Genomic DNA, 62,493 nt, shown 5'->3' on the forward strand with positions numbered 1-62,493 from the left:
GAAAACAGAACCATGACAGGGCCAGAAACAGAACCATGACAGGGCTGGAGAGCAGGGCCAGAAACAGAACCATGACAGGGCCAGTAACAGAACCATGACAGGGCCAGAGAGCAGGGCCAGAAACAGAACCATGACAGGGCCAGAGAGCAGGGCCAGAAACAGAACCATGACAGGGCCAGACACAGAACCATGACAGGGCCAGAAACAGAACCATAACAGGGCCAGTAACAGAACCATGACAGGGCCAGAGACAGAACTGTGACAGGGCCAGAAACAGAACCATGACAGGGCCAGGAACAGAACCATGACAGGGCCAGGAACAGAACCATGACAGGGCCAGAGACAGAACCGTGACAGGGCCAGAGAGCAGGGCCAGAAACAGAACCATGACAGGGCCAGAGAGCAGGGCCAGAAACAGAACCATGACAGGGCAAGACACAGAACCATGACAGGGCCAGAAACAGAACCATAACAGGGCCAGTAACAGAACCATGACAGGGCCAGAGACAGAACCATGACAGGGCCAGAGATAGAACCGTGACAGGGCCAGAGAGCAGGGACAGAAGCAGAACCATGACAGGGCCAGAAACAGAACCATGACAGGGCCAGAAACAGAACCATAACAGGGCCAGAGACAGAACCGTGACAGGGCCAGAGAGCAGGGCCAGAAACAGAACCATGACAGGGCCAGAAATAGAACCATGACAGGGCCAGAGAGCAGGGCCAGAAACAGAACCATGACAGGGCCAGAAACAGAACCATGACAGGGCCAGAAACAGAACCATGACAGGGCCAGGGAGCAGGGCCAGAAACAGAACCATGACAGGGCCAGAGAGCAGGGCCAGAAACAGAACCATGACAGGGCCGGAGAGCAGGGCCAGAAACAGAACCATGACAGGGCCGGAGAGCAGGGCCAGAAACAGAACCATGACAGGGCCAGTAACAGAACCATGACAGGGCCGGAGAGCAGGGCCAAAGAGCTAGGCATGGTAGTCTTGTGTGGTATAGGTCAGAAATGGCTAGCTGCCTGCTGGTGCTTTACTGCGTTACCAGCTATTGTGATGCTCCTTCTTGGTAGGCTTTATTCAGCAGATTTGAATGTGCCAAGACATCAAGCCTCTATCCAGGCCCCTTGCTGTTCTGTGTCCCCAGCCCCCACACAACCTCTTATAAAGCCGGGCAAGAGTGCAATCCAGAATGTAGCCCAGGTTTCTGGCTAGAGTACAAGAGAGAGGGAGAAAGAGAGAGGCAGGGAGAGAGAGGCAGGGAGAGAGAGAGAGAGAGAGAGAGAGAGAGAGAGAGAGAGAGAGAGAGAGAGAGAGAGAGAGAGAGAGACCGAGAGAGAGACCGAGAGAGAGAGAGAGAGAGAGAGAGAGACCGAGAGACCAAGAGAGAGTGAGAGAGAGAGACCGAGAGACCAAGAGAGAGGGAGAGAGAGAGGCAGGGAGAGAGACCGATCTCAGTAAGACCAAAATAATGGTGTTCCAAAAAAGGTCCAGTCGCCAGGACCACAAATTCCATCTAGACACCGTTGCCCTAGAGCACACAAAAAACTATACATACCTCGGCCTAAACATCAGCACCACAGGTAACTTCCACAAAGCTGTGAACGATCTGAGAGACAAAGCAAGAAGGGCATTCTATGCCATCAAAAGGAACATAAATTTTAACATACCAATTAGGATCTGGCTAAAAATACTTGAATCAGTCATAGAGCCCATTGCCCTTTATGGTTGTGAGGTCTGGGGTCCGCTCACCAACCAAGATTTCACAAAATGGGGCAAACACCAAATTGAGACTCTGCATGCAGAATTCTGCAAAAATATCCTCCGTGTACAACGTAGAACACCAAATAATGCATGCAGAGCAGAATTAGGCCGATACCCACTAATTATCAAAATCCAGAAAAGAGCCGTTAAATTCTACAACCACCTAAAAGGAAGCGATTCCCAAACCTTCCATAACAAAGCCATCACCTACAGAGAGATGAACCTGGAGAAGAGTCCCCTAAGCAAGCTGGTCCTAGGGCTCTGTTCACAAACACAAACACACCCCACAGAGCCCCAGGACAACAGCACAATTAGACCCAACCAAATCATGAGAAAACAAAAAGATAATTACTTGACACATTGGAAAGAATTAACAAAAAAAACAGAGCAAACTAGAATGCTATTTGGCCCTAAACAGAGAGTACACAGTGGCAGAATACCTGACCACTGTGACTGACCCAAACTTAAGGAAAGCTTTGACTATGTACAGACTCAGTGAGCATAGCCTTGCTATTGAGAAAGGCCGCCGTAGGCAGACATGGCTCTCAAGAGAAGACAGGCTATGTGCACACTGCCCACAAAATGAGGTGGAAACTGAGCTGCACTTCCTAACCTCCTGCCCAATGTATGACCATATTAGAGACACATATTTCCCTCAGATTACACAGATCCACAAAGAATTCGAAAACAAATCCAATTTTGATAAACTCCCATATCTACTGGGTGAAATTCCACAGTGTGCCATCACAGCAGCAAGATTTGTGACCTGTTGCCACAAGAAAAGGTCAACCAGTGAAGAACAAACACCATTGTAAATACAACCCATATTTATGCTTATTTATTTTAACTTGTGTGCTTTAACCATTTGTACATTGTTACAACACTGTATATATATAATATGACATTTGTAATGTCTTTATTGTTTTGAAACTTCTGTATGTGTAATGTTTACTGTTAATTTGTATTGTTTGTTTCACTTTTGTGTATTGTCTACCTCACTTGCTTTGGCAATGTTAACACATGTTTCCCATGCCAATAAAGCCCCTTGAATTGAATTGAATTGAATTGAGAGAGGCAGGGAGAGAAGAGAGAGAGACCGAGAGAGAGGCAGGGAGAGAAGAGAGAGAGACCGAGAGAGAGGCAGGGAGAGAAGAGAGACAGACCGGGAGAGAGGCAGGGAGAGAAGAGAGAGAGAGAGAGAGAGGCAGGGAGAGAAGAGAGAGAGGCAGGGAGAGAAGAGAGAGAGGCAGGGAGAGAAGAGAGAGAGAGAGAGAGAGGCAGGGAGAGAAGAGAGAGAGAGAGAGGCAGGGAGAGAAGAGAGAGAGAGAGAGAGAGAGAGGCAGGGAGAGAGAGGGAGAGAGAGAGAGAGGCAGGGAGAGAGAGGGAGAGAAGAGGCAGGGAGAGAAGAGAGAGAGAGAGAGGAATGTCAGCAACAAGAGCTCAGCTCGTCTGAAAAGCAACAAAAGGAGAGAGGGAAGAAAGCGAATAGATACTCAATCCAGATCGAAGGAGAATAGATACCCAATCCAGACTGAAGGAGAATCGATACCCAATCCAGACTGAAGGAGAATAGATACCCAATCCAGACTGAAGGAGAATAGATACCCAATCCAGACTGAAGGAGAATAGATACTCAATCCAGATCGAAGGAGAATAGATACTCAATCCAGATTGAAGGAGAATAGATACTCAATCCAGATCGAAGGAGAATAGATACCCATTCCAGATCGAAGGAGAATAGATACCCATTCTCGATCGAAGGAGAATAGATACCCAATCCAGATCGAAGGAGAATAGATACCCAATCCAGACCGAAGGAGAATAGATACCCAATCCAGACCGAAGGAGAATCGATACCCAATCCAGACCGAAGGAGAATCGATACCCAATCCAGACTGAAGGAGAATCGATACCCAATCCAGACTGAAGGAGAATAGGTACCCAATCCAGACTGAAGGAGAATAGGTACCCAATCCAGACTGAAGGAGAATAGATACCCAATCCAAACTGAAGGAGAATAGATACCCAATCCAGACTGAAGGAGAATAGATACTCAATCCAGATCGAAGGAGAATAGATACCCATTCCAGATCGAAGGAGAATAGATACCCAATCCAGATCGAAGGAGACTAGATACCCATTCCAGATCGAAGGAGAATAGATACCCAATCCAGACTTAAAGACAATAAATACCCATTACAGCATGTTGATTTTTCATCACTTTTTTCGAAGTTGTTATTTTACGTGGTTGTTATTGAAGGCCCATACTGTGGACAGTGTATTGGCACTCAGACATGCTGTCTCGCCTAACCTTGGACTGCTAGAAGAAGAGGGTTAAGGAAAGGTTAAGAGAATTTGTGTTTTTGTTCATGTCCATGGTAACCTCCCAAAGGGCACCCTTTTCGCTATATAGTGCACTACTTTTGACCAAAGCCCTATGGGCCCTGGTCAACATTAGTGCACTAGATATGGAATAGGGTGTCATTTGGGAGGAAGACCATATTGATAGGTTCATTGTCTGAACCTTGGCAGCGTCTGTAGTCTTTTAAGACACTTTTAAGCTAAGCAAATCCCCCCTGGCCTTTTCTCTATTTACCACTAAGGAAGTGTAAAAAGTTGTTCCTAGGCCAACATTAAAAATAAGAATTTGTTCTTAACTGACTTGCCTAGTTAAATAAAAAATACATAAAAATATGCCTGCTTCTCTGATTATTCAAAATATTCCACGTTTTCAATTGCAATATTCTGTCAGAACGCCAATTATATACACTGAAACAAAAATATAAACACAACTTGTAAAGTGTTGGTCCCATGTTTCATGAGCTGAAATAAAAGATCCCAGAAATGTTCCATACGCACAAAAACGTATTTGTCTAAAATGTTGTGCACAAATGTGTTTACATCCCTGTTAGTGAGCATTTATCCTTTGACAAGATAATCCATCCACCTGACAGGTGTAGTATATCAAGTAGCTGATTAAATAGCATGATCATTGCACAGGTGCACCTTGTGCTGGGGACAGTATAAGGCCACTCTAAAATGTGCAGTTTTGTCACACAACACAATGTCACAAGTGTTGAGGGAGCATGCTGACTGCAGGAATGTCCACCAGAGCTGTTGTCAGATAATTAAATGTTAATTTCTCAACCGTAAGCCAACCAAAAATGTCGTTTTAGAGAATTTGGCAGTACGTCCAACCGGCCTCACAACCACAGACCAAGTTTAACCATGCCAGCCCTATATGAAATGACTGGAGCATGTAAACTATCTGAAATGACTGGAGCATGTAAACTATATGAAATGACTGGAGCATGTAAACTATCCTAAATGACTGGAGCATGTAAACTATCTGAAATGACTGGAGCATGTAAATTATCTGAAATGACTGGAGCATGTAAATTATCTGAAATGACTGGAGCATGTAAATTATCTGAAATGACTGGAGCATGTAAATTATCTGAAATGACTGGAGCATGTAAATTATCTGAAATGACTGGAGCATGTAAACTATCTGAAATGACTGGAGAATGTAAACTATCTGAAATGACTGGAGCATGTAAACTATCTGAAATGACTGGAGCATGTAAACTATCTGAAATTACTGGAGAATGTAAACTATCTGAAAGGACTGGAGCATGTAAACTTTCTGAAATGACTGGATTATGTAAACTATCTGAAATGACTGGAGCATGTAAACTATCTGAAATTACTGGAGCATGTAAACTTTCTGAAATTACTGGATTATGTAAACTATCTGAAATGACTGGAGCATGTAAACTTTCTGAAATTACTGGATTATGTAAACTATCTGAAATGACTGGAGCATGTAAGCTATCTGAAATGACTGGAGCATGTAAACTTTCTGAAATTACTGGATTATGTAAACTATCTGAAATGACTGGAGCATGTAAACTATCTGAAATGACTGGAGCATGTAAACTATCTGAAATGACTGGAGCATGTAAACTATATGAAATGACTGGAGCATGTAAACTATCCTAAATGACTGGAGCATGTAAACTATCTGAAATGACTGGAGCATGTAAATTATCTGAAATGACTGGAGCATGTAAATTATCTGAAATGACTGGAGCATGTAAACTATCTGAAATGACTGGAGCATGTAAACTATCTGAAATGACTGGAGCATGTAAGCTATCTGAAATGACTGGAGCATGTAAACTATCTGAAATTACTGGAGAATGTAAACTATCTGAAATTACTGGAGAATGTAAACTATCTGAAAGGACTGGAGCATGTAAACTTTCTGAAATGACTGGATTATGTAAACTTTCTGAAATGACTGGAGCATGTAAGCTATCCGAAATGACTGGATCATGTAAACTTTCTGAAATGACTGGAGCATGTAAACTATCTGAAATGACTGGAGAATGTAAACTATCTGAAATGACTGGAGCATGTAAACTATCTGAAATGACTGGATTATGTAAAGTATCTGAAATGACTGGAGCATGTAAAGTATCTGAAATGACTGGAGCATGTAAACTATCTGAAATGACTGGATTATGTAAACTATCTGAAATGACTGGGTTATGTAAACTATCTGAAATGACTGGAGCATGTAAAGTATCTGAAATGACTGGAGCATGTAAACTATCTGAAATGACTGGAGCATGTAAACTTTCTGAAATTACTGGATTATGTAAACTATCTGAAATGACTGGAGCATGTAAGCTATCTGAAATGACTGGATTATGTAAACTATCTGAAATGACTGGAGAATGAAAACATGTCCCGCTCAATCCCACCCCAAGGAACCTAAAGAACACCAACTGTCTGTTAGTTCAGTTTCACCAAAACCATGTAAATGTCATACTAATAATGGCTGTATGGATGGTGTTATTTCCAGTAATAGTGATGACTAATTTATACAGTGTAAACAGCTTTCTGATGAGTGACAACTGTATGGAGATGACTAGATGTGTAGAGTGAAAATATATTCTTCTTTCTTCTCCAGGTTGAGGGAGGTGGAAAGGCAGACCTGTTGGAACACCCCCTGTTGCCAGGAGACCAGGTGGTTGTCATTAACGACGTGGAACTCAGTGGATTCAGGCAGGAAGCCGTCTCATTGGTCAAAGGATCCTACAAGACTCTCCGACTCACTGTCCGCAGGTAAATAACACAAACCACCATACCCCTGTCATGCCGGGGCCATCTGTCCCTCTCCGTCTGTCCCTCTCCGTCTGTTCCTCTCCTTCTGTCCCTCTCCATCTGTCCCTCTCCGTCTGTCCCTCTCCGTCTGTCCCTCTCCGTCTGTCCCTCTCCGTCTGTCCCTCTCCGTCTGTCCCTCTCCGTCTGTTCCTCTCCTTCTGTCCCTCTCCGTCTGTCCCTCTCCTTCTGTCCCTCTCCGTCTGTACAGTACCATACGACAGTACCATACGACAGTACCATATAACAGTACCATACGACAGTACCATATGACAGTACCATATAACAGTACCATTTGACAGTACCATATGACAGTACCATATGACAGTACATTTACATTTAAGTCATTTAGCAGACGCTCTTATCCAGAGCGACTTACAAATTGGAAAGTTCATACATATTCATCCTGGTCCCCCCGTGGGGAATGAACCCACAACCCTGGCGTTGCAAGCGCCATGCTCTACCAACTGAGCCACACGGGACCACAGTACCATACAACAGTACCATTTGACAGTACTCCTTAATCTCATATTGTCCTGAGTTCTATAATGACCTCACCCCCCTCAGCTCCTTAGTCTCATATTGTCCTGAGTTCTATAATGACCTCACCCCCCTCAGCTCCTTAGTCTCATATTGTCCTGAGTTCTATAATGACCTCACCCCCCTCAGCTCCTTAGTCTCATATTGTCCTGAGTTCTATAATGACCTCACCCCCCTCAGCTCCTTAGTCTCATATCGCCCTGATATCTATAGTGGTCATGCTTCAGCACTAACGATAACAGGCCAGGGGGGTGTTGCTGGGGTCTGGTGTGTGTGTGAGCGTGTGTGCGTGTGTGTGTGCGTGCTCGCTGGATGGAGGGATCATGGCTAAACTCCCCAGGCTCTTCTGTTATCTCCACAACAGCAGCTCTGTGATATGATTGACACCCTGCGGAGGGTAAAAATAGGAGCTCAGGCTGGCTAACCTTCTGGACCCACTAGACTAGATCAGCTGTCTGTTACAGGTAGATCTAACCTTCTGTACCCACTAGACTAGATCAGCTGTCTGTTACAAGTACATCTAACCTTCTGTACCCACTAGACTAGATCAGCTGTCTGTTACAGATACATCTAACCTTCTGGACCCACTAGACTAGATCAGCTGTCTGTTACAGATACATCTAACCTTCTGGACCCACTAGACTAGATCAGCTGCCTGTTACAGGTACATCTAACCTTCTGGACCCACTAGACTAGATCAGCTGTCTGTTACAGGTACATATAACCTTCTGTACCCACTAGACTAGATCAGCTGTCTGTTACAGATACATCTAACCTTCTGTACCCACTAGACTAGATCAGCTGTCTGTTACACAGACATCTAACCTTCTGTACCCACTAGACTAGATCAGCTGTCTGTTACAGGTACATCTAACCTTCTGGACCCGCTAGACTAGATCAGCTGTCTGTTACAGGTACATCTAACCTTCTGTACCCGCTAGACTAGATCAGCTGTCTGTTACAGGTACATCTAACCTTCTGGACCCACTAGACTAGATCAGCTGTCTGTTACAGATACATCTAACCTTCTGGACCCACTAGACTAGATCAGCTGTCTGTTACAGATACATCTAACCTTCTGGACCCACTAGACTAGATCAGCTGTCTGTTACAGGTACATCTAACCTTCTGTACCCGCTAGACTAGATCAGCTGTCTGTTACAGGTACATCTAACCTTCTGGACCCACTAGACTAGATCAGCTGTCTGTTACAGATACATCTAACCTTCTGGACACACTAGACTAGATCAGCTGTCTGTTACAGATACATCTAACCTTCTGGACCCACTAGACTAGATCAGCTGTCTGTTACAGGTACATCTAACCTTCTGTACCCGCTAGACTAGATCAGCTGTCGGTTACAGATACATCTAACCTTCTGGACCCACTAGACTAGATCAGCTGTCTGTTACAGATACATCTAACCTTCTGGACCCACTAGACTAGATCAGCTGTCTGTTACACAGACATCTAACCTTCTGGACCCACTAGACTAGATCAGCTGTCTGTTACAGATACATTTAACCTTCTGTACCCACTAGACTAGATCAGCTGTCTGTTACAGGTACATCTAACCTTCTGGACCCACTAGACTAGATCAGCTGTCTGTTACAGATACATCTAACCTTCTGTACCCACTAGACTAGATCAGCTGTCTGTTACACAGACATCTAACCTTCTGTACCCACTAGACTAGATCAGCTGTCTGTTACAGATACATCTAACCTTCTGGACCCACTAGACTAGATCAGCTGTCTGTTACACAGACATCTAACCTTCTGGACCCACTAGACTAGATCAGCTGTCTGTTACAGATACATCTAACCTTCTGTACCCACTAGACTAGATCAGCTGTCTGTTACAGATACATCTAACCTTCTGGACCCACTAGACTAGATCAGCTGTCTGTTACAGATACATCTAACCTTCTGGACCCACTAGACTAGATCAGCTGTCTGTTACAGGTACATATAACCTTCTGGACCCACTAGACTAGATCAGCTGTCTGTTACAGATACATCTAACCTTCTGGACCCACTAGACTAGATCAGCTGTCTGTTACAGATACATCTAACCTTCTGGACCCACTAGACTAGATCAGCTGTCTGTTACAGGTACATCTAACCTTCTGGACCCACTAGACTAGATCAGCTGTCTGTTACAGATACAACTAACCTTCTGGACCCACTAGACTAGATCAGCTGTCTGTTACAGATACATCTAACCTTCTGGACCCGCTAGACTAGATCAGCTGTCTGTTACAGATACATCTAACCTTCTGGACCCACTAGACTAGATCAGCTGTCTGTTACAGGTACATCTAACCTTCTGTACCCACTAGACTAGATCAGCTGTCTGTTACAGGTACATCTAACCTTCTGGACCCACTAGACTAGATCAGCTGTCTGTTACAGATACATCTAACCTTCTGGACCCACTAGACTAGATCAGCTGTCTGTTACAGGTACATCTTGCTGCACAGCAGCATTACTGTTTCATCCATATTCACATTAGGATAAGATCAAGAATTTAGGTTTGCTAAAGGAAGATCTTTTATAGAAGCTATTTTAACACGCTAAATCAACGCTTCCCAAACCCTTTCGTCATTGGGGAACATCCCACACATTTTGCCACGGGCTGAAGCCAGAACTCCAGACTAATATTTTTCACTGGTGGTACTAGTGCCACTAAGGGACCAAACAGGCCATGATTTGGTCGGACCAGTTCTTATTTTCCTTCCGGCATCACGCAATAGAAAACATTAGTATCCTGGCAACGGGGGGTGTTCTAAAGTCATTCCCAGCTTTATTAAAATGTGTAATAGACCACTGTGATTGTAGAAGAAGGTTTTTTCATCATCCACTCCTGAGGATCAGAGAGAGGACACCCTTCAGGTCTGGATTACAAAAAGCTCTACTTTACCCATTCGTTCAGTCATATAGCATGCTGGGATGACGGGTAGCAAGTAATGTGTGGAGCGAGTAGTGGGCGAGTAGTTATCGTTGGTATTTATTATGGATCGTCATTAGTTCCTGCTAAGGCAACAGTTACACTTCCTGGGGTTACACGTATCTACAATACAACATCCATGTGTACGTGTGTGTGGAGTGTGTGTCTTATCATGTGTATGTGTGTCTGTTAAACTCTTTCTGTGAGCTATTTTATCCTCATTTATAGGCTATTTTATATTTAACTTTACTTGAGTGTATCGACAGATGGCCTGTACAGGTCCGTGACGATGCACTCGTCTTTGTGGTTGTTTTTGTAGCCTATTTTAACTCTTTACAGAACACATCTTTACAGAACACACTTTTTGTACTTTAAGCTTGCCCTGCTAGCTGTGGCTAGCCTGCTTTGTTGTTAGCATTATGGCTACCGATGACTATCCAATGGATATCAATGGCCAGCCATTGACTGTTCAATGCTACCGCTGTGAAATGTTCACTAACCAGAGGGACAGAGTGGAAGACCGAGCACATAAGGAACAGGGAGGGGTATGCCTTTGGTGTGACCGGATGATGGATGATATTGGGTTGCTGCAGAAGGACGTTCAGCGGCTATCCGATGAGCTGAAGCAGATGGAGAACCTCGTTGATGAGTTCACCAATGTAGCTCTACCCCAGGCTAAACGATCTGTCCCACTTCTCGGAGCAGGGGGCTTGTTCTACTTCACCACAGAGACTGGGCCGAGGTGGTTAAGCGAACGGGCCCGAGGGAGCTGTAACCTGGGCGGTCCTTTCTTCAAATCAAATTTTATTGGTCACATACACGTGTTTAACAGATTATTGCGGGTGTAGCGAAGCACCCTCCTCTCTCCTAGGCTCGACCCCCCCACCCCTCTCTCCTTCTAGGCAACAGAGCTCCTCGCTGCACCGTGCACCTCTCTCAATGATTGTTGGGGTAAGCTCCATGTGCCCTAGAGCTCTCTCTTGGAGCTCAGCCATCTCAGGCCACTGGCTCCGTGCGACCTGGAAATCCACGACCTCCCCCTCCCAAGATAGCCATCGTTCGGAGTTCCATCGTACGGAGTTCCATTGTTCGGAGTTCCATTGTATGGAGTTCCATTGTACGGAGTTCCATTGTACGGAGTTCCATTGTACGGAGTTCCATTGTACGGAGTTCCATCGTACGGAGTTCCATCGTACGGAGTTCCATCGTACGGAGTTCCATCGTACGGAGTTCCATCGTACGGAGTTCCATCGTACGGAGTTCCATCGTACGGAGTTCCATTGTATGGAGTTCCATTGTACGGAGTTCCATTGTACGGAGTTCCATCGTACGGAGTTCCATCGTACGGAGTTCCATGAGGTCGAAGGAATTGTACGTGGAGCTCAGAGACAGGATTGTGTTGAGGCACAGATCTGGGGAAGGGTACCAAAAAATGTCTGCAGCATTGAAGGTCCCCAAGAACACAGTGCCCTCATCATTCAACCTCCAAAACTCTACCTAGAGCTGGCCACCCGGCCAAACTGAGCAATCGGGGGAGAAGGGCCTTGGTCAGGGAGGTGACCAAAAACCCAATGGTCACTCTGACAGAGCTCCAGAGTTATTCTGTGGAGATGGGAGAAACTTCCAGAAGGACAACCATCTCTGTAGCACTACACCAAGCAGGCCATGGTAGAGTGGCCAGATGGAAGCCACTCCTCAGTAAAAGGCACATGACAGCCCATTTGGAGTTTGCCAAAAGGCACCTAAAGCACTCTCAGACCATGAGAATGCCAAGAATCACGTCTGGAGGGGAGTTTATCACCCTCCTTCAGCCCTCCCAATTGCTCTTAACAAATTGTCTGACTTGCTGTCTAATTATGCTGAATCTGAATTATAAATATTGGGTGATCTTAATTTGGATTGGTTGATGTCAGTATCAGATAGACTGAATGATATTTATACTGAGCAAAATTTAACTCAACTTATAACTAAACCAACCCACCCCAACTTAAAACACCCTGAAAAATCAACTATATTGGATATAATTCTGACAAAAGTATCCAGCCAATGGAATCTATGCTAACGAGCTCAGTGACCATTATCCCATTGCCTGCAGTAGAGATACTAAGCTACCTAAATTGTGTTTGTGTATTATTACAAAGATACAACTTTCAATGAGCAACATTTCCTGCATGACAATGAGCACCATTTCCTGTACGACAATGAGCACCATTTCCTGTATGACCTGGGGTTGTATGATAGGGAGGGTGTGTCCCTCTATCTCTGATTCGGATGTTTTACCTTTCTGTTTACCTTTCGTTCCCGAGTGGCGCAGCGGTCTAAGGCACTGCATCTCAGTGCTAGAGGCGTCACTACAGACACTGGTTCGATCCTGGGCTGTATCACAGCCGGCCGTGATCAGGAGCGTCGTCCGGATTTGTAAATAAGAATTTGTAAATCATTCTGACCTAGATAACTACTGCCCAATTTCTAAACTATCTTGCCTTGCAAAAATATTAGAATCACTGGCAAACTCTCTTGTACAAGCTGAATAACTTCTATGCTCGCTTCGAGGCAATGAACACTGAAGCATGCTTGAGAGCATCAGCTGTTCCGGACCTTCAAACAGGCCTTCAGACCTTCAAACAGGTCAACATTCACAAAGCTGTAGGGCCCGACGGATTACCAGGACGTGTACTCCGAGCATGCGCTGACCAACTGGCAAGAGTCTTCACTGCCATTTTCAACCTCTCCCTGTCTGAGTCTGTAATACCAACATGTTTCAAGCAGACCACCATAGTCCCTGTGCCCAAGAACACTAAGGTAGCCTGCCTAAATGACTGCCGACCCGTAGCACTCATGTCTGTAGCCATGAAACGCTTTGAAAGGTTGGTAATGGCTCACATCAAAACCATTATCCCAGAAACCCTAGACCCACTCCAAATTGCATACCGCCCAAACAGATTCCCAGATGATGCAATCTCTATTGCACTCCACACTGCCCTTTCTCACCTGGACAAAAGGAACACCTATGTGAGAATGCTATTCATTGACTGCAGTACATAGTAGCTACCATAGTGCCCACAAAGCTCATCACTAAGCTAAAGACCGTGGGACTAAACACCCTCCTCTGCAACTGGATCCTGGACTTCCTGACGAGCCGCCCCCAGGTGGTGACGGTAACGGTACAGTGGGCCCACGGTTCGGTATGTATCACGGTTTGTGGGCCACGGTAACGGTACGGTTTCGGTATCTTTATATTTAAGAAAAGTGTGTGCTTGTATGACTCTCATACAGGGGACGAGTTTGCAAAATGTAGCTCTTCATCTCCCAATCCAGTACATAGTGAACCGTCACAGAGAGGTAGCTTCCAGTACATAGTGAACCATCACAGAGAGGTAGCTTCCAGTACATAGTGAACCATCACAGAGAGGTAGCTTCCAGTACATAGTGAACCGTCACAGAGAGGTAGCTTCCAGTATATAGTGAACCGTCACAGAGAGGTAGCTTCCAGTACGTAGTGAACCGTCACAGAGAGGTAGCTTCCAGAACAGAGTGAACCGTCACAGTGAAGAAGCTTCCAGAACATAGTGAACCGTCACAGAGAGGTAGCTTCCAGTATATAGTGAACCATCACAGAGAGGTAGCTTCCAGTACATAGTGAACCGTCACAGAGAGGTAGCTTCCAGTACATAGTGAACCATCACAGAGGTAGCTTCCAGTACGTAGTGAACCGTCACAGAGAGGTAGCTTCCAGTACATAGTGAACCGTCACAGAGAGGTAGCTTCCAGTACATAGTGAACCATCACAGAGGTAGCTTCCAGTACGTAGTGAACCGTCACAGAGAGGTAGCTTCCAGTACATAGTGAACCGTCACAGAGAGGTAGCTTCCAGTACATAGTGAACCGTCACAGTGAAGAAGCTTCCAGAACATAGTGAACCGTCACAGAGAGGTAGCTTCCAGTACATAGTGAACCGTCACAGAGAGGTAGCTTCCAGTACATAGTGAACCGTCACAGTGAAGAAGCTTCCAGAACATAGTGAACCGTCACAGTGAGGTAGCTTCCAGAACGTAGTGAACCGTCACAGAGAGGTAGCTTCCAGTACGTAGTGAACCGTCAGAGTGAGGTAGCTTCCAGTACGTAGTGAACCGTCACAGAGAGGTAGCTTCCAGTACGTAGTGAACCGTCACAGAGAGGTAGCTTCCAGAACAGAGTGAACCGTCACAGTGAAGAAGCTTCCAGAACATAGTGAACCGTCACAGTGAGGTAGCTTCCAGTACGTAGTGAACCGTCACAGTGAGGTAGCTTCCAGTACATAGTGAACCGTCACAGTGAGGTAGCTTTGAGTTGCACTGGTGGTCCAACTATCAATGGAGAGAGCTAGATAGGGTGTCTGTGTCAATTCGTTTTCAATTTCTCTCTGAGATGTTTCATAGTGTTTGGGAATTACTTTGCTGCTGAAATGTGTGGGAGGACACATTGTAATGCTGTTAAAAAAAATTAATCAGGTGACGAAATCCCGAGTCAGTAACCACCGAATGTGGCTGCAAATCTTTGGCTATGAATACTCCCACTGCTTTCGTTATTTCGTGATGTTTTTCTGAATTTGTCGTAAATTATTGTTGGAAGGCAACAGCGAGTGATTGTTGTGTTTTCGCTAACGAGTGGACTCTCCTTGCTCCAGCTCCACCGGCAAGGGATACGGCCGGGTGATGGCGACGTAAATGACACATCATGTTAGAAGTGTTTCCACTCGAGTAGCGTAGAAGTGTTTCCACTTGACAGTGACAAAGCAATGCTTGCAGACTGTACTTTGTTTGTTTACTGTCTTCTTACCCATGTCATTTTATTGAACGCTGAATCCAAAATGTTCCCACACAGCGGATTTGAAAGACGGCGGTGCCTCTTCAAATTTGCTTCTCTCTGTCTCACTAGCGCTTGCCATTGTCATGTTGGAGCTGAGAGAATATTTGTTTTTAGTGTCCCCTCTCTTCACGGGGCCCCTTTAGTGAGGTTTCCTACTGAGATGTCATTGCAAATTGTCCATTGGTTGTTTAAGGAGGAGTTGGTTGCAGTCACTGCGGTTGCCACATTTTGAGACATTGCTGTGGAGTAAAGTTTGTCAGCCTTCAGGATCCCCCTAATGGCCTGGGGCCCCAAGCAGTTGCCTGCCTTGCCTGTTCACAAGCTGCGCGTCTGGTTCTGTGGATCTGAATGTACAACGTGCGTGTAGTCACAATAAGCACGTTTTGGAAATTATAGGAAAATGACAGGCATATCGTAATTCCACGGTTCACGTGTGTGTATTGAACCGTAGGGGGCGTACCTAATGGTTCGACAACATACTGTGTACCGTTACATCCCTAGTAGGTAACAACAGATCCGCCACGCTGATCCTCAACACGGGGGCCCCTCAGGGGTGCGTGCTCAGTCCCCTCCTGTACTCCCTGTTCACTCATGACTGCACGGCCAGGCACGACTCCAACACCATCATTAAGTTTGCCGATGACACAACAGTGGTAGGCCTGATCACCGACAACGATGAGACAGCCTATAGGGAGGAGGTCAGAGACTTGACCGTGTGGTGCAAGGACAGCAACCTCTCCCTCAACGTGATCAAGACAAAGGAGATGATTGTGGACTACAGGAAAAGGAGGACCAAGCATGCCCTCATTCTCATCGACGGGGCTGTGGTGGAGCAGGTTGAGAGCTTCAAGTTCCTTGGTGTCCACATCACCAACAAACTAACCTGGTCCAAGCACACCAAGACAGTCATGAAGAGGGCACGACAAAACCTATTCCCCCTCAGAAGACTGAAAAGATTTGGCATGGGTCCTCAGATCCTCAAAAGGTTCTACAGCTGCACCATCGAGAGGATCCTGACGGGTTGCATCACTGCCTGGTATGGCAATTGCTTGGCCTTCGACCGCAAGGCGCTACAGAGGGTAGTGCGTACAGCCCAGTACATCACCGGGGCTAAGCTTCCTGCCATCCAGGAACTCTATACCAGGCGGTGTCAGAGGAAAGCCCTAAAAATTGTCAGACTCCAGCCACCATAGTCATAGACTGTTCTCTCTGCTACCGCACGGCAAGTGGTAGCAGGGTCCAAGAGGTTTCTAAACAGCTTCTACCCCTTCTACCCCTAAGACTCCTGAACATCTAATCAAATGGCTACCCAGAATATTTGCATTGACCCCCACCCCTTCTACGCTGCTGCTACTCTCTGTTTATTATCTATGCATAGTCACTTTAATAACTCTACCTACATGTACATATTACCTCAATTACCTCGACACCATTGTCCCCGCACATTGACTCTGTACCGGTACCCCCTGTATAAAGCCCCGCTATTGTTATTTTACTGCTGCTCTTTAATTATTTGTTATTCTTATCTCTTATCATTGTGGCACGATAGTCATTTTTCATGCTGAGGGCAGTCAGACTGACAACTATGGGATAAAAAAACATTTTTCTTGTCCCGCAGATTATTTGGAAACGATCGTCTTTCTGCTTTGTATGTGTTAGCCTACCTGTTGTATTAAAATTATGAATTACATTTTTTGGGCATTATTCACCCTCAGAATTCGCTGCTTCAATTTCAGTAGCCTACCTCTCCTAGTTGGGCGTGAGAGTTCAAGTGTGCCTAGTATGTGTGGTCTCATTGAAATAGAATCGGCTGCCTACATGGATGGAGAATCACGTGGCAGTTAACTTGAATATGAAATTAACTTAAATATGATTAGACTATGAAATTAACTTATATTTGATTAGACGGTAGTTTACTACAGTGTCTGTAAAATTGCTGGGACCATTGCTGGCAAGTGAGCTGCTTCACATACGCCTAAAATAACATTGCGGGGACTGTGGTTGGGTGCTGTATGAAAAGCTGAGGGTGAAGATATCAGTCCCGCTCAGACCTCTTCACCGGGGTTCTCCAACCCTGTTCCTAGAGAGCTTCAGTCCTGTAGGTTTTCACTCCAATCGTAATTTCACTTCAACCCTAACTAACCTGATTCAGCTCATCAACCAGCTTAATTATAACAAAGATTAGGGTTGGAGCGAAAACCTACAGGACAGTAGCTCTCCAGAAACAGGGTTGGAGAGCCATGCGCTACACTATACTTGCTTGGTTTGTCACATAAACTGAAATTAGGTGAACTATTGGAATGCAGCGTTCTGTGGCACGTCATTTAATTGTCAGACATTTGTTCTGTTACTGCAAGTTATTGCTAGTTTTACCACCAGAGGGCATCTTTGAGAAGCATTTGATAGTATTTTGTATTGGCATTATCAGAGAATTTTAAACCTTTTTTGTAATAACATAGTATATGGGATTGATTTTAAGAAATGTGGCTTAATTAATTTGATTCATATTATGGTGTTTGTAGTCAGAGAAAAACAAAAAACGAAACCCTCAGGGTTTCCGTTAGGATTGAATGGAAAATATGGCGCTGTACAACGTGACGGTCTGGAGTAGGCTACAGGATTGGAGGATTCTAAATTGTTTGCCTTCATTAAGCAACTTTGTTCCAATATTTCTGTAAATCAGTGATATTTATTCCAATAGTAATTCGTTATGGATCCATAACTAAATCAACATCAGCATTTTGAAAGAGTATTTTTTATTTTATTATACCTTATTATTTTATTAATGAAATGTGTTTATTTGTTTATTAGGCTACTGTGCACAATACATACCGTAGTAAACATGGGAAAGTGCCTAATTCCTTACATAAGGGAGAGCAGGCCATGTCTGTACTACAGAATGCAGGGCACGCTGTGCTGAAATAGACGTCCACAGCGGGAAGGCTATGTATTCTGTGCCCATTTGTGGTATCTCTCTTCGTTTACACGTCCTTGAAATAGCAGAACAGCATAATGGTCCGGGTGGTCCTTGCTGTGCCTGGTGAGCAGTTGGTCAAGTTCTGTTGTCAGAAGAGGAATGGAAATGTCAGGGTGAACCGAAGACCTGACGAACCCGTCACGTATGTTGACTCTGCCTGTCGGAGGTGGAGTTCCAGAGCTCACAGGTGTGCCTGGCATGGATTGTGACTCCATCTCGTTCCTCGCCCTTTTCAACGCGTGAGTGAGTCAATGATTCCAATGATTCGTCTGACAAACAAATAACTTTGCGTCCTGCAGGCCCAGGCATGGATCAAAGCTGACGAGACATTCAATAACATCATCTTCGCAGACAAATCAACCGTGGCCCTTGAGCAATTTGCTCAAAAGTGCTACAGAAAAAAAGGAAGAAGATCAAGAATATTAACGAAAGCATAAAGATGTTGATGAAGAAATGCTGGTTTGAGTTAGAAATGTAACACTATAGAGTATTTAAGCATTGAATACATTGCAAGTTGAGGGATTTTCACAACAGTAGCAGGGTTATAAAAAGTCTATTGTCCTGCTAATCGGAAACATTTGCATGATGGGCTACACCTGCTACAGTTGTGATGTCTTCTATTATTCTACAATGTAGAAAATAGTTAAAATATAGAAAAATCCTGGAATGAGTATGTGTGTCCAAACTTTTGACTGGTACTTGCTTAATTAATTTGATTAATATTATGATGTTTCTATTCCATGAAAAATGAAAAACCCTCTGGGTTTCTGTTAGGATGGAACGGAAAATATGGCGCAGTACAACGTGACGGTCGGCAGTACAGTACTGGGCTATTTAGCCAAAGAATCCCTGTGTCGTGCGGACGAGAGACCGGGGTTCAAATCCCCGACGGGGAGGAAGGAGTAGGCTTGTCTCAGAGTCCCCATGCTTGTCTCAGAGCAGTGCGAAACGGTGCTAAAATAGTTGTTGGCTTTTGCTTCTAACTTCAATTGATAAAGTATTTTTTAGTCACAATCCAACCCCAATTAATACATTTGGGCACAGTCGATAGCATGCTGGACTTCGGGCTAGAATGTTGAGGGTTCAAAACCTGCTCCCTGGTTGTTTCATTACAATTATTAGGCCGGTCTCAGAGCAAGTAGCCTGGATTGTTACTCCCATCTCATTCCTCGCTCTCTTCCACACATCATTCAGCAAGCTTGTGGGCATGCTGGCAGGATGTGCTGTTTTTTATTCTGTATATATGAATTACAAATCAGCCTTTACTTAAATCATGTTTCTAGTCTATTGCATAGTTACAATGTGTAATCATTGATGTCCCAGGAGCAGGAGTGGTAAACACTGTTGAGAAGTGTATAATTGTAATATATACATGCAGACACAGCATCATTAAAATAATGGAGTTTGATACACCTGGTATTGGATATGACTGGAAATAAACTTGTTAAATAGTGATTTTCATAAATTAACTTTATGACCAAAAAATATGCACAATCGTTGGTCTCATCATTAACTAACATATTCCTCTCAATTGTAAATGTTTTGCTTGACTCGTTATGACGTTATAACTACTACATTTTTTTCCTCCGTAATGTTTTGTCAGCCATCTTTGCTGAAGAAAGTCACCAGGGATGGGTGGCTCGCGTCAAATTCGTCATTGGAACCACTCGATATGATTGGTCATATAAAAACCTTGGGACCCAAATGCATAATGAGTGTTCTAACTCCCCCTTGTGGTGGTCTGGAGCAATGAAGCCGTGACACTGGGTACCTCGGTGTAAGTTCCGCGGTGTAAGTTCGCAACCTTTAAAGGAGGAACCACTGTATATTACTATTAAAATAGGGCTTTAGAATGCCACCCTAGTCATAGACTGTTCTCTCTGCTACCGCACGGCAAGCGGTACCGGAGCGCCAAGTCTAGGTCCAAAAGGCTTCTTAAAAGCTTCTACCCCCAAGTCATAAGACTCATGAACAGATAATCAAAGGGCTACCAATACCCCCCTTTTACGCTGCTGCTACTCTCTGTTTATTATCTATGCATAGTCACTTTAACTCTACCTACATGTACATATTACCTCAATTACCTCGACTAACCGGTGCCCCCACACATTGACTCTGTACCGGTACCCCCTGTATATAGCCTCACTATTGTTATTTTACTGCTGCTGTTTAATTATTTGTTACTTTTATTTTCTATTTTTTACCAAATAGGGCTATCTTCTGTATACCACCACTTACTTGTTACAACACAACTGATTGGCTCAAAAGTATTAAGAAGGAAAGAAATTCCACAAATTAACTTTTAACAAAGCAAACCTGTTAATTGAAATGCATTCCAGGTGGCTACCTCAGGAAGCTGGTTGAGAGAATGCCAATAGTGTGCAAAGCTGTCATCAAGGCAAAGGGTGGCTACTCTGAAGAATCTAAAATCTAAAATATATTTTGATTTGTTTAACACTTTTTTGGTTACCACATGATTCCATATGTGTTATTTCATACAATGTAGAAAAGAGTAAAAAATAAAGAAAAACCCTTGAATGAGTAAATGTGTCCAAACTTTTGACTAGTACTGTATATTCATATATAGTATACATTTTGTATATCTGTGTCCATATTGTCCATGAGTTTCTAGTAGATAGACCATATGGTTCAACAGAAAATAGACTAATGAATGAACAAAGCAACTAATCAACAATAGCATTATTTTTAATGACTTCTGCAACTCGTCCAACTATTTACTTTTTTCACAACTGCTTCCAGTCTGACGCCAAAACATTGACAACGAATACATATTGACGCAGCCACTCTGTCCCCATTGTCCCTGGCCCTGACTGGCTGGATAGTTTGTCTCCATTGCCCCCGGCCCTGACTGGCTGGATAGTCTGTAGTCTGTCCCCATTGCCCCTGGCTGGATACACACAGAGCAGGCTTTTCTTTTGGCTAATAAAAGGCCATAATGGCAGCCATTGTCTCACACCTGGCTTTGTTTCTAACCCTGGACTATACTCTACACTGTGCACAGGACTCAGGTTCACCTGCTAGCCTGCGTGACTGGGTGGCTGTACTCTCCCTCTCTCCGGCCATGTGAGAGGGGAGAGAGGAAACAGCCCAGCCACAGAGGATGGCAGGATGCTCATTTGCATCCAAGTACAGAGTCCAGGAGACGTTGGTAGAGAGAGAGAGATAGAGAGAGAGAGACAATAGAGAGAGAGAGAGAGAGAGAGAGAGAAAGAGAGAGAGACAAGAGAGAAAGAGACAAGAGAGAGAGACAGACAAGAGAGAAAGAGACAAGAGAGAGAGACAGACAAGAGAGAAAGAGAGACAAAAGAGAGAGACAGACAGAGGCAGAGAGAGAGAGAGAGAGAGAGACAGACAAGAGAGAAAGAGAGACAAAAGAGAGAGAGACAGAGGCAGAGAGGGAGAGAGACAAGAGAGAAAGAGAGAGAGAGACAAGAGAGAAAGAGAGACAAAAGAGAGAGACAGACAGAGGCAGAGAGAGATCCTTACCAAGTACAGGCTGAGTGACCACCGATTGGCAATAGAAACCGGCAGACATAAAAAGACATGGCTACCCAAAGAGGAGCGTGTATGTGGTCACTGCACGACAGGGGAGGTAGAAACAGAGATGCACTTTCTCCTTTACTGTGATAAATACTCACCAAGAGATTCATTATTCACAGAAATGACTACATTTATTCCAAATTTTAACTTATTAAACCCAGAGGAAAAACTAAAAATACTCATGGGCGAAGGAGCAATGACTCCTCTTGCAGCCAAATATGTATTTGCCTGCCATAGCCTGAGGGACACTGAATAATAACATCTGCATAGTAAGCAGTAACTTACTTATTATGACTGTTATTGTTATTACTGTTATTGTTATTACTATTATTATTGTTGTTTATCATTCCAAATAGTAGTGGTATGGGTGGTAATGGTAATGATAGCAGTTTAATGATGGTGGTGGTGGTAGTGGTGGTAATGATGATAGTAGTTGTAGTACCGATGTAATGGTGAAGATGACCGTTATTTAGTTATAAGTTAGTTATAGTTTAATTTTTTTATTTTTTATTACAATGTATATTGTATACATTGTTGCTTTGGCAATATTGACACAATGTTTTTCATGCCAATAAAGCAGCTTGAATTTTGAATTTTGAGAGAGAGAGATAGAGATAGACAAGAGAGAAAGAGAGACAAGAGAGAAAGAGAGACAAAAGAGAGAGACAGACAGAGGCAGAGACAGAGAGAGAGAGAGAGAGAGAGAGACAGAGAGAGAGAGATAGAGAGACAAGAGAGAGAGAGAGAGAGAGAGACAGGAGAGAGAGAGAAAGAGAGACAGACAAGAGAGAGAGAGAGAGAGAGAGACAGGAGAGAGAGAGAAAGAGAGACAGACAAGAGAGAGAGAGAGAGAGAGAGAGAGAGACAGACCGAGGCAGAGAGGATACCACAAAGCTTCCTTTACATCCAGTGTTCGGCCCAGCGGTGCTGTGTTGTGGAGATGCATTAGGGTCAGTCAGTGTAGTGTTGACTCTGTAAAGTCTGAACAAACACAACTTCCTGGATGGCTCTGTAGTCCAGGAGTGTTCAGGACAGGTAGCGTTAGGTAGTGCTGTCCTGACTGGGCGAACACCTGTCGAAGACTGGAGAATAGGACTCAGCGACTGACGGCTCCATGCAAGGGTAAGGGTGTGCCACTGTCAGCCAGAGCTGCCTACTGCTGGGGAGAGAAGGGTAAGGGTGTGCCACTGTCAGCCAGAGCTGCCTACTGCTGGGGAGAGAAGACTGAGGAGTGCTCAGCCAACATTAGTGTAGTGCTGTCCTGGCTGGACAAACACCTGTTGAAGCCTGGAGATTGCAGAAGGACTATACCATTACCATACTGACTGACTGACTGACTGACTGACTGACTGACTGACTGACTGACTGACTGACTGACTGACTGACTGACTGACTGACTGACTGCTCCACTGTAGGCTAAATGGTGTGCAGCAGTCAGCCTACCTGTCAGTCTACCTACTGGACTATAGGCTACCACACACTGACTGACTGGCTGACTGACTGGCTGACTGACTGGCTGACTGACTGACTGGCTGACTGCTCCACTGTAGGCTAAATGGTGTGCAGCAGTCAGCCTACCTGTCAGCCTACCTACAGCTGTGGGAAGACAAGACTGAGGAGGAGTTGCATAACTTCAGACTTTGGACACAGCAGTTCTCTGGGAGGGTGGATTTGAGGGGAAAGGGAGGGAAATGAAAGAGGAGGCGTGAGAATTTCCTGAGGACAGGAGTCAGCACAGGTTACTGATGCTGGAGTTAACAGTGAGTACAGGATTACAGGTATATGTTAGGTTGAGCGATCATATTCCACCAGTCCATGTGGATCAACTGATTGACTGGTTGCAGACAGGTAGATGAATCCACCTCAAACGAACCAAGATGGACTCCAGTCTGGATCTGAACCCCAGTTGACATGCTCTAGTCATGGTGTCCCTCTCTCAGCGGTGATGTAAGACAGCCGTTATCAAGTCTGTTTGGTCTTCCTAACTGATCGTGATCCTTTCTGAGCGTTGGACGAGCTGATTAGCTGAGACCGTTCTAAGGAGAAAGGAGGAACGACTTTGGATGTATTATATGAGTTGACTCTGGCTATTCTGAAGAGAAACGACTTTTCCCAGGAGCACTAGGGCTTGACTCTGGCTATTCTGAAGAAAATCTACTTTCCCCAGGAGCACCAGGGCTTGACTCTGGCTATTCTGAAGAGAAGCTACTTTTCCCATGGCCACTAGGGCTTAACTCTGGCTGTATGTCACCAAAGGATGGATGAGACCCCAGACATCAGTAGTGACTCAGACAGGTGTGTGACTGTTCTCTGTCATCTGTTTATACCTAACAACAGATATGTGACTGGTCTCTGTTCGTACCTAACAACAGATATGTGACTGGTCTCTGTTCGTACCTAACAACAGATATGTGACTGGTCTCTGTCATCTCTCCATACCTCAAATAGGGGGTGCTTATATTTGTCCTGTTTCATGTGGGTAACCACGGTAACCTGTATGGGTTTGAGGTGTGAAATGGAAATGTGTTTTTTTGCATATCCCAACTGCCAACCTGAGTCACGCTCAGAGAGTGGGGTCATGGCCAGGGATCAGCCATTATTGATGGTGACCTTTGAGAAATTACGGTTAAGTGCCTTGCTCAAGGGCAGATCGACATATTTTTCACCTTGTCGACTCAGGGATTTGAAATAGCGACCTTTCGGTTACTGCCCCAATGCTCTTAACCGCTAGGCTACCTACCGACCCTGAACACAGGTACACTACGTGACAGTAGTCATCCTTTTAGTTCTGTGTACTACAGAGGAAGAAAGGCTATATGCTCACTCTCTCTCTCTTTCTCTCACTCTCTTTCCCTCACTCCCTCACTCCCTCCCTATTTCCCTCTCTCTCAGTAATTAACTGTGTGTGCTCCTAATGTTGGGTCAAGAGGTCGACTGTGAAGCCCATCCCACAGACAAGGATCTCATTTACAATGGTGCCTGAATGCAAATATTTTCATAATCAAAAAAATGTACGTTCCAAATAATAATAAAAATAACAAAAAAACTTCAATGTACAATTACAATACTACAATGTCAACCTAAAAACCATGACAGTCAATAGAAACAACCACAATCCTCAGTGAATTAATTTAACACAAGAGTCCTAAACTGCCCTAGCGGCACCAGGGAATCAAGATGCAAGGAATTTCACAGGTTATTCCAACAATGGGGGGCACTAAAACTAAAGGAGGATTTTCCTAAATTGGTCGAGAACACTCGAGTTAACCAACCCTGAGAGTTAACCAACCATGAGAGTTAACCAACCCTGAGAGTTAACCAACCCTGAGAGCTAACCAACCCTGAGAATTAACCAACCCTGAGAGCTAACCAACCCTGAGAGCTAACCAACCCTGAGAGCTAACCAACCCTGAGTTAACCAACCCTGAGAGTTAACCAACCCTGAGAGCTAACCAACCCTGAGAGTTAACCAACCCTGAGAGTTAACCAACCCTGAGAGCTAACCAACCCTGAGAGCTAACCAACCCTGAGAGCTAACCAACCCTGAGAGTTAACCAACCCTGAGAGTTAACCAACCCTGAGAGTTAACCAACCCTGAGAGCTAACCAACCCTGAGAGCTCATTCTTTTATACTTTAGCAACAAAGTTCGGTAAGTTGGAAGCTTGTGTAGTAGAGATTTTCAAACAGAAAGGTGATTTACGGGACTTCAATGAGGACTAGCCAACCTTTTGATAAAGGATGCAATGGAGTGTATTAAAACTGTCACCTGTGATAAAGTGAAGGGCACTATGGTAGACGGCATCCAAAGGTTTAAGAGTAGTGGTTGCTGCAATCTGGTCAATGGTGTTACCATAGCCATGAACTGGCTGGAAATATGTAGTCCATTTGAAACAAAGTTGACTTTACAATCTGCTTTCTGCTATTTAGGGAGAGGCAAGATCTATTTCAACAAAAAAAACTTTAAATCTTAACTTTTTAACTAGCTCATCCGTATGTTTTTTTAAACATTACATCTTTGTCTAAATGGCCAGATATTTATAGGCTGGAACCTGATCAATGGGAGACCCATCCGGGGAATAAATATGTAGTCCATCTGAAACATTCCGGAGAGAATTAGAGAACAACAGTCTTACCCACATTAAGTACAATGTTTAAACCAACCAGGGCTTTTTGTAAGGCAACCAGGTCAGATTGCAGCTCTAACATATCCAACAGTTGGGGCAATGGCATACATAGCAGAATCGTCTGCATACAGATTAATTTAACATGTTTTAACAGATAGACCAATATTATTTATATAAATATTAAAGAGAACCGGTCCTAATACCGACCCCTGTGGTACACCTTTTGTAATATCCAGGAAACTGGCCTTAACACCATCAGAAATCACACATTTGTGTCCTGTCTGACAGATCATTCTCAAACTACTTGCAAAAAAGTCTTGATCCAGGCCAATTTCAGTCAACAGTGTCGAAGAACTTTTGAAAGGCAGCACAATGACTTTTATGATCGAAGCAATTTAACACATCATCTTAAACAAGCGTAGCAGCTGAAACGGTGCTTAGTCTCTTTCCAGATTGTAGGGATAACACCAGAACCAATTGTCAAGTTAAAATTATAAGTCAATGGTTCTGCAATAAGTGGGGGCAGAGAGCTGCAGTAAGAAGGGATCAAGTGAATCAACTTTTTTAACATCAATCTTTAGTACTTAGTACATCATAGACATCAAGTGGTTGAAATGAAAATAAAGTATGTGTATTTTAGTGCATTATTCTCTACAATCTGTTTTGAGGTGACAAAAGGACTCCCTCTAGTGGTATGAGATGAATTTTCAGAGACTATCCTTTCAAACAGGTGGCCAGCTGTAGTAAAATGGATATTAAATGTTTATTATTTTGTCTAGTATGGGACCAGAGGCTATCAAATCCTGCTGGAGTTTTGTTTAAAAGATTTGACCACTTTCCAGAAATTGGCTGGATTACCACCGCTCTCCGATACACAATTCAAGAAATATGTTGCTTTTTGTTTTTCTAACCGGAGACATCTATTTCTCAAATGTTTGATGGGACTGCCAATCAGGTGTAGAGTCATTCAGTCTAGCCTTAGCCCAAGCTACATTTCTTTCCTGTAATTTCTCAGACAATTCATGCGTAAACCAAGGATTAGATCTGTATTTTACCCTTAGCCTTTTGTGAGGCGCATGTTTATCTGCAACAGAGTTAAACAGAGAAATAAAACAATTAAGGGCCTGATTCGAGTCCGTGCTGCTAGCTAAGCGTGCTGCTAGCTAAGCGTGCTGCTAGCTAAGCGTGCTGCTAGCTAAGCTAGGTCATTCTTCAGTCTGTCCACAGGGGCTACGTTGCCTTCAGACAGAAACTACCCATTGGGCAAAAACAATCCCCCCCCCAAAAAAAATACTATGTAATGACGTTGAACCAACGTGGAAAACTGATTGGATTTGAAAAAAGTAATCAACGTAAGGGAATTTCATATTTTTTCACCAAATGGTTTACCTAAATCCAATGATGTAATTTTTTGTTGTTGATTTCACGTTGAATTCACATTAGTTGACAACTCAACCAAATGTTAACCTAAACTAGACGCTGAAATTAAGTCTGTGCCCAGTGGGTAGAGAGCAGAGAGAGCTAACTGCTGACTCCCTCCGGTCCAATGTGACATTCAGGAATGCTGTAAATATTTAACAATGAGAGCAGAGAGAGCTAACTCCTGACTCCCTCCAGTCCAATGTGACAGTCTGGAATGCTGTAAATATTTAACAATGCCTTGTAAGACTGCTGCTGAGGTACCAAATGTCTCCGCCTATCACCGATCATTATTTCTCCTTATGCTTACACAAAGGATACCCCAAAACACCCAGTGAGTGCCGTCTAACCGTGGCGGGTAGCCTAGCGGTTAGAGAGGCGAGCCAGCAATCGGAGGGTTGCCAGTTTGAATCCCAAGTCCGGTAGGAAGTGAGCTGGCAACCGAAGGGTTCAAATCCTAGATGCTATTTGCCTGCCGTTGTGCCCTTGAGCAATGCACTTAACCCCCCACAACAACAGCTCCCTGGGTGCCCAGTGTGGCAGCACCCTGCACCTCTCCAAAACCTGTAGACATTAGAGGAGGCTGGTGGAAGGCGCTATAGGAGGACAGGCTCATTGTAATGGCTTTAACGGAATTAACGGAGTCCAACATGGTTTCCACATGTTTGTTGTGGAGCAGGTGTAGGGAAATTATCATCTAGTTTACCACACTACGCGCGGATTGGATGACTTTGGGAATTTCAGTAAGCAACAATTTGATGCCTTCAACATCATTAACCTATTTTATTCCAATATGTGTGTCATTCAGTGCTATTTATTCCCACAGTAATTCATTATGGATCCATCCAATAGTGGTTAGAAAACAGTGCATGTGTTGGGCTATGTGAAGTGATGGGTGACATGTGACATGCCTCGCAAAGTTTACAGCTGCCAGGAGGATAGTGGTAACGGGCGCTGCCTAGAAACATCAAGAACGGTAGGAGCATAGTGCGTACTAAGACCGCCTCAGCATTACGGTTCATTTTCATAATAAGCCGTAGGCAGAACTTTACCGCAATGATGACTAGGTCGTTAGGGAAAAATAAAAGTTTTGGCTTTGATACCGGCAACACCTTTCAGATATAGAAAAGGCGGCCATTTTTTTCACGTCATGGTACAGTTGGTGGAAAACGTGTCAGTATGAAAGGGATATATACAGGGGGCGCTTACTTTCACTGGGGACGGGGGGACATATCCAACCCACATTCTGAAATTGCATTTTTGTCCACCACAGTTTTATCATTGTAATGTGATACAAAACAAGGCAACGGTGTGCTTTAGGACCATGCGGACGCCTCCGAGCGGTCGGGTTGGCTGTTTGGAGTGTTTATCCGACTGGATAAAACATATAGTGTATATATAAAAAATAATATATATATTGTCCCCCCCCACTTCTAAAACCAAAGTTGTGCCCCTGGATAAATATATGCGTAAACTGTGGGTAAATAATGTTTGTAAACCTTAATACAAAAAGCATTCATCATAATACTAAAAGCATTAATGTAGCATGATATTATCAGTGTTAGTTCTGTTAACTGCTGTATGATGGCAGCACCAGGCAGGATGCGTAGATGGTACTGTAGTCTTACTGCAGGGTGGTACTGGAGGTCTACTGCAGGGTGTGGATGTAGTCCTACTGCAGGGTGTGGATGTAGTCCTACTGCAGGGTGTGGATGTAGTCCTACTGCAGGGTGTGGATGTAGTTCTACTGCAGGGTGTGGATGTAGTTCTACTGCAGGGTGTGGATGTAGTCCTACTGCAGGGTGTGGATGTAGTTCTACTGCAGGGTGTGGATGTAGTTCTACTGCAGGGTGTGGATGTAGTCCCACTGCAGGGTGTGGATGTAGTTCTACTGCAGGGTGTGGATGTAGTCCTACTGCAGGGTGTGGATGTAGTCCTACTGCAGGGTGTGGATGTAGTTCTACTGTAGGGTGTGGATGTAGTCCTACTGTAGGGTGTGGATGTAGTTCTACTGCAGGGTGTGGATGTAGTTCTACTGCAGGGTGTGGATGTAGTTCTCCTGCAGGGTTGTAGTTCTCCTGCAGGGTGTGGATGTAGTTCTACTGCAGGGTGTGGATGTAGTTCTACTGCAGGGTGTGGATGTAATCCTACTGCAGGGTGTGGATGTAGTCCTACTGCAGGGTGTGGATGTAGTCCTACTGCAGGGTGTGGATGTAGTTCAACTGCAGGGTGTGGATGTAGTTCTACTGCAGGGTGTGGATGTAGTTCTACTGCAGGGTGTGGATGTAGTTCTACTGCAGGGTGTGGATGTAGTTCTACTGCAGGGTGTGGATGTAGTTCTCCTGCAGGGTGTGGATGTAGTTCTACTGCAGGGTGTGGATGTAGTCCCACTGCAGGGTGTGGATGTAGTTCTACTGCAGGGTGTGGATGTAGTTCTCCTGCAGGGTGTGGATGTAGTTCTACTGCAGGGTGTGGATGTAATCCTACTGCAGGGTGTGGATGTAGTCCAACTGCAGGGTGTGGATGTAGTCCTACTGCAGGGTGTGGATGTAGTCCTACTGCAGGGTGTGGATGTAGTTCAACTGTAGGGTGTGGATGTAGTTCTACTGCAGGGTGTGGATGTAGTTCTACTGCAGGGTGTGGATGTAGTTCTACTGCAGGGTGTGGATGTAGTCCTACTGCAGGGTGTGGATGTAGTCCTACTGCAGGGTGTGGATGTAGTCCTACTGCAGGGTGGTACTGGAGGCCTACTGCAGGGTGTGGATGTAGTTCTACTGCAGGGTGTGGATGAGTTCTACTGCAGGGTGTGGATGTAGTCCTACTGCAGGGTGTGGATGTAGTTCTACTGCAGGGTGTGGATGTAGTTCTCCTGCAGGGTGTGGATGTAGTCCTACTGCAGGGTGTGGATGTAGTTCTACTGCAGGGTGTGGATGTAGTCCTACTGCAGGGTGTGGATGTAGTTCTCCTGCAGGGTGTGGATGTAGTCCTACTGCAGGGTGTGGATGTAGTTCTACTGCAGGGTGTGGATGTAGTTCTACTGCAGGGTGTGGATGTAGTTCTACTGCAGGGTGTGGATGTAGTTCTACTGCAGGGTGTGGATGTAGTCCTACTGCAGGGTGTGGATGTAGTCCTACTGCAGGGTGTGGATGTAGTTCTACTGCAGGGTGTGGATGTAGTCCCACTGCAGGGTGTGGATGTAGTTCTACTGCAGGGTGTGGATGTAGTCCCACTGCAGGGTGTGGATGTAGTTCTACTGCAGGGTGTGGATGTAGTCCTACTGCAGGGTGTGGATGTAGTCCTACTGCAGGGTGTGGATGTAGTTCTACTGCAGGGTGTGGATGTAGTTCTACTGCAGGGTGTGGATGTAGTTCTACTGCAGGGTGTGGATGTAGTTCTACTGCAGGGTGTGGATGTAGTTCTACTGCAGGGTGTGGATGTAGTCCTACTGCAGGGTGTGGATGTAGTTCTACTGCAGGGTGTGGATGTAGTCCTACTGCAGGGTGTGGATGTAGTTCTACTGCAGGGTGTGGATGTAGTTCTACTGCTCTACTGCAGGGTGTGGATGTAGTCCTACTACAGGGTGTGGATGTAGTTCTACTGCAGGGTGTGGATGTAGTTCTACTGCAGGGTGTGGATGTAGTTCTACTGCAGGGTGTGGATGTAGTTCTACTGCAGGGTGTGGATGTAGTTCTACTGCAGGGTGTGGATGTAGTCCTACTGCAGGGTGTGGATGAGTTCTACTGCAGGGTGTGGATGTAGTTCTACTGCAGGGTGTGGATGTAGTTCTACTGCAGGGTGTGGATGTAGTTCTACTGCAGGGTGTGGATGTAGTTCTACTGCAGGGTGTGGATGTAGTCCTACTGTAGGGTGTGGATGTAGTCCTACTGCATTGTGTGGATGTAGTCCAACTGCAGGGTGTGGATGTAGTGCTACTGTAGGGTGTGGATGTAGTCCTACTGTAGGGTGTGGATGTAGTCCTACTGCAGTGTGTGGATGTAGTCCTACTGTAGGGTGTGGATGTAGTCCTACTGTAGGGTGTAGTCCTACTGTAGACGTCCCAACCCCCACCAGTGAGAGGGGTGACCTAGTGTGTGTGTGTTTGTGTCCTGGCTCTGTCGCTATGGATACAACCCAGGTTGCCCTATCCTGTCGTCAGGGCGGGTTGGCATGCGAGGAATGTGAAGGGACGGCTTGAAGAGAAGGTTGGAGGGGTGAGTGGCGCATCTCTCCCCCTGCAGAGCAGACAGCCCCCCCACCCCACCCATTCACTCCTGCTGTCTGGTTTTAATTCGACTCGTTAAATATGTAAATGTGACCAAGCGTGGCGGAGAGACAGTCACAGGAAGATTTAACAAATTCTTCTTCGGAGATGAGACTTCAACAACAGACTTTTCTTTTCAAACATCAAAATACCCTAAATATGATACATCAGGAAAATCAGAACCCCCACTTTCATTCTCCCCACTTATTGTCTAAAAGCCGTTAGCTGGCCCAGTTTATGTAGCAGCCATCGTTCTGAGGAGAGGTGTGAACAGTGTGTATAGTAGTTATGAGGGGTTAATTAACACTAGAACCGCTAAAGCAGTCATTTGGACTGCTCATGAAGTAAAACATTTTATTACATTTTTTAAGTCATGCCCCTCTTTGTCCTTGACTTGTCCTAAAAAAGTCTATATAACACTCTGTTGTTGTTCAAATCTTAATATCACAAACAGAACTGGAGTTATAACCAGTATTAGGAGGGCATGTCATTTTTTGAATGGTTTTCCCCCGTTGCCTCTCCTTCTCCCGACAGTAGAACCTGCTCCTCTCCTTCTCCCTACAGTAGGGCTTGCTCCTCTCCTTCTCCAGACAGTAGGGCCTGCTCCTCTCCTTCTCCAGACAGTAGGGCCTGCTCCTCTCCTTCTCCAGACAGTAGAACCTGCTCCTCTCCTTCTCCAGACAGTAGGGCCTGCTCCTCGCCTTCTCCAGACAGTAGGGCCTGCTCCTCTCCTTCTCCAGACAGTAGGGCCTGCTCCTCTCCTTCTCCAGACAGTAAGGCCTGCTCCTGGCCTTCTCCAGACAGTAGGGCCTGCTCCTCTCCTTCTCCAGACAGTAGGGCCTGCTCCTCTCCTTCTCCAGACAGTAGGGCCTGCTCCTCTCCTTCTCCAGACAGTAGGGCCTGCTCCTCTCCTTCTCCAGACAGTAAGGCCTGCTCCTGGCCTTCTCCAGACAGTAGGGCCTGCTCCCCTCCTCCTCCTGACAGTAGGGCCTGCTCCCCTCTTCCTCCCGACAGTAGGGCCTGCTCCTCTCCTTCTTCAGACAGTAGGACCTGCTCCTCTCTTCCTCCCGACAGTAGGACCTGCTCCTCTCCTTCTTCAGACAGTAGGGCCTGCTCCTCTCCTTCTCCAGACAGTAGGGCCTGCTCCCCTCCTTCTCCTGACAGTAGGGCCTGCTCCTCTCCTTCTCCTGACAGTAGGGCCTGCTCCTCTCCTCCAGACAGTAGGGCCTGCTCCTCTCCTTCTCCTAACAGTAGGGCCTGCTCCTTTCCTTCTCCTGACAGTAGAGCCTGCTCCCCTCCTTCTCCTGACAGTAGGGCCTGCTCCCCTCCTTCTCCCGACAGTAGGACCTGCTCCCCTCCTTCTCCTGACAGTAGGGCCTGCTCCTTTCCTTCTCCTGACAGTAGGGCCTGCTCCCCTCCTTCTCCCGACAGTAGGGCCTGCTCCCCTCCTTCTCCTGACAGTAGGGCCTGCTCCCCTCCTTCTCCCGACAGTAGGGCCTGCTCCCCTCCTTCTCCTGGCAGTAGAGCCTGCTCCTCTCCTTCTCCTGACAGGAGAACCTGCTTCCCTCCTTCTCCTGACAGTAGAGCCTGCTCTTCTCCTTCTCCTGACAGTAGGGCCTGCTCCTCTCCTTCTCCTGACAGTAGGGCCTGCTCCTCTCCCTCTCCTGACAGTAGGGCCTGCTCCTCTCCTTCTCCTGACAGTAGGGCCTGCTCCTCTCCTTCTCCAGACAGTAGGGCCTGCTCCTCTCCTTCTCCAGACATTATGGCCTGCTCCCCTCCTTCTCCAGACAGTAGGGCCTGATCCTCTCCTTCTCCAGACAGTAGGGCCTGCTCCTCTCCTTCTCCAGACAGTAGGGCCTGCTCCTCTCCTCCTCCCAACAGTAGGGCCTTCTCCTCTCCTCCTCCCAACAGTAGGGCCTGCTCCTCTCCTCCTCCCAACAGTAGGGCCTGCTCCTCTCCTTCTCCAGACAGTAGGGCCTGCTCCTCTCCTTCTCCAGGCAGTAGGGCCTGCTCCTCTCCTTCTCCTGACAGTAGGGCCTGCTCCTCTCCTCCTCCCAACAGTAGGGCCTGCTCCTCTCCTTCTCCAGACAGTAGGTCCTGCTCCTCTCCTTCTCCAGACAGTAGGGCTTGCTCCTCTCCTTCTCCAGGCAGTAGGGCCTGCTCCCCTCCTTCTCCAGACAGTAGGTCTTGCTCCCCTCCTTCTCCAGACAGTAAGCTGCTCCTCTCCTTCTCCAGGCAGTAGGGCTTGCTCCTCTCCTTCTCCAGACAGTAGGGCCTGCTCCTCTCCTTCTCCAGGCAGTAGGGCCTGCTCCCCTCCTTCTCCAGACAGTAGGTCTTGCTCCCCTCCTTCTCCAGACAGTAGGGCCTGCTCCTCTCCTTCTCCAGGCAGTAGTGCTTGCTCCTCTCCTTCTCCAGACAGTAGTGCCTGATCCTCTCCTTCTCCAGACAGTAGGGCCTGCTCCTCTCCTTCTCCAGACAGTAGGGCCTGCTCCCCTCCTCCTCCTGACAGTAGGGCCTGCTCCCCTCCTTCTCCAGACAGTAGGGCTTGCTCCCCTCCTTCTCCAGACAGTAGGGCCTGCTCCTCTCCTCCTCCTGACAGTAGGGCCTGCTCCTCTCCTCCTCCCTACAGTAGGGCCTGCTCCTCTCCTTCTCCAGACAGTAGGGCCTGCTCCTCTCCTTCTCCAGACAGTAGGTCCTGCTCCTCTCCTTCTCCAGACAGTAGGGCTTGCTCCTCTCCTTCTCCAGGCAGTAGGGCCTGCTCCCCTCCTTCTCCAGGCAGTAGGTCTTGCTCCCCTCCTTCTCCAGGCAGTAGGTCTTGCTCCCCTCCTTCTCCAGACAGTAAGCTGCTCCTCTCCTTCTCCAGGCAGTAGGGCTTGCTCCTCTCCTTCTCCAGACAGTAGGGCCTGCTCCTCTCCTTCTCCAGACAGTAGGGCTTGCTCCTCTCCTTCTCCAGGCAGTAGGTCTTGCTCCCCTCCTTCTCCAGACAGTAGGTCTTGCTCCCCTCCTTCTCCAGACAGTAAGGCCTGCTCCTCTCCTTCTCCAGGCAGTAGGGCCTGCTCCTCTCCTTCTCCAGACAGTAGGGCCTGCTCCTCTCCTTCTCCAGGCAGTAGGGCCTGCTCCTCTCCTCCTCCTGGCAGTAGGGCCTGCTCCTCTCCTTCTCCAGGCAGTAGGGCCTGCTCCTCTCCTTCTCCAGGCAGTAGGTCTTGCTCCTCTCCTTCTCCAGACAGTAGGGCCTGCTCCTCTCCTTCTCCAGGCAGTAGGTCTTGCTCCTCTCCTTCTCCAGACAGTAGGGCCTGCTCCTCTCCTTCTCCAGGCAGTAAGGCCTGCTCCTCTCCTTCTCCAGGCAGTAGGTCTTGCTCCTCTCCTTCTCCAGACAGTAGGGCCTGCTCCTCTCCTTCTCCAGGCAGTAGGTCTTGCTCCTCTCCTTCTCCAGACAGTAGGGCCTGCTCCTCTCCTTCTCCAGGCAGTAGGTCTTGCTCCTCTCCTTCTCCAGACAGTAAGGCCTGCTCCTCTCCTTCTCCAGACAGTAGGTCTTGCTCCTCTCCTTCTCCAGACAGTAGGGCCTGCTCCCTTCCTTCTCCAGACAGTAGGTCTTGCTCCCCTCCTTCCCCAGACAGTAAGGCCTGCTCCTCTCCTTCTCCAGACAGTAGGGCCTGCTCCTCTCCTTCTCCAGACAGTAGAACCTGCTCCTCTCCTTCTCCAGACAGTAGGGCCTGCTCCTCGCCTTCTCCAGACAGTAGGGCCTGCTCCTCTCCTTCTCCAGACAGTAAGGCCTGCTCCTGGCCTTCTCCAGACAGTAGGGCCTGCTCCTCTCCTTCTCCAGACAGTAGGGCCTGCTCCCCTCCTTCTCCAGACAGTAGGGCCTGCTCCTCTCCTTCTCCAGACAGTAGGGCCTGCTCCTCTCCTTCTCCAGACAGTAGGGCCTGCTCCTCTCCTTCTCCTGACAGTAGGGCCTGCTCCTCTCCTTCTCCCTACAATAGGGCCTGCTCTTCTCCTTCTCCAGACAGTAGGGCCTGCTCCTCTCTTCCTCCCGACAGTAGGGCCTGCTCCTCTCCTTCTTCAGACTGTAGGGCCTGCTCCCCTCTTCCTCCCGACAGTAGGGCCTGCTCCTCTCCTTCTTCAGACAGTAGGACCTGCTCCTCTCTTCCTCCCGACAGTAGGACCTGCTCCTCTCCTTCTTCAGACAGTAGGGCCTGCTCCTCTCCTTCTCCAGACAGTAGGGCCTGCTCCCCTCCTTCTCCTGACAGTAGGGCCTGCTCCTCTCCTTCTCCTGACAGTAGGGCCTGCTCCTCTCCTTCTCCAGACAGTAGGGCCTGCTCCTCTCCTTCTCCTAACAGTAGGGCCTGCTCCTTTCCTTCTCCTGACAATAGAGCCTGCTCCCCTCCTTCTCCCGACAGTAGGGCCTGCTCCCCTCCTTCTCCTGACAGTAGGGCCTGCTCCCCTCCTTCTCCCGACAGTAGGGCCTGCTCCCCTCCTTCTCCTGACAGTAGTCCCTGCTCCTCTCCTTCTCCTGACAGTAGGGCCTGCTCCTCTCCCTCTCCTGACAGTAGGGCCTGCTCCTCTCCTTCTCCTGACAGTAGGGCCTGCTCTTCTCCCTCTCCTGACAGTAGGGCCTGCTCCTCTCTCTCTCCTGACAGTAGGGCCTGCTCCTCTCCTTCTCCTGACAGTAGGGCTTGCTCCTCTCCTTCTCCCTACAGTAGGGCCTGCTTCTCTCCTTCTCCAGACAGTAGGGCCTGCTCCTCTCCTCCTCCCAACAGTAGGGCCTTCTCCTCTCCTCCTCCCAACAGTAGGGCCTGCTCCTCTCCTCCTCCCAACAGTAGGGCCTGCTCCTCTCCTTCTCCAGACAGTAGGGCCTGCTCCCCTCCTTCTCCAGACAGTAGGGCCTGCTCCTCTCCTTCTCCAGACAGTAGGGCCTGCTCCTCTCCTTCTCCAGACAGTAGGGCCTGCTCCTCTCCTCCTCCCAACAGTAGGGCCTTCTCCTCTCCTCCTCCCAACAGTAGGGCCTGCTCCTCTCCTCCTCCCAACAGTAGGGCCTGCTCCTCTCCTTCTCCAGACAGTAGAGCCTGCTCCTCTCCTTCTCCTGACAGTATGGCCTGCTCCCCTCCTTCTCCAGACAGTAGTGCCTGATCCTCTCCTTCTCCAGACAGTAGGGCCTGCTCCCCTCCTCCTCCTGACAGTAGGGCCTGCTCCCCTCCTTCTCCAGACAGTAGGGCTTGCTCCCCTCCTTCTCCAGACAGTAGGGCCTGCTCCTCTCCTCCTCCTGACAGTAGGGCCTGCTCCTCTCCTTCTCCAGACAGTAGAACCTGCTCCTCTCCTTCTCCAGACAGTAGGGCCTGCTCCTCGCCTTCTCCAGACAGTAGGGCCTGCTCCTCTCCTTCTCCAGACAGTAAGGCCTGCTCCTGGCCTTCTCCAGACAGTAGGGCCTGCTCCTCTCCTTCTCCAGACAGTAGGGCCTGCTCCCCTCCTTCTCCAGACAGTAGGGCCTGCTCCTCTCCTTCTCCAGACAGTAGGGCCTGCTCCTCTCCTTCTCCTGACAGTAGGGCCTGCTCCTCTCCTTCTCCCTACAATAGGGCCTGCTCTTCTCCTTCTCCAGACAGTAGGGCCTGCTCCTATCTTCCTCCCGACAGTAGGGCCTGCTCCTCTCCTTCTTCAGACTGTAGGGCCTGCTCCCCTCCTCCTCCTGACAGTAGGGCCTGCTCCCCTCTTCCTCCTGACAGTAGGGCCTGCTCCTCTCCTTCTTCAGACAGTAGGACCTGCTCCTCTCTTCCTCCCGACAGTAGGACCTGCTCCTCTCCTTCTTCAGACAGTAGGGCCTGCTCCTCTCCTTCTCCTGACAGTAGGGCCTGCTCCTCTCCTTCTCCTGACAGTAGGGCCTGCTCCTCTCCTTCTCCTGACAGTAGGGCCTGCTCCTCTCCTTCTCCAGACAGTAGGGCCTGCTCCCCTCCTTCTCCTGACAGTAGGGCCTGCTCCTCTCCTTCTCCTGACAGTAGGGCCTGCTCCTCTCCTTCTCCAGACAGTAGGGCCTGCTCCTCTCCTTCTCCTAACAGTAGGGCCTGCTCCTTTCCTTCTCCTGACAGTAGAGCCTGCTCCCCTCCTTCTCCCGACAGTAGGGCCTGCTCCCCTCCTTCTCCTGACAGTAGGGCCTGCTCCCCTCCTTCTCCCGACAGTAGGGCCTGCTCCCCTCCTTCTCCTGACAGTAGTCCCTGCTCCTCTCCTTCTCCTGACAGTAGGGCCTGCTCCTCTCCTTCTCCTGACAGTAGGGCCTGCTCCTCTCCTTCTCCTGACAGTAGGGCCTGCTCTTCTCCCTCTCCTGACAGTAGGGCCTGCTCCTCTCCTTCTCCTGACAGTAGGGCTTGCTCCTCTCCTTCTCCCTACAGTAGGGCCTGCTTCTCTCCTTCTCCAGACAGTAGGGCCTGCTCCTCTCCTTCTCCTGACAGTAGGGCTTGCTCCTCTCCTTCTCCCTACAGTAGGGCCTGCTTCTCTCCTTCTTCTGACAGTAGGGCCTGCTCCTCTCCCTCTCCTGACAGTAGGGCCTGCTCCTCTCCCTCTCCTGACAGTAGGGCCTGCTCCTCTCCTTCTCCTGACAGTAGGGCTTGCTCCTCTCCTTCTCCCTACAGTAGGGCCTGCTTCTCTCCTTCTCCAGACAGTAGGGCCTGCTCCTCTCCTCCTCCCAACAGTAGGGCCTTCTCCTCTCCTCCTCCCAACAGTAGGGCCTGCTCCTCTCCTCCTCCCAACAGTAGGGCCTGCTCCTCTCCTTCTCCAGACAGTAGGGCCTGCTCCCCTCCTTCTCCAGACAGTAGGGCCTGATCCTCTCCTTCTCCAGACAGTAGGGCCTGCTCCTCTCCTTCTCCAGACAGTAGGGCCTGCTCCTCTCCTCCTCCCAACAGTAGGGCCTTCTCCTCTCCTCCTCCCAACAGTAGGGCCTGCTCCTCTCCTTCTCCAGACAGTAGGGCCTGCTCCCCTCCTTCTCCTGACAGTATGGCCTGCTCCCCTCCTTCTCCAGACAGTAGTGCCTGATCCTCTCCTTCTCCAGACAGTAGGGCCTGCTCCTCTCCTTCTCCAGACAGTAGGGCCTGCTCCCCTCCTCCTCCTGACAGTAGGGCCTGCTCCCCTCCTTCTCCAGAAAGTAGGGCTTGCTCCCCTCCTTCTCCAGACAGTAGGGCCTGCTCCTCTCCTCCTCCTGACAGTAGGGCCTGCTCCTCTCCTCCTCCTGACAGTAGGGCCTGCTCCTCTCCTTCTCCAGACAGTAGGGCCTGCTCCTCTCCTTCTCCAGACAGTAGGTCTTGCTCCTCTCCTTCTCCAGGCAGTAGGGCCTGCTCCTCTCCTTCTCCAGGCAGTAGGGCCTGCTCCTCTCCTTCTCCAGGCAGTAGGGCCTGCTCCTCTCCTCCTCCTGACAGTAGGGCCTGCTCCTCTCCTTCTCCAGGCAGTAGGGCCTGCTCCTCTCCTTCTCCAGGCAGTAGGTCTTGCTCCTCTCCTTCTCCAGACAGTAGGGCCTGCTCCTCTCCTTCTCCAGGCAGTAGGTCTTGCTCCTCTCCTTCTCCAGACAGTAGGGCCTGCTCCTCTCCTTCTCCAGGCAGTAGGGCCTGCTCCTCTCCTTCTCCAGGCAGTAGGTCTTGCTCCTCTCCTTCTCCAGACAGTAGGGCCTGCTCCTCTCCTTCTCCAGGCAGTAGGTCTTGCTCCTCTCCTTCTCCAGACAGTAGGGCCTGCTCCTCTCCTTCTCCAGGCAGTAGGTCTTGCTCCTCTCCTTCTCCAGACAGTAAGGCCTGCTCCTCTCCTTCTCCAGACAGTAGGTCTTGCTCCTCTCCTTCTCCAGACAGTAGGGCCTGCTCCCTTCCTTCTCCAGACAGTAGGTCTTGCTCCCCTCCTTCTCCAGACAGTAAGGCCTGCTCCTCTCCTTTTCCAGGCAGTAGGGCCTGCTCCTCTCCTTCTCCAGACAGTAGGTCTTGCTCGTCTCCTTCTCCAGGCAGTAGGGCCTGCTCCTCTCCTTCTCCAGACAGTAGGTCTTGCTCCTCTCCTTCTCCAGACAGTAGGGCCTGCTCCCCTCCTTCTCCAGACAGTAGGTCTTGCTCCTCTCCTTCTCCAGACAGTAAGGCCTGCTCCTCTCCTTCTCCAGACAGTAGGGCTTGCTCCTCTCCTTCTCCAGACAGTAGGTCTTGCTCCCCTCCTTCTCCAGACAGTAGGGCCTGCTCATCTCCTTCTCCAGACAGTAGGGCCTGCTCATCTCCTTCTCCAGACAGTAGGGCCTGCTCATCTCCTTCTCCAGACAGTAGGGCCTGCTCATCTCCTTCTCCAGACAGTAGGGCCTGCTCCTCTCCTTCTCCTGACAGTAGGGCCTGCTCCTCTCCTTCTCCAGACAGTAGGGCCTGCTCCTCTCCTTCTCCAGACAGTAGTGCCTGCTCCTCGCCTTCTCCAGACAGTAGGGCCTGCTCCTCTCCTTCTCCAGACAGTAGGGCCTGCTCCCCTCCTTCTCCAGACAGTAGGGCCTGCTCCTCTCCTTCTCCAGACAGTAGGGCCTGCTCCTCTCCTTCTCCAGACAGTAGGGCCTGCTCCTCTTCTTCTCCAGACAGTAGGGCCTGCTCCTCTCCTTCTCCAGACAGTAGGTCTTGCTCCCCTCCTCCAGACAGTAGGGCCTGCTCCCCTCCTTCTCCAGACAGTAGGGCCTGCTCCTCTCCTTCTCCAGACAGTAGGGCCTGCTCCTCTCCTTCTCCAGACAGTAAGTCTTGCTCCCCTCCTTCTCCAGACAGTAGGGCCTGCTCCCCTCCTTCTCCTGACAGTAGGGCCTGATGAGTGAGGGGGGAAGTGAACAGACAGTAGGGCCTGCTCCTCTTCTTCTCCAGACAGTAGGGCCTGCTCCTCTCCTTCTCCAGACAGTAGGTCTTGCTCCCCTCCTCCAGACAGTAGGGCCTGCTCCCCTCCTTCTCCAGACAGTAGGTCTTGCTCCCCTCCTTCTCCAGACAGTAGGGCCTGCTCCTCTCCTTCTCCAGACAGTAGGGCCTGCTCCTCTCCTTCTCCAGACAGTAGGGCCTGCTCCTCTCCTTCTCCAGACAGTAGGGCCTGCTCCTCTCCTCCTCCTGACAGTAGGGCCTGCTCCTCTCCTTCTCCAGGCAGTAGGGCCTGCTCCTCTCCTCCTCCTGACAGTAGGGCCTGCTCCTCTCCTTCTCCAGGCAGTAGGGCCTGCTCCTCTCCTTCTCCAGGCAGTAGGTCTTGCTCCTCTCCTTCTCCAGACAGTAGGGCCTGCTCCTCTCCTTCTCCAGGCAGTAGGTCTTGCTCCTCTCCTTCTCCAGACAGTAGGGCCTGCTCCTCTCCTTCTCCAGGCAGTAGGGCCTGCTCCTCTCCTTCTCCAGGCAGTAGGTCTTGCTCCTCTCCTTCTCCAGACAGTAGGGCCTGCTCCTCTCCTTCTCCAGGCAGTAGGTCTTGCTCCTCTCCTTCTCCAGACAGTAGGGCCTGCTCCTCTCCTTCTCCAGGCAGTAGGTCTTGCTCCTCTCCTTCTCCAGACAGTAAGGCCTGCTCCTCTCCTTCTCCAGACAGTAGGTCTTGCTCCTCTCCTTCTCCAGACAGTAGGGCCTGCTCCCTTCCTTCTCCAGACAGTAGGTCTTGCTCCCCTCCTTCTCCAGACAGTAAGGCCTGCTCCTCTCCTTTTCCAGGCAGTAGGGCCTGCTCCTCTCCTTCTCCAGACAGTAGGTCTTGCTCGTCTCCTTCTCCAGGCAGTAGGGCCTGCTCCTCTCCTTCTCCAGACAGTAGGTCTTGCTCCTCTCCTTCTCCAGACAGTAGGGCCTGCTCCCCTCCTTCTCCAGACAGTAGGTCTTGCTCCTCTCCTTCTCCAGACAGTAAGGCCTGCTCCTCTCCTTCTCCAGACAGTAGGGCTTGCTCCTCTCCTTCTCCAGACAGTAGGTCTTGCTCCCCTCCTTCTCCAGACAGTAGGGCCTGCTCATCTCCTTCTCCAGACAGTAGGGCCTGCTCATCTCCTTCTCCAGACAGTAGGGCCTGCTCATCTCCTTCTCCAGACAGTAGGGCCTGCTCATCTCCTTCTCCAGACAGTAGGGCCTGCTCCTCTCCTTCTCCTGACAGTAGGGCCTGCTCCTCTCCTTCTCCAGACAGTAGGGCCTGCTCCTCTCCTTCTCCAGACAGTAGTGCCTGCTCCTCGCCTTCTCCAGACAGTAGGGCCTGCTCCTCTCCTTCTCCAGACAGTAGGGCCTGCTCCCCTCCTTCTCCAGACAGTAGGGCCTGCTCCTCTCCTTCTCCAGACAGTAGGGCCTGCTCCTCTCCTTCTCCAGACAGTAGGGCCTGCTCCTCTTCTTCTCCAGACAGTAGGGCCTGCTCCTCTCCTTCTCCAGACAGTAGGTCTTGCTCCCCTCCTCCAGACAGTAGGGCCTGCTCCCCTCCTTCTCCAGACAGTAGGGCCTGCTCCTCTCCTTCTCCAGACAGTAGGGCCTGCTCCTCTCCTTCTCCAGACAGTAAGTCTTGCTCCCCTCCTTCTCCAGACAGTAGGGCCTGCTCCCCTCCTTCTCCTGACAGTAGGGCCTGATGAGTGAGGGGGGAAGTGAACAGACAGTAGGGCCTGCTCCTCTTCTTCTCCAGACAGTAGGGCCTGCTCCTCTCCTTCTCCAGACAGTAGGTCTTGCTCCCCTCCTCCAGACAGTAGGGCCTGCTCCCCTCCTTCTCCAGACAGTAGGTCTTGCTCCCCTCCTTCTCCAGACAGTAGGGCCTGCTCCTCTCCTTCTCCAGACAGTAGGGCCTGCTCCTCTCCTTCTCCAGACAGTAGGGCCTGCTCCTCTCCTTCTCCAGACAGTAGGGCCTGCTCCTCTCCTCCTCCTGACAGTAGGGCCTGATGAGTGAGGGGGGAAGTGAACAATGCATAATTGTTTAATCACCAATAGTGAATAAAGAACAGGGCAGGCCATTCTGTTGTATTGATTAATTCTAATCTTTGAAATGGTATGTACCCTATATCATTCCACCGAATCAAAGCAGTCTCGCCAGTCTGGCCTACTTGGAGAAGGCTACACAGTGAACGTGTGGGGTCATGTAGAAAGGCAAGAAGACCAAGACGAATGGATACACATGTTGCGTTAGCACTGCTACAAGATCTGAATGAAAACGACTCAGATGGAAGAAATGGATCATGACACCTCTGATGATTCATCTTCTGGTTCTGAGCCTCATCCTGAACCTCCACCTCTGATGATTCATCTTCTGGTTCTGAGCCTCATCCTGAACCTCCACCTCTGATGAGTCATCTTCTGGTTCTGAGCCTCATCCTGAACCTCCACCTCTGATGATTCATCTTCTGGTTCTGAGCCTCATCCTGAACCTCCACCTCTGATGATTCATCTTCTGGTTCTGAGCCTCATCCTGAACCTCCACCTCTGATGAGTCATCTTCTGGTTCTGAGCCTCATCCTGAACCTCCACCTCTGATGAGTCATCTTCTGGTTCTGAGCCTCATCCTGAACCTATACCTCCGAGCCCCCCCCCCCCCCCCCCCCCACCCCAGAATGGTGCACACTGAGCAGTTATCCTCGCCACTACCAAATGAAAAGTTGAGACGGGAGAGAGGAAGGGATGGCCAACGTTTAGATAGAACAAGCCCGTGACAATGCTACGGGCCGATTATCAGCACAAAATATCATCACTGAGAGAGCAGGCTCTGCAGTACGTCTCAAGCAAAGAAACAACATCAGCAACGCACTCACTAGCTCTCGTTGTTTATGTGACGTGGAGATGCTCCAACGGATGCCGTTGGGTGAAGACGCACACCATGTAAAGCACAAGCTGATAGTAGTTGACAATTTGTGACTGCCGTCATATCGACACGTATATTCACTATCATGCCATTGTTGTTTTTGTGCTGAGTTTCAGTATTTGTCAAGGCCGCTTGGCGCTTATAACGATGTTTAGGCTACTAATGTTTTCGTCGTTTGACCGCGCGTCTCGCTGATCGTGCGTCTTGGTAGTTGGGTATTTTTGTTATAAAAATAAGCTGTCACTGTGTTCCAACACATATGCTTTCTGTTTCATAGTTGTAACAAAGGCACTCAACAAAAATACTTGAATTGGTGTTTTTGTGTTTCTGTGTTTTTACCTACATATAGTCGTAATATAAACTAATGAAAATGCTATTGTGTTATTTGAAATATATATTTGTTTGTATTCTAATCATAAACACAGCCTAACTATTATTTTTTTCGATAGCATATGTGAAATGTATTAATTACACTGTTAGAATTACTGCTCATTAGCTTGAAGGGGGGTCCTGTGATTATGTGCGTTAAAGGAGAGGTGAAGGCGATGTCTGTCACACAGGCCTGGTCGGTTAGCTAGCTACTGTCTGTCACACAGGCCTGGTCGGTTAGCTAGCTACTGTCTGTCACACAGGCCTGGTCGGTTAGCTAGCTACTGTCTGTCACACAGGCCTGGTCGGTTAGCTAGCTACTGTCTGTCACACAGGCCTGGTCAGTTAGCTAGCTACTGTCTGTCACACAGGCCTGATCGGTTAGCTAGCTACTGTCTGTCACACAGGCCTGGTCGGTTAGCTAGCTACTGTCTGTCACACAGGCCTGGTCGGTTAGCTAGCTACTGTCTGTCACACAGGCCTGGTCAGTTAGCTAGCTACTGTCTGTCACACAGGCCTGATCGGTTAGCTAGCTACTGTCTGTCACACAGGCCTGGTCGGTTAGCTAGCTACTGTCTGTCACACAGGCCTGGTCGGTTAGCTAGCTACTGTCTGTCACACAGGCCTGGTCGGTTAGCTAGCGACTGTCTGTCACACAGGCATGGTCGGTTAGCTAGCTACTGTCTGTCACACAGGCCTGGTCGGTTAGCTAGCTACCGTCTGTCACACAGGCCTGGTCGGTTAGCTAGCTACCGTCTGTCACACAGGCCTGGTCGGTTAGCTAGCTACTGTCTGTCACACAGGCCTGGTCGGTTAGCTAGCTACCGTCTGTCACACAGGCCTGGTCGGTTAGCTAGCTACTGTCTGTCACACAGGCCTGGTCGGTTAGCTAGCTACTGTCTGTCACACAGGCCTGGTCGGTTAGCTAGCTACTGTCTGTCACACAGGCCTGGTCGGTTAGCTAGCTACTGTCTGTCACACAGGCCTGGTCGGTTAGCTAGCTACTGTCTGTCACACAGGCCTGGTCGGTTAGCTAGCTACTGTCTGTCACACAGGCCTGGTCGGTTAGCTAGCTACTGTCTGTCACACAGGCCTGGTCGGTTAGCTAGCTACTGTCTGCAGCATTCTCTTGGTTGATAGTGACTTACTGTCTGTCAGCAGCATTTTCTTGGTTGATAATGACTTACTGTCTGTCTGATTTCCCTTTCTATCCAACTGTATGAATAGACTCCATAAGTGAAACTAATATAGTAAATGGCTCATCTGTCTAATCAAAATGTAAGAAATCTTGCTAGCTATCGACTATTGGGCCAATATTCTGACACTCTTTATGCATTGCAGAGAACACCGAAAGAATAATTATCATTTAATTATCATACTGAATTGTTGTAATGTTTGTTTATGTGTCAATTAATCCCATAAGGGATGGGTTGCCAATTTGCGATTTGACACAAAAATAAAATGTCATTTATTCATATATTGTGTCATTTGAGGTCATATGTGTGGAATGTGTATATGAACAAATCAAAGAAGACTTAAATGCATAAACAATCATTTGTATGTGAACCAATCAGCGAAGAGGTAACCTCATAAACAATGTGTATATGAACCAATCAGAGAAGTGTTAACCACATAAACAAAAACGCATCTCATTAGCCTAGTTAACTACTGTACTGCTCTGGAGAGAGGAGAGCAAGACTAGAGGCATTGTCTGCATCCCAAATGTCTCCCGTATGACTCTGTTCAGAAGTAGTGCATTATAGTGCACATGCAGCATATGTAGGCAACAACTGCAACGTTTTTGTTTTATGACAATACATTTACTGATAGATTAGTACATGACTACTGACACTGGGTACTATATTGAGTGTTAGCGATCTAGCTAATGTGTTTAGAATTTTCACTTCCTCGTGGTGAATTAATTAGCCTATGATATTAGTGCACATAAAGATGTAGGCAAATTCATCTCTATTGAACAACAATTCATGACAATCACTGGATTAGATTGTACATCAAAATACCTTGAATCATGTGTTCCTGTTAGAAGATTAAACAAACAATTAAACAAACAATTAAACAACAAACATTTATTGAATAGCCTTTCTTCTCAGTGTTCTATTACACCATCTAAAGCTCTGTGAATGACTAAGGTGATTACAAAAAAATATATTTTCCGTGAAACTGCGAAAAAAATTGGTGCGACCAAACCAGTTGGTGGCACAACCAACTGAAAAAGTTAGTCTGGAGTCCTGGCTTCAGTCTACACGCCTGACTGGTAAAGCTACTCCTTTTCGTGTTTATTGGTCAGTGACAATGTAGAGTGACAGGAAAGTAGGAAGGAGTGTGTTAGAATGGTAGAATGACTCGGATTTAAACCCACTCCAACAAACCAGCTTACATGTCCTCAAAAGGATCTATAGCTGCACCATCGAGAGCATCCTGACTGGTTGCATCACTGCCTGGTATGGCAACTGCTCTGCCTGCAACCGCAAGGTACTACAGAGTGTAGTGCGAACTGCCCAGTACATCACTGTGGTCAAGCTTCCTGCCATCCAGGACCTCTATACCAGGCGGTGTCAGAGGAAGGGCCTGAAAATTGTCAAAGACTCCAGCCACCCTAGTCATAGACTGTTCTCTCTACTACCACACGGCAAGCGGTATCGGAGCGCTAAGTCTAGGTCCAAGAGGCTTCTAAACAGCTTCTAGCCCCAAGCCATAAGACTCCTGAACATCTAGTCAAATGGCTACCCAGACTATTCACATTGCCCCCCCCCTCCCCTGTCCACACCACTGCCACTCTCTCTGTTGTCATCTATGCATAGTCACTTAAATTAACTCTACCTACATGTACATACTACCTCAACTAACCGGTGCCCCCACACATTGACTCTGTACCAGCACCCCCCTGTATATATTGTTATTTTTTACTGCTCTTTAATTACTTGTTACTTTTATCTCTTATTCTTTTCCACATTTTTTTTAACTGCACTGTCGGTTAGGGGCTCGTAAGTAAGCATTTCACTGTAAGGTCTACACCGGTTGTATTCGGCGCAGGTGACTAATACAATTTGATTTGATTTGATTTGACATATGTTCTGAAGGCAGCGGCTGTAACCATACACTACACCACCCCAGGCCACACGCTACTGTTGAATAGCACCGGCTGTAACCATCCACTACACCACCCCAGGCCCCACGCTACTGTTGAATAGCACCGGCTGTAACCATCCACTACACCACCCCAGGCCCCACGCTACTGTTGAATAGCACCGGCTGTAACCATCCACTACACCACCACAGACCACGCGCTACTGTTGAATAGCACCGGCTGTAACCATCCACTACACCACCACAGACCACGCGCTACTGTTGAATAGCACCGGCTATAACCATCCACTACTCCATCCCAGGCCACACGCTACTGTTGAATAGCACCGGCTGTAACCATCCACTACACCACCCCAGGCCCCACGCTACTGTTGAATAGCACCGGCTGTAACCATCCACTACACCACCACAGACCACGCGCTACTGTTGAATAGCACCGGCTGTAACCATCCACTACACCACCACAGACCACGCGCTACTGTTGAATAGCACCGGCTATAACCATCCACTACTCCATCCCAGGCCACACGCTACTGTTGAATAGCACCGGTAGTAACCATCCACTACACCACCCCAGGCCCCACGCTACTGTTGAATAGCACCGGCTGTAACCATCCACTACACCACCCCAGGCCCCACGCTACTGTTGAATAGCACCGGCTGTAACCATCCACTACACCACCCCAGGCCCCACGCTACTGTTGAATAGCACCGGCTGTAACCATCCACTACACCACCCCAGGCCCCGCGCTACTGTTGAATAGCACCGGCTGTAACCATCCACTACACCACCCCAGGCCCCGCGCTACTGTTGAATAGCACCGGCTGTAACCATCCACTACACCACCCCAGACCCCGCGCTACTGTTGAATAGCACCGGCTATAACCATCCACTACTCCATCCCAGGCCACACGCTACTGTTGAATAGCACCGGTAGTAACCATCCACTACACCACCCCAGGCCCCACGCTACTGTTGAATAGCACCGGCTGTAACCATCCACTACACCACCCCAGGCCCCACGCTACTGTTGAATAGCACCGGCTGTAACCATCCACTACACCACCCCAGGCCCCACGCTACTGTTGAATAGCACCGGCTGTAACCATCCACTACACCACCCCAGGCCCCGCGCTACTGTTGAATAGCACCGGCTGTAACCATCCACTACACCACCCCAGGCCCCGCGCTACTGTTGAATAGCACCGGCTGTAACCATCCACTACACCACCCCAGGCCCCACGCTACTGTTGAATAGCACCGGCTGTAACCATCCACTACACCACCCCAGGCCCCGCGCTACTGTTGAATAGCACCGGCTGTAACCCTCCACTACACCACCACAGACCACACGCTACTGTTGAATAGCACCGGCTGTAACCATCCACTACACCACCCCAGGCCCCACGCTACTGTTGAATAGCACCGGCTGTAACCATCCACTACACCACCACAGACCACGCGCTACTGTTGAATAGCACCGGCTGTAACCATCCACTACACCACCCCAGGCCCCACGCTACTGTTGAATAGCACCGGCTGTAACCATCCACTACACCACCCCAGGCCCCACGCTACTGTTGAATAGCACCGGCTGTAACCATCCACTACACCACCACAGACCACGCGCTACTGTTGAATAGCACCGGCTGTAACCATCCACTACACCACCCCAGGCCCCACGCTACTGTTGAATAGCACCGGCTGTAACCATCCACTACACCACCCCAGGCCCCACGCTACTGTTGAATAGCACCGGCTGTAACCATCCACTACACCACCCCAGGCCCCACGCTACTGTTGAATAGCACCGGCTGTAACCATCCACTACACCACCACAGGCCCCACGCTACTGTTGAATAGCACCGGCTGTAACCATCCACTACACCACCCCAGACCACGCGCTACTGTTGAATAGCACCGGCTGTAACCATCCACTACACCACCACAGACCACGCGCTACTGTTGAATAGCACCGGCTGTAACCATCCACTACACCACCACAGACCACGCGCTACTGTTGAATAGCACCGGCTATAACCATCCACTACTCCATCCCAGGCCACACGCTACTGTTGAATAGCACCGGCAGTAACCATCCACTACACCACCCCAGGCCCCACGCTACTGTTGAATAGCACCGGCTGTAACCATCCACTACACCACCCCAGGCCCCACGCTACTGTTGAATAGCACCGGCTGTAACCATCCACTACACCACCCCAGGCCCCACGCTACTGTTGAATAGCACCGGCTGTAACCATCCACTACACCACCCCAGGCCCCACGCTACTGTTGAATAGCACCGGCTGTAACCATCCACTACACCACCCCAGGCCCCGCGCTACTGTTGAATAGCACCGGCTGTAACCATCCACTACACCACCCCAGGCCCCACGCTACTGTTGAATAGCACCGGCTGTAACCATCCACTACACCACCCCAGGCCCCACGCTACTGTTGAATAGCACCGGCTGTAACCATCCACTACACCACCCCAGGCCCCACGCTACTGTTGAATAGCACCGGCTGTAACCATCCACTACACCACCCCAGGCCCCACGCTACTGTTGAATAGCACCGGCTGTAACCATCCACTACACCACCACAGGCCCCACGCTACTGTTGAATAGCACCGGCTGTAACCATCCACTACACCACCCCAGACCACGCGCTACTGTTGAATAGCACCGGCTGTAACCATCCACTACACCACCACAGACCACGCGCTACTGTTGAATAGCACCGGCTGTAACCATCCACTACACCACCACAGACCACGCGCTACTGTTGAATAGCACCGGCTGTAACCATCCACTACACCACCACAGACCACGCGCTACTGTTGAATAGCACCGGCTGTAACCATCCACTACACCACCACAGACCACGCGCTACTGTTGAATAGCACCGGCTGTAACCATCCACTACACCACCCCAGGCCCCACGCTACTGTTGAATAGCACCGGCTGTAACCATCCACTACACCACCCCAGGCCCCACGCTACTGTTGAATAGCACCTGCTGTAACCATCCACTACACCACCCCAAGCCCCACGCTACTGTTGAATAGCACCGGCTGTAACCATCCACTACACCACCCCAGGCCCCACGCTACTGTTGAATAGCACCGGCTGTAACCATCCACTACACCACCCCAGGCCCCACGCTACTGTTGAATAGCACCGGCTGTAACCATCCACTACACCACCACAGACCCCGCGCTACTGTTGAATAGCACCGGCTGTAACCATCCACTACACCACCACAGACCACGCGCTACTGTTGAATAGCACCGGCTGTAACCATCCACTACACCACCCCAGGCCCCACGCTACTGTTGAATAGCACCGGCTGTAACCATCCACTACACCACCCCAGGCCCCACGCTACTGTTGAATAGCACCGGCTGTAACCATCCACTACACCACCCCAGGCCCCACGCTACTGTTGAATAGCACCGGCTGTAACCATCCACTACACCACCCCAGGCCCCACGCTACTGTTGAATAGCACCGGCTGTAACCATCCACTACACCACCCCAGGCCCCACGCTACTGTTGAATAGCACCGGCTGTAACCATCCACTACACCACCCCAGGCCCCGCGCTACTGTTGAATAGCACCGGCTGTAACCATCCACTACACCACCCCAGGCCCCGCGCTACTGTTGAATAGCACCGGCTGTAACCATCCACTACACCACCCCAGGCCCCACGCTACTGTTGAATAGCACCGGCTGTAACCATCCACTACACCACCCCAGGCCCCACGCTACTGTTGAATAGCACCGGCTGTTTTTTTATAGCTATGCAGATGGGACATGTTTGAGGAAACTGGTTGCTTCTTCTAAGACAGATACGCTAGGGAAACAGTTAGTAAGGATTTAGCTAGTTATTGAGGATTTAGCAAGTTAGTAAGGACTTAGCTAGTTAGTAAGGATTTAGCTAGTTATTGAGGATTTAGCTAGTTATTGAGGATTTAGCTAGTTATTGAGGATTTAGCAAGTTAGTAAGGACTTAGTTAGTTAGTAAGGACTTAGCTAGTTAGTAAGGACTTAGCTAGTTAGTAAGGATTTAGCTAGTTAGTAAGGACTTAGCTAGTTAGTAAGGACTTAGCTAGTTAGTAAGGACTTAGCTAGTTAGTAAGGACTTAGCTAGTTAGTAAGGATTTAGCTAGTTAGTAAGGATTTAGCTAGTTAGTAAGGACTTAGCTAGTTAGTAAGGACTTAGCTAGTTAGTAAGGACTTAGCTAGTTAGTAAGGATTTAGCTAGTTAGTAAGGATTTAGCTAGTTAGTAAGGATTTAGCTAGGTATGAATGCCATGCCACAACCAAGAGCTGACCCATTTGACCTCCACTTGACCTTTAACTCAGATCAGTTTAAAATCCTGGTTGCTTTCCTTGATGTTGATAAGCTGGGAGTGCTGTGAAAACAATGTGGTGAAGAAAGAATTAGCTGGGTCTGGATGTGACACATTATACACATTTACCTCTTCTGGTTTAGTGGTTCACTTTAAGTATGGGACTGTTCACTGTATAAAAACCCATGTTGGGTTGGTACCGGGTTGGTACATGCCGGGTTGGTACTGGGTTGGTATGTGTTGGGGTGGTACGTGCTGGGTTGGTACTGGGTTGGTATGTGTTGGGTTGGTACGTGCTGGGTTGGTACTGGGTTGGTACGTGTTGGGTTGGTACCGGGTTGGTACATGCCGGGTTGGTACTGGGTTGGTATGTGTTGGGTTGGTACTGGGTTGGTACATGCCGGGTTGGTACTGGGTTGGTACTGGGTTGGTATGTGTTGGGTTGGTACGTGCTGGGTTGGTACATGCCGGGGTGGTAGTGTGTTGGTACGTGCTGGGTTGGTACTGGGTTGGTACATGCTGGGTTGGTATTGGGTTGGTACATGCCGGGTTGGTATTGGGTTGGTACTGGGTTGGTATTGGGTTGGTACTGGGTTGGTACCAGGTTGGTACTGGGTTGGTAGGCTACTCTGTCAGCTGACAGTGGTTATTAGTAGTGTTTTCCCTCTCACTGCTCTGACTATCTCTGTCTCTTCCTCAGGGAGTGCTGCCCAGGCTCCTGCTGTGGTGACCCCACCCTCACCCCACTGACCCTGCCCACCCTCACCCCCCTACCCACCATCAGCCCTCCCTCGGACCACCTCGCCCCCCCCTCCATTCACGGACCCCCCAGAGAGAATCGAGGAGGATGTTCTGGAGGAGTTAAACTACACATCAAAAACAGGTCAGTTCTGGGCCGGTCTCTGTATGCCTCTATGGGCAAGTTTACCGGACACAGATTAAACCTAACCCTGGACTAAGAAGCTATTTTAATATATATTCTCTATTGAACATGCTTTTTAGTCCACGACTAGGTTTAATCTTGGTCAGGGAAACCAGCCCTATAAGGCTCTGTGTGAGTAGTGAGTACTTCTGTAAACGGTTTGCTTCTGTCCCTCTTCTCACCGCAACCTGGGCTCGAACCAGAGACCCTCTGAACTGCCTCCTACGAAGCGGCGTTACCTATCACTCCACAAATGCCTCTGCCCTTGCAGAGAAAAGGGAAGCAACTCCTTCAAGGTCTCAGAGCGAGTGACGTCACTGATTGAAACGTTACTAGCGCACACTGCTAACTTGCTAAGCATTTCACAGCGGTTCCACATACAGTATATCCAGCCAGGCTACTGTATGTACAGTATGTCTGTTTGGGTGTGTTTCTGAACAGTACAAGTGTTTTGGGTCTGTGTTGGTAATGTTTGCATTCTGTCTGTGTTTGTGTATCTGGGTGTGGCACATCTTTGACTCTACTTGGACTGAGATTTGAGTCAGACTCTTTTTATGTTTGACTTTGTTTTGATGGGGGAGAGAGAGAGAGAGAGAGGGAGATATAAACAGAGTGAAAGAGAGAGAGAGAGACAGATGGAGAGAGGGAGAGGGAGAGAGAGAGAGAGAGAGAGAGAGAGAGAGAGAGAGAGAGAGAGAGAGAGATATAAACAGAGTGAAAGAGAGAGAAAGAGACAGATGGAGAGAGAGATATAAACAGAGTGAAAGAGAGAGAAAGAAAGAGACAGATAGAGAGAGGGAGAGGGAGAGAGTTGAAAGAGAGAGAGAGAGAGAGAGAGAGAGAGTAGAGAGAGTAGAGAGAGATATATTAACAGAGTGAAATAGAGAAAGAGACAGAGAGAGAGAGAGAGGGAGAGGGAGAGGGAGAGAGATATAAACAGAGTGAAAGAGAGAGAAAGAGACATAGAGAGAGGGAGGGATAGAGTTGAAAGAGGGAGAGAGACCGAAAGAAATCTAGACAGAGAGATTGAAAGAGAGAGAGAGAAGAGGAGAGAGAGATAAGGAGAGATTGAAAAAGGAAGATAAAAAGAATAGAGAAAGAGAGATAGAATAAGAGAGAGACAGAGAGAGGTAAAAAGTTCAGCGAGAGGGGATAGATATTCATAGCTATCGGCCCTGTCAGCTTTTCCTGTCTGGTTCAGGAAGAGAAGTGCTGTGTCCCAGATGGTACCCTTTTCCATATATGGTGCACTTCTTTTGACCAGGGCCCACATAGGAAGGAAGCTCTTAGGGATGCTCCTGTCTCCAACCATTGTTATGACCACTTCCAATCTTCATGTCTCTCACGCTGCAGGAAACAGGAAATAAGGGGGAATTTATACAGGAAGTCATGTTAGTGACAGGAATCAAATCAAATTGTATTCGTCACATGCTTTGTAAACAACAGGTAGAGACTAACAGTGAAATACTTACTCATGGGCCCTTCCCAACACTGTAGAGAGAAAGAAAATAGATAAATAATAGAAAAGTTAAATAAGTAATAATACAAGTAATAATAGATACACAATGAGTAATGATAACTAGGTTATATACAAGGGGTACCAGTACTGAGTAATGATAACTAGGCTATATACAAGGGGTACCAGTACTAATGATAACTAGGCTATATACAAGGGGTACCAGTACTGAGTAATGATAACTTGGTTATATACAAGGTGTACCAGTAATGTGTCGATGTGCAGGGATACGAGGTAATTGAGGTAGATATGTGTCCAAAAGGTTTGTGCTAATAGAGTCAGTGCAGATAGTCTGGGTAGATATTGGTTAACTACTTAACTATTTAGCAGTCGTGTGGCTTGAGGGTAGAAGCTGTTCAAGGTCCTGTTGGTTCCAGGCTTGGTTCATCGGTACCGTTTGCCGTACGATAGCAGAGAGAACAGTCTATGACTTGGGTGGCTGGAGTCTTTGACAATTTTTAGGGCCTTCCTCTGACGCCACCTGAAATAGAGGTCCTGGATGGCAGGGAGCTCGGCCTCAGTGATATACTGGGCCGTACATACTACCCTCTTTAGCACCATGTGATCGAGGGCGTTGCAGTTGCCATACCAAGCAGTGATGCAGCCAGTCAACATTTTTAGTGAAGTGGACAGAGAGGAATTTCTCGACCCGCTCCACTTCAGCCCCATCGATGTCAATGGGGGCGTGCTCTGCCCTCCGTTTCCTGTAGTCCACGATCAGCTCCTTTGTCTTGCTCACATTGAGGGAGAGGTTGTTGTCCTGGCACCACACGGCCAGGTCTCTGACCTTCTCCCTATAGGCGGATCAGGCCTACCATGCCGTGTTGTCGGCAAATTTAATGAGGGTGTTTGAGTCGTGCACGGCCATGCAGTCGTGGGTGAACAGGGAGTACAGGACGGGACTAAGCACGCACCCCTGAGGGACCCCGATGTGTTGCTGCCCACCCTCACCACTTTAGGGCAGCCCGTCGGGAAGTGCAGGATCCAGTTGCAGAGGGAGGTGTTTAGTCCCCGGGTCCTTAGCTAAGTGGTGAGCTTTGAGGGCACTATGGTGTTGAACGCTGAGCTGTAGTCAATGAACAGCATTCTCACATAGGTGCTCCTTTTATCCAAGTGGGAAAGGGCAGTGTGGAGTGCAATATAGATAGATAGCAATAGAGCAGTATAGATAGATAGATAGATAGATAGATAGATAGATAGATAGATAGATAGATAGATAGATAGATAGATAGATAGATAGATAGATAGATAGATAGATAGATAGCAATAAAGCAGTATAGAGATAGATAGATAGATAGATAGATAGATAGATAGAAATAAAGCGGTATAGACAGACAGACAGACAGACAGACAGACAGACAGACAGACAGACAGACAGACAGACAGACAGACAGACAGACAGACAGACAGACATGGTAGTAACAGGAAGACATGGCAGTAACAGGAAGACATGGTAGTAACAGGAAGACATGGTAGTAACAGGAAGACATGGTAGTAACAGGAAGACATGGCAGTAACAGGAAGACATGGTAGTAACAGGAAGACATGGCAGTAACAGGAAGACATGGCAGTAACAGGAAGACATGGTAGTAACAGGAAGACATGGTAGTAACAGGAAGACATGGTAGTAACAGGAAGACATGGTAGTAACAGGAAGACATGGTAGTAACAGGAAGACATGGCAGTAACAGGAAGACATGGTAGTAACAGGAAGACATGGTAGTAACAGGAAGACATGGTAGTAACAGGAAGACATGGTAGTAACAGGAAGACATGGTAGTAACAGGAAGACATAGTAGTAACAGGAAGACATGGTAGTAACAGGAAGACATGGTAGTAACAGGAAGACATGGTAGTAACAGGAAGACATGGTAGTAACAGGAAGACATGGTAGTAACAGGAAGACATGGTAGTAACAGGAAGACATGGTAGTAACAGGAAGACATGGTAGTAACAGGAAGACATGGTAGTAACAGGAAGACATGGTAGTAACAGGAAGACATGGTAGTAACAGGAAGACATGGTAGTAACAGGAAGACATGGTAGTAACAGGAAGACATGGTAGTAACAGGAAGACATGGTAGTAACAGGAAGACATGGTAGTAACAGGAAGACATGGTAGTAACAGGAAGACATGGTAGTAACAGGAAGACATGGTAGTAACAGGAAGACATGGTAGTAACAGGAAGACATGGTAGTAACAGGAAGACATGGTAGTAACAGGAAGACATGGTAGTAACAGGAAGACATGGTAGTAACAGGAAGACATGGTAGTAACAGGAAGACATGGTAGTAACAGGAAGACATGGTAGTAACAGGAAGACATGGTAGTAACAGGAAGACACGGTAGTAACAGGAAGACACGGTAGTAACAGGAAGACACGGTAGTGACAGGAAGACACGGTAGTGACAGGAAGACACGGTAGTAACAGGAAGACACGGTAGTAACAGGAAGACACGGTAGTAACAGGAAGACACGGTAGTAACAGGAAGACATGGTAGTAACAGGAAGACATGGTAGTAACAGGAAGACATGGTAGTAACAGGAAGACATGGTAGTAACAGGAAGACATGGTAGTAACAGGAAGACATGGTAGTAACAGGAAGACATGGCAGTAACAGGAAGACATGGCAGTTAGGGACAGTTTTACAGTTGTCAGACCACGCAGGCCAGGGGGCGTCCTGACGACTGAGACTCTGTCCTGTCCTCTGCTGTGTGTGGCATGCAGTTTGAGAAAACATTGGCATTGGCTTTAGCTTCTATCAGAGTGGAGTAATCAGTGTGTGTGTGTGTGTGTTTTGACGGCTCATCGTGTGTGTTTTAAGACTGATGATGCCACAGTATGTGCATGGCTGTGTGGGGACAACATAACATAGCATGTGACCCGGGAGCTCTCCTGCTGTTTTCCTCTGTGCAAAGGACACCCTACACTTTTAGAGAAAAAGGTGATATCTAGATCCTAAAAGGGTTCTTCGGCTGCCCACATAGAGAATGCTTTGAAGAACCCTTTTGGTTCCAGGTAGAACCCTTTTGGTTCCAGGTAGAACCCTTTTGGGTTCCATGTAAAACCTTTTCCAGAGAGGGTTCTACATGGAACCCAAAAGGGTTATACCTGGAACTAAAAAGGGTTCTCCTATGGGGACAGCCAAATAACCTTTTTGGAACCCTTTTTTCTAAGAGTGTAGCATCTTATTAACTACCTGGCCTCATCTCTCATCAAAACAAAACAGGACCTCTACGGAGGACATCCTAACATCCTCCTACTAACCTGGTTAAACCAGACTGAGAGCATTCAGTCTGAGGTAACCAGGCAACACAAAACAGTTACACACTGCTCCTTTCCCAGTTTCCATTCTCCACCATCCCCATCACAATAGACAGTTTCCATTCTCCTCCATCCCCATCACAATAGACAGTTTCCATTCTCCTCCATCCCCATCACAATATACAGTTTCCATTCTCCACCATCCCCATCACAATAGACAGTTTCCATTCTCCTCCATCCCATTCACAATATACAGTTTCCATTCTCCTCCATCCCCATCACAATAGACAGTTTCCATTCTCCACCATCCCCATCACAATAGACAGTTTCCATTCTCCTCTATCCCCATCACAATAGACAGTTTCCATTCTCCTCCATCCCCATCACAATAGACAGTTTCCATTCTCCTCCATCCCCATCACAATAGACAGTTTCCATTCTCCTCCATCCCCATCACAATATACAGTTTCCATTCTCCTCCATCCCCATCACAATAGACAGTTTCCATTCTCCACCATCCCCATCACAATAGACAGTTTCCATTCTCCTCTATCCCCATCACAATAGACAGTTTCCATTCTCCTCCATCCCCATCACAATATACAGTTTCCATTCTCCTCCATCCCCATCACAATAGACAGTTTCCATTCTCCTCCATCCCCATCACAATATACAGTTTCCATTCTCCTCCATCCCCATCACAATATACAGTTTCCATTCTCCACCATCCCCATCACAATATACAGTTTCCATTCTCCTCCATCCCCATCACAATATACAGTTTCCATTCTCCACCATCCCCATCACAATAGACAGTTTCCATTCTCCTCCATCCCCATCACAATAGACAGTTTCCATTCTCCACCATCCCCATCACAATAGACAGTTTCCATTCTCCTCCATCCCCATCACAATAGACAGTTTCCATTCTCCACCATCTCCATCACAATAGACAGTTTCCATTCTCCTCCATCCCCATCACAATAGACCGTTTCCATTCTCCTCTATCCCCATCACAATATACAGTTTCCATTCTCCTCCGTCCCCATCACAATAGACAGTTTCCATTCTCCTCCATCCCCATCACAATATACAGTTTCCATTCTCCTCCATCCCCATCACAATATACAGTTTCCATTCTCCTCCATCCCCATCACAATATACAGTTTCCATTCTCCTCCATCCCCATCACAATATACAGTTTCCATTCTCCTCCATCCCCATCACAATAGACAGTTTCCATTCTCCACCATCCCCATCGCAATATACAGTTTCCATTCTCCACCATCTCCATCACAATAGACAGTTTCCATTCTCCTCCATCCCCATCACAATAGACAGTTTCCATTCTCCACCATCCCCATCACAATATACAGTTTCCATTCTCCTCCATCCCCATCACAATAGACAGTTTCCATTCTCCACCATCCTCATCACAATAGACAGTTTCCATTCTCCACCATCCCCATCACAATAGACAGTTTCCATTCTCCACCATCTCCATCACAATAGACAGTTTCCATTCTCCACCATCCCCATCACAATATACAGTTTCCATTCTCCTCCATCCCCATCACAATAGACAGTTTCCATTCTCCTCCATCCCCATCACAATAGACAGTTTCCATTCTCCTCCATCCCCATCACAATAGACAGTTTCCATTCTCCTCCATCCCCATCACAATAGACAGTTTCCATTCTCCTCCATCCCCATCACAATATACAGTTTCCATTCTCCTCCATCCCCATCACAATAGACAGTTTCCATTCTCCTCCATCCCCATAACAATAGACAGTTTCCATTCTCCTCTATCCCCATCACAATAGACAGTTTCCATTCTCCTCCATCCCCATAACAATAGACAGTTTCCATTCTCCTCCATCCCCATCACAATATACAGTTTCCATTCTCCTCTATCCCCATCACAATAGACAGTTTCCATTCTCCTCCATCCCCATAACAATAGACAGTTTCCATTCTCCTCCATCTCCATCACAATATACAGTTTCCATTCTCCTCCATCCCCATCACAATATACAGTTTCCATTCTCCTCCATCTCCATCACAATAGACAGTTTCCATTCTCCACCATCTCCATCACAATAGACAGTTTCCATTCTCCTCCATCCCCATCACAATATACAGTTTCCATTCTCCTCCATCCCCATCACAATATACAGTTTCCATTCTCCTCCATCCCCATCACAATATACAGTTTCCATTCTCCTCCATCTCCATCACAATAGACAGTTTCCATTCTCCACCATCTCCATCACAATATACAGTTTCCATTCTCCACCATCCCCATCACAATAGACAGTTTCCATTCTCCTCCATCCCCATCACAATATACAGTTTCCATTCTCCTCCATCCCCATCACAATAGACAGTTTCCATTCTCCTCCATCCCCATCACAATAGACAGTTTCCATTCTCCTCCATCCCCATCGGAACAGAACAGTTACCTTTCTCCTAGATCCTCATCACAACAGAACATTTTTAAAGGGATTTTGTTATAAATAACATTTTTTAAATACCATTTTTATGTCTCTGCGTTCATTACAGGAAGGACGTTGTGGGTTGTTTCGTGAGACAATGCTAACTAGCGTTAGCACAATGCCTTGAAGTCTATGGGTATCTACTAGTATGCTAGCAGATACCCATAGACTTCCAGTCATTGTAATAGATACCCATAGACTTCTAGTTATTGCGCTAACGCTAGTTGGCAACTTTGTTCAAACTGAACACAAAGACATAAAAATAATATCCGTGAGTTCATCTGACTCTGGGGAAGTAGATAAAGGGCCTCATTGCCAAAATCCCAAAGTATCTTCTGTGCATAAATAGAAGCAGGGCTCTTTAAAAACAGACAGACCGTCTTGATAAATAGGACCAAACAGATCGGATCAAGCCGTCCAGGACGTAGTGGAGTGGAGCACCGGCCATTTCAGTTAGTACCGTTTCAGTGGAATGTTCAAAGTGAACTGAATAATTCACCAGTGTTCTAAACGTTCTGTCTTCCGTCTGTTGTCTGTATGTATCCCAAATGGCACCCTATTACCAACAGTGCCCTCGGAAACTATTCAGAACCCTTTACTTTTTCAATATTTTGTTACGTTACAGCCTTTGTCTAAAATCTGAGGAAGAGTACCAAAACATTTCTGCAGCATTGAAGGTCACCCAAGAACACAATGGCCTCCATCATTCTTAAATAGAAGAAGTTTGGAACCACCAAGACTCTTCCTGGAGCTGGCCATCCGGCCAAACTGAGCAATGGGTGGAGAAGGGCCTTGGTCAGGGAAGTGACCAAGACCCTGATGGTCACTCTGACAGAGATCTAGAGTTTCTCTGTGGAAATGGGAGAACCCTCCAGAAGGACAACCATCTCTGCAGCACTCCACCAATCAGGCCTTTTTGGTAGAGTTGCCAGACGGAAGCCACTCCTCAGTAAAAGGCACATGACAGCCTGCTTGGAGTTTCCTTAAAGGCACCTAAAGACTCTCAGACCATGAGAAACAAGAGAAACAAGATTATCTGGTCTGATGAAACCAAGATTGAACTCTTTGGCCTGAATGTCAAGGGTCACGTCTGGAGGAAACCTGGCACCATCCCTACGGTGAAGCATGGTGGCGGCAGCATCATGCTGTGGGGATGTTTTTCAGTGGCAGAGACTGGGAGACTAGTCAGGATCGAGGGAAAGATGAATGGAGGAAAGTATAGAGAGATCCTCGATAAAAACCTGCTCCAGAGTGCTCAGGACCTCAGACTGGGGCGAAGGTTCACCTTCCAACAGGACAACAATCTTAAGCACACAGCCAAGACAACGCAGGAGTGGCTTCGGGACAAGTCTCTGAATGTCCTTGAGTGGCCCAACCAACTTGACAGAGCTTGAGAGGATCTGCAGAGAAGAATGGGAGAAACTCCCCAAATATAGGTGTGCCAAGCTTGCAGCATCATACCCAAGAAGACTTGAGGCTGTAATCGCTGCCAAAGGAGCTTCAACAAAGTACTGAGAAAAGGGTCTGAATACTTATGTAAATGTTATAATTTCCAGGTTTTTCATTTTTAATAAATGAGCAAAGATTTCTAAAAACCTGGTTTTGCGTTGTCATTATGGGGTATTGTGTGTAGATTGATACGGGGAAAAAAACGATTTAATCAATTTTAGAAGAAAGCTGTCAATGGGTGTGAAAACTTTCCGAAGGCACTGTATAAAGTGGCTATGGACCCTGGTCAAACGAAGTGCACTAGAAAGGTACTAGGGCGCCATTTGGGAGTCAGACTCTGATAAATAGATGGATGTTATTGGAGGCCTAGTGAAGGCGATTGCCGTCTGTAAAACCATGGCACTGTAATTTCATTGTGTACACAACACTACCAGCCAAATGTTTCTGTGTAGACCTAGTCTAGGGCCTCGCTGTGTTACGGCTGCGCAGGGCAGAGTATGTAGAGAGAAAACATGACTTTCTAACAATGTCTTAAGTTTTTGCTTCTGTACAAACTGGCCTCTTTACTGTGGGAGCAGAGCAGGGCAGAGTAGAGTAGGGCAGGGCAGAGTAGGGCAGAGCAGAGTAGGGCAGAGCAGAGTAGGGCAGAGCAGAGTAGGGCAGAGCAGAGTAGGGCAGAGTAGGGCAGGGCAGAGTAGGGCAGGGCAGAGTAGGGCAGGGCAGAGCAGGGCAGAACAGAGCAGGGCAGAACAGAGCAGGGCAGAACCGACTAGTTGGAGCTTAGTTTCTCCATCTACTGTATGTCATTTGGCAGTTTGAACATAAAACCCAGTTGCTATGGGTGATCTCCTCTGTTCTCCTCCTAAATGGGATATCCTTGAGTTTACTGAAGACTCTCTCTCTCACAGAATGTAAACAGTTATAGAACCGTAATACTTTAATCAAATGGAATTGAGACAAGCTTTACAAACTAGTTTAACAAATGTATTAGACAATATTGTATATTTATCTAGTCTGATTTATGGTACATAAACTGAATGACCTCATGCATTGTGTTCCTTATTTCAATCCAGAGCCATACATGTATGAAATGTATATGGGTCTGTTTCTAAACTCTTATCTGATAGAACGGAGACCATGCCGTGTCCTCGCGTCAGTCCGAGGTGAGGTAAGGCCAAGGTTGTCCTCTGACTTCGTTTAATTGAATATGTCACACTAAGGTTGCCAGTGTCATTTCATCAGTAGAATGCATCACCTCTCTTCACAGAACTTCTCGTTGTTAGATGAACACCATCCTACAGCAGGACTGGTCCCAGATCAGTGTTAGAGCCAAAACGGTAAAGTAACGCTGGATCAACCAAGCCTGGATGTAATGTGTAGGTCCGAAAAACAAGATTGTCAGTATAGCTATTTTGTGTAGTGGACAAGGAGTTGGGTTAGCGGTCTGAACTGTGTTATCTTCTAGGAGCACGTGCCTTTTTATTTGTGTGAGACTCAAAGTTGCTTTAGTTATTGATAAAGGAAAATAAGGAGTTCTTCAGGGTATTGTGTGTCTTGTTAGTCAGGACATTGGGGTATTATGAATTCCAACCAGGCAGTTGTAGAGTGTCTGACAGGTTACACTCTGGTCCCAAGATGTCT

General features: G+C 47.9%; 1 protein-coding gene across 1 annotated transcript; it reads left to right on the plus strand.

Moving 5' to 3' along the window:
- The first annotated feature begins 950 nt into the window (after positions 1-950).
- Positions 951-52,762, plus strand: LOC120036899 (protein Shroom3-like). Its single transcript, XM_038983189.1, has 3 exons — positions 951-989; positions 6,748-6,902; positions 51,901-52,762. The coding sequence occupies exons 1-3, from the start codon at positions 951-953 to the stop codon at positions 52,157-52,159; spliced, it is 453 nt and encodes a 150-aa protein (XP_038839117.1). The 3' UTR covers positions 52,160-52,762.
- Positions 52,763-62,493: the final 9,731 nt, after the last annotated feature.

This window comes from Salvelinus namaycush, unplaced genomic scaffold (genome assembly GCF_016432855.1).
Source record: "Salvelinus namaycush isolate Seneca unplaced genomic scaffold, SaNama_1.0 Scaffold1503, whole genome shotgun sequence".
Classification (NCBI taxonomy): Eukaryota; Metazoa; Chordata; class Actinopteri; order Salmoniformes; family Salmonidae; genus Salvelinus; species Salvelinus namaycush.

Coding starts and splice junctions, on each gene's coding strand:
- LOC120036899 (XM_038983189.1), top strand. CDS start 951: ATGACAGGGCCGGAGAGCAGGGCCAAAGAGCTAGGCATG. Junction 990..6,747: donor GGGCCAAAGAGCTAGGCATG/GTAGTCTTGTGT, acceptor TTTCTTCTCCAG/GTTGAGGGAGGTGGAAAGGC. Junction 6,903..51,900: donor CTCCGACTCACTGTCCGCAG/GTAAATAACACA, acceptor TCTCTTCCTCAG/GGAGTGCTGCCCAGGCTCCT.